This window comes from Mauremys mutica, chromosome 6 (assembly GCF_020497125.1).
Source record: "Mauremys mutica isolate MM-2020 ecotype Southern chromosome 6, ASM2049712v1, whole genome shotgun sequence".
In the NCBI taxonomy this organism is placed as follows: Eukaryota; Metazoa; Chordata; order Testudines; family Geoemydidae; genus Mauremys; species Mauremys mutica.
Window position 1 is genome coordinate 9,539,146 of NC_059077.1, and position 69,734 is coordinate 9,608,879.

Sequence of the window (69,734 nt, forward strand, 5' to 3'; positions counted from 1 at the left end):
AGGCTTCAATATGATTCCCTTGTGGTTGTGCATCTTCTCTTTGTTTATCCCTGTGAAAAGGGACAATGGGGAAAATTCTGTTCTCAGTTATACCAAATACAAATCCGGAGTCTTCAACTGAGTTACTCTAAGTTTACAAATACAGGCCATATCCAGAGTCGTTTTATCTTGACGTAACCCCATTTGGCTTCAATGGAACAATGCCAGTTTACATGAGCTGAGAATATGGCCTATGTATCTATTTCCCCCCTTCAAAGTGTGACTTTCTCCTAAGGGTAGCTAGAGCTTAGTCATTTCAGAGTCTTTCAAATATTAGTCATTTTTCCTTTTTGAAAAGGTTGTTTTATTTAAATGCAGTTCCAATTATTCTTCTTTCTTTTTCCCAAAAGACAAAGCCAGAATTGCTGGATGTTATGTATTACTTTGGGTTGTGTAATAAGTGAGAACATTTTTTCTTTGCGAGGAAGTTAATCCCCTAAAACTACTAGCAGTCATGATAAACCCAAACCTGGATTCCATCTCTTGAGATACGGTTCTGGATCTTTAACTTTACGATGAAACTCTATCTCTACAATGGGGCAAAACAAAATCTCAGGATATGAACAACTCTGAACTTTGAGAGAGTCTTATTCTGGACCCAGATTCTGTGAGTCAGGCTGTGATGTAATGCCTCCGTTCAATTCAGTAGAATGCTGTTGTAAGATTTTTAACTTCTCAGTCGTTGCTAGTATGATCATTAAGTTCTGTAACCTTTTGCAAACTTTGTAACTTTCAAAAAGAATAGGAGTACTTGTGGCACCTTAGAGACTAACAAATTTATTGTAATTACAGTAATTGAATCTATTTCCCCATGTCACACCTTCTATGGGTCATCTCGATTATCACTTCAAAAGTTGTTTGTTTGTTTTTCTCCTGCTGCTGATAGCTCATCTCAGTTGATTGGCCTCTTACAGTTGGTATGGCTACTTCCACGTTTTCACGTTCTCTGTCTGTATAAATATCTTCTTGCTGTATGTCCCAGTCTATGCATCCGATGAAGTGGGCTGTAGCCCACGAAAGCTTATGCTCAAATAAATTCGTTAGTCTCTAAGGTGCCACAAGTACTCCTGTTCTTTTTACGGATACAGACTAACACAACTGCTACTCTGAAATTTGTAACTTTAGTTATTATTAGCATAGCCTTTTAAATTTTGTAACTTTTGCAAGCTTTGTAACCTTTCAGTTACCACTTGTATAAACCTCCAAGCTTTGCAATATTCCATCACGCAATCAGAGAGAGTGTGAATGAGGGAGTGTGTGTGGGAGATAAGGGAGTGTGAACAAGGAATTTTATGTGGGATTGGGCGAAGAGGAACTGCAAGGAGAAAAGAGCCAGGAGCCAGGTGTGTCTGATGTAATCTGTCCTGAGAAGGCAGTCATGGGGTGCTGTAAAGAAAAGAAGTACCTGGTATACATGAAAGGAACGAGGCCTGGAAATGCTTCTCGGTGATGGACACAGAAGGGAAACTCAGTGTACATGACTGAAGCCATCCAGTTCCCGTAAAAGGAAGAAGGCATGCAGAGAAGCCCCCTGCTTCTTGACCTGCTCATCAGCCCAGATTTGTGACTGCAGGCAGACACACCAGATCTACTATGCTTCAGCTTCTAGGCTTCCTCTGCTGTCTCCGGTAACTCTCTGTCTGCGTGAGTGTGTGGGTGTATGAGGATATGAATACAATGAATGTTTGAGTGCATGAATAAGCTCCATCCCTTTTCTGTTTGATCCAATAGCGGCATTTAATAAAAACAATATAAGTGTAAGCCTGGGTTGGTTTCTAAGGAAACTGAGGTAACACAGGCCTGTCTCTGCATCCAAACTTTTCTGAAGTTCAGGGATGTTTGGATTTGAAGCAGAAACCTAGTCATTCTCTAAATTACCAAATATCTCTTCTGTCCCATTACCACTGGTCCCACCGCTCCAAAATTAGATTTTCCTTATCAGAATTCATAGCAGAAGTAAGAAGTTCATCTGAAACTTCCCCTTCCTCCATGATGAGAAGACTAAAGAAAGCACTCAGCTAGCACAGTGAGGGGCACAGTATAAAACCGTGACTAGAATAGAATAGAATAGGAGACTTCTTTGTGTCTTCGGTAGCAACCAGCAAGCAATTTACACACTCAAAAGAGAGAGAGCTCCTTCAGCCCACCTCTAAAATGAGTAGCAGTATTAGACTGTTTTAGATAAACTCTTGGAAGTTAGGTGCCTGGGAAAGCAGGAATCCCAGAGATGGATCCAAAACTGCATATTCTTTGAAAATGGACTATTCCATAGTGTAAAATGCAACCAAAGACCAGTCTCCTCAACTACGTGAAGCTTTTGGATAATTCTTCCCCTTTGACTCTTCCTCAGTTATAGAAATGGGAGGATGCTAGTAGTATGTCATCTAGCCTATCCACTGTATTCTTCAATTCTTCATCTGAAGAAGTGTTTTTTTACCCACGAAAGCTTATGTCCAAATAAATCTGTTAGTCTTTAAGTTGCCACCGGACTCCTTGTTGTTTTTGTGGATACAGATTAACATGGCTACCCCGGATACTTCTCCTTGATGTGATGTCTACAAAACACTTGACAATAGTTAGGCAGCTGGTGTGCTGAGACCACGGTCTATCATGATGACCAATGTAGTCTCATTGTTTTCTTGCGCTCCCCTGTCTCTCTGTCTGTGTCCATCTATTATCTTTTGTCTTATTCTTTTCTTGTAAGTTCTTTTTTTTCCTTTGTTTGTACTATGGGATGCTAGTCTATGATTGGGTTCCCAAATGCTACATTAATACAGATAATCATAATAATGAATAATATGAAGACTCTCCCACAGTCTGGTAGGTCTTGAGAAAAATACTCCTGATGTTCAGCCTAAATTAAAATACAGAAGAATTGAAATAAGTAAGAATGTCAATTAGCTTTTGCTCCTTTCCATCTTGCTACTAGTATTTATGCCCCCTGGGACAATTCCCTTCCTCACTCTTTGGTGTTTACATCTTGGAGTTTTCTTAGGCTTAACCCCTTCTCCCTCACAATTCATCCTTTTAGGGGGGAGGGCTAGCTTAAGGGGGCAGGAATTGCTCAGTGGTTTGAGCATTGGCCTACTAAACCTTGGCTTGTAAACTCAATCCTTGAGGGGACCACTTAGGGATCTGGGGCAAAAATCAGTACTTGGTCCTGCTAGTGAAGGCAGGGGGCTGGACTCAATGACCCTTCAGGGTCCCTTCCAGTTCTATGAGATAGGTATATCTCCATGTAGTGTATATAACCTCATCAGACTTTCTAGCTGTACTTTGTGTTCTGACAGTGTCAATTCAAATTTGATTATTTTTGTATCTGGTGAGAGCAGAGTGGTCAGAGAGGACTTAATTGGATGATAGCCTATGGGCTGTGAAAGAAAGGGAAACATGTTGGAAGCGCTAAGAGAACTGCCTGGACCATGTTAGACTGAGATGAAAGCAGTAACTCTAAGACAAGAGAAGACTAACATGTTTAGCAGGACCATATTCTGATCTAAATACTGCTGGGATAAATTGGGATTAACTCCCCGGGATCAGAAGATGGGTCTTGGCTTGTCACAGCTGCATCATCTAACCAACCAAACCTCCCTTGGCTGCCCCTCTGTTGCATTGTTATTCCTGCTACACTCCCTGTGTTCCCTGCTAAATTTCTTGCAAAATGCCTATGTGCTTTAACACCAGCAGAGAATTGCTAGGGAACACCATGTAATAGGAAAGATTCTGGGTAACTTATTTATGTATAAACATGAAGGAATTTAGTAGCTGTAAGGCAATGAACAGATGTTTTATTACCTTAGTGGTAGCCTTATGATAGGCAGTCTCATACCGAGGTGACACACTGTCTATATAACAGCATTTCATGACTGCCCTTGGGTTTGCATTGAACTGACAGAAGAAACTTGTAAGTACCATCAGAGCACTAAGCAGAGAAAGGAAGCATTGCTAGAAATCAGCCAATGCAGAGTGCTTTTGAAAACCCCACTCTTTCATTTCGCTTTGCCTCTGTCCCCCAGCAGAAAACGAGTGTAATAATAATACTTTCTTTTCCTGTCTTGTGTTTTTTTTATATTGTAAGCTTTTAAGGGAAAGGACTGTGTCTTCTTTAGATGTTTTTATATTGCCTTAGTTCAGGGGTAGGCAACCTATGGTACGGGTGCCAAAGGCGGCACGCGAGCTGATTTTCAGTGGCGCTCACGCTGCCCAGGTCCTGGCCACCGGTCCGAGGAGCTCTGCATTTTAATTTAATTTTAAATGAAGCTTCTTAAACATTTTAAAAACCTTATTTACTTTACATGCAACAATAGTTTAGCTATATATTATAGACTTATAGAAAGAGACCTTCTAAAATATTAAAATATATTACTGGCACACGAAACTTTAAATTAGAGTGAATAAATGAAGACTGGACACCCCACTTCTGAAAGGCTGCCAATCCCTGGCCTATCACTAGGGCTCCATGTCTGTCACGGAGGTCGCAGAAGTCACGGATTCTGTGACTTTCCACGATCTCCATGACTTCTGCAGGGGCCAGTGTGGCTGACCTCAGGGCTGCCCAAGCAGCTGGCTCCGTGGCCAGTTGCTCAGGTGGTCCCCGGAACAGCCACACCAGCAGCTGCTCCGCTGGCCCTGGGATCAGTCCACGGTCTGCAGCCCTGGGCAGTGGTGCCTGGGATGCTGGCCAGAGCAGCCGCAGTCAGCTGGCCCAGGTGCCCCCCATTCCTCCCCAAGATGTGGTCCCCTTAGTGCTCCCGCCCCAAGATTTAATCACAGGTATTTTTAGTTATTGCCTGTGACCTCTGATACAAACAATAATAGTGTTATGGAATGAATAAGACCTTGCACCTGAAATCTAACTTGTGCTACGTTGGGTTTTTTGGGTTTTTTTTAATGGTCTGGCTACTAGAATCTAGACTGAAGCCAGATCTCATTTCATGCAGACTACCCCTGATTTTGTTGCTATGTATCTAGGCTGTATGTGCACAGCGGTCTGGAAGGCAAATGCCCCACGTACCCATTACCTTTGCCATTCTCCTGTTACTCTCTTCATTAATTCCACCTTGATCTCTCATACAGTTAAAAGAATGAGTGGCTTTACTTTGCAACAAGAAGGGGCTTTATGATTAAAACGTTAGGCGCTCAGCAAGAGGGGGTTAAATTTTGGTTGATTCCCTCTCCAATGTCACAGAGCTATATTAATGTAGTAACACTTTATTGTAAGCTGACATTAACGAATGTTAAATTACACCAGAATTCCTATGAAATTGCATATTAACAGTTGTGCTAATACCAAAAGGGTTCCCCGTGATTAATGTTATTGTAATGAATACCAAAGGAATTAATAACCATTTGTCACTTGTAATAAAGTGTTGCCGAGTAATTTCATGCCACTTTCTTTCCTCATTTGTCATGAGAATGAGGTACTGGAATTTTAAACCTAGTGTAACAGTGTGAATTACAGAGAGACAAGGTTCTACTATTCAGCATTCTTCTGTTTGATGGTTTTCCTTGCAGCCCACTCCCATATAACTCATAGAGGGAACTGAATGGAAGGAACTGTTAGTCTGGGGTGCAGAATTTGAGGAAGAGGAGAATTATTTTAATACATGTGTGCCGATCATAATTGATCCCTCCGTATTGGAAATTCAGATCCCCTGACTATTCATTATTTTGACAAATACTGTAATGAGTGCAGAAAACGGCAGCATATAAATCCATTCTCATGACAAAGAACATAATGAGAATGGGAAGCAGCACAAAGTAAATAGTGATCACTTCAGAGTCTGGAGCCTGTAAACACTCCCTTTCATGTGTCTTCCCTTCCTCCTGCAGCTGATCGATAAGATCTTGTCAGTGAAAAATTGTTGCCCGTCAGGATTCCTGGTCATCCCAGCCTGGTGTACATCTTGTCCTGAGTTGTTCTGCTTTGCCTGTGAGATACTGAGCACCTGCAGTTCCCATTTAAGGCAATGAGCCAGTGCGGACTTTGCTCTCTGATAATAAGCCCGTTGCCATTATTTCAAAAGAGGGGATTCTGTGATTAATTTCAATATTATCATTATTTTATTTTCTATTACACTTTCATATAGATTTTGGTAGTTACTTCTGACTTATTCCAGTGTAAGCAAGAGGAAAATCAGATCTTTATCCATTGCCAGGAGAAGATCATCAACCTATGTATCAAGTATACTCTGTGAGCCATGCCGCAGACATAACCTTGTTTGACAAGGTTCAAGGAAGTCCAGGCTATCCAGATATTCAGAGTTGATTTGTCACAACCTCTTCCAAAATCTTACCAAAGAATGGAAGATTAGATACTGATCCATTGTTGTGTAGGTTGTCAACAGTGAGTGTAATTAACCACTGGAACATCTTACAAGGGAGTCACCATTGCTTGGAGTGTCTAAATCAAGAGTAGATGTGTCTCTACAAAGATGCTTATATTCAGCCAGAAGACTGGGCCTGATGTAAGAATTACTGGGCAATGTTCTTTGGACTTTGTTATGCAGGAGGTCTTATCTGATGATCACAGTAGACCTGTCTGGTCTGACAATTTATGAAATTAGAAAAAAAACAAAGTCGCAGTTTACAAGAGGGAGGGAGATAAAGATACAGAGCCAGATCCTCAGCTGAAGTAAATCACCATAGGTTCCTTGCAGTCATATGCTATTGAGCTCAGTGCAGGAGTCACTGGGTGACTTTTATGGCTTATATTATGCAAGAGGTCTGATTAGATCCTTGCTGTCTCTTTTGGCCTTAAAATCAATAGGTGAAATCCTGGCCTGAGGGAAGTCACTAACAAGACTCCCTTTGACTTCAGTGGGAGCATGATTTTACCCTACGCATTTTAAATATGAAGGGCGTGTTGTTTAGTGCTTAGTGCCGGATTTGGTGATGCCCTCTACTCCCCCTTCAGCATCAGTAAGTTTGTCCTAAGAGTTCCAGGAGTTATAGTGCCTCCTGAAGTGCAATACATCCTAGAATTTCCCATTGGATGCAACTGCATAGTGTCCCTTAATGAGGGCTATTCCTTAATGGCACAACTGTGCCCTGAGTGTTTGTAAAATGCTTGGAGAAGGGTTGCAAAAAGGTGACATATAAGTGCAAAGTATTACTATTCATAAACTAAACTGCATTGCAATTTTCCACACAAAGCTATTCCACTTGGCAGTAACACTGAATAATTTTACCCAAAAGTTAGCGTGCTTTATGTGCTGTCAGCAGCACAGACCATTTAATGGAATATTTAACATTCTCTTGCTGCTGTGAAGTCAGATCTTAACAATTTTTATTGAGCCATTTCCTAATTGCTCTTTATTTCCAAGGAAAATCATGCACAGGAAATATATAGCTAGTAAAATGGCATAACATTTGAATCTGTAGATCCTTTGATTTCCCTGACTTTGAAACCTCAAATATCCAGATTGGTGGAAAAGCAAAGTCTGCTTCGAAACATTCATCATCAGAAGAAATATGTGACAATCAAGGAAACTGGGAAACAACTGCAGTAACACAAACAAGCAAATATTAAAGATGAATCCCTAATTTCATTCCAGTACTGCATAATGTAGCCTTCCAGCTCCTCCATATTCATTTCAGAGTCCTATGTGACCTTCAGTGTTAAAGATGACAGCAATATATTTAACAATGGTATTTTTTATTTACTATAGAGGCTGAGATACAAAAGACTTAATCTACATCATAAAAAGGAAAGTAGCTGAGTTGGCGGTGACCTTGACTACACTTACTCCCCAAGTTGATCATTTCAAGCATATGCAGATGTTTAGCTGTGCTATATTGGGTGCAAATTCACTGAATTCTTTTTTTTTTCAATATTCATTTTTTGGGGGATAAGAGAATAGCAATCTTGAAGGTTTTGTTTTTTAATAATTTCCTACAGTTATGGAGCAGGGAAGGAGAAATCATACAGGGGAGGTTTACAAAGGCACATATTTGGAGTTATGTACTCAATTACTGTTGATCTCTATTGGAAATTGAATGCCTAACAACCATTAGTCAATTGTGAAGCAAAGCAAATGTAAGTCAAAAACATGAACACACCTAGGGACCAGTCCTGTTCAGATTAAAGTCAAAGGTGGCAAAACTCCAATGTTGCTTCTCCAAAATTCAGGTTTGGATCCCCACTTCCAAGAACTAAACACTTTGAAAAATGCACATTGGAAAATTATTATAATTCTACTCTGTGTATAAAATAATGGGGTCTAATTTAGCAGTTACCACACAAGAATGAGATTGTGGAGTCATTGTAGATAGATCTCTGAAAACATCTGCTCAGTGTACAGCCACAGTCAAAAGAGCTAACAATGTTAAAAATCATTAGGAAAGGGATAGATAAGGAGACAGAAAAAATCATGTCACTTTATAAACCCATAATATGCCCACACCTTGAATACTGCCTGCAATTCTGGTTCTTGTATTTCAAGAAAAGATATATCAGAACTGGAAAAGGTAAAGAGAAGGGCAACACAAATTATTAGGGCTATGGAACAATTTCCGTATGAGGAAAGGTTAAAAAGACTGGGAGTGGTCTATTTGGAAAAGAGATGACTGAGGGGGGATATGATAGAGGTCTATAAAATCATGAATGGTGTGGAGAAAGTGAATAAGGAAGTATTATTTACCCCTTCACAAAACACATGAACCTGGGTTCACCCAATTATATTAATAGGCAGCGGGTTTGAAACAAACATAAGCAAGTACTTCTTCACACAACACACAGTCAACCTGTGGAACTCCTTGCCAGAGGATGTGGTGAAGGCCAAAAATATCACAGGGTTCAGAAAAGAATTAGATAAGTACATGGAGGACAGGTCCATCAATGGCTATTAGACAGGATAGTCAAGGTTACAACCCCATGCTCTGAGTGTCCCTAAAATTCTGATTGCCAGAACCCAGGACTGGATGACAGGGGATGTATCACTCGATAGTGGCCCTGTTCAGTTCATTCACTCTGAAGCATCTGACACTGGCCACTGTCACAAGACAGGATACTTGGCTAGATAGACCATTGGTCTAACCCAATATGTAAACAATTCGTAATTTTCTTTTTGTCAGATCTTGGAATTTCCAGGAACCCCATTGTGCTGGCTGGTGTACAAACACAGAACCAAAAGACAGTTCATGGCTCACAGAACTTACAATCGAAGTATAAGACAAGAGGCAACAGCTGGCTGCAGACAGACAAGGGAGTTCAGCAAAACAACAAGAAAATATTGGGCCGCATGATAGGTAGTGGTAATCCAGTCTAAATGAAAGCCATGTGTTATATCACTCGACTCATATCCTAAATGGAACAAAGATGGGAACCACTGAATGGCTGATGCTGAAATACTTCTTCACCCAGGCAATGCAAGTTGCAATTTCTCAACACCTCAGGAAAATCAAGCCACTTATATAGGTGCCTGATTATAGGCTTAAAGGCCAGGTGTTTAAAGGTATTTAGGTGCTTAAAGATGCAGATAGGTGCCTATGTTCCTAACTTCTATTGCAATCAAGGGGAGCTGGGTGGCCAGGTGTTTTGAAAATCTGACTAGACACCTAGATGCATCTTAATGTGCCCAAGTGCCTTTAAATCTTTGGCCCTAGATGTCTAATCTTAAACTATATCCCCCCTCAAGTGACTTACCCAAGTTCATACGGTGTATCATGGCATAGCTAGGAATAGAACCCAAGGGTCCTGGTTCACCATTTCAACTTCTGACCTGTAGAATTAATTTCATATACTCTCTATCTAGCATGACTTGTTAAGGGTTATTTTTCTCTTGGAGGCTGGAGCAAAATTTTGCATTCTGAGTGCATGGCAGTGTTTTTTGCTAGACATCTTCATTTATTTTCTTTACAACCAAGGTAACCAGCCCAAATTAATCTACTTTGTATTACTAAGGTACTTGGCCATCTGCTTTTCACTGGTAGTATAACTGGCAGATTTTTTTTTCACCAAAGATTTTCTCCATTCTCTGGTTAGTTCTCTTAGGTTAGTATATCAGTGTTTGTTCTTTGGACATGGGAAATGGCTTAAAAGTAACAGTTCACATTTTTTTTTCAAAATTAAAGTCAGTTTTATTCAGTGATTCAACATGCATGTGGTTCTCTGGGCCCTCTATAGAAATACTTTTTTAGATCTTCAGTTTCAGTTGTCTGGATTTGCTGGGCAACTTTTCATCCTAGAATCCTTCCGACCTTTCATTGTTTCTACTTTTTTCCCCACACACACTTGTTTTCCTTGCTATATCAACTGTTGCTATTAAGGAATCTCCAGTGAATACTGTATGTTGGCTTCAGTTTGGACTTTTAAATTAGTTAGAACTAACTCCTAGGTTCTCTTTTTAGGCTTGTACCCTTGCAGCTACAAGGAAGATGAAACTAACTCAATTCAATTGGCTCTCAAAGAGAGACAATTACACATTCTGCTGCTAATTGCTAGAGCTGGTCAAAATAATAGTTTAAAAAATCATGGGATGTTTTAAAAGGTTTTTACTGGATTCTTGATTTTTTTTAAAAATCAACATTGAGAAATTTTGGACCAACTCTATATCTGGCTTTAACTAAATAAATAAAGTGGAAATGTTAAAGGAAATTTTCATTGAAAAATTTTTCTGTTTTTTTTTTTAAATGACAATGGAATTTTTGTTGGAAATAATGGTCAAATTCAATATCTTTCAACCAGCTCTAATGATGATCTCTCCATCCTGCTAGCTAGACAATTAACGTGACAGACACCACTATATAAACCATAGCCTAGATTCACTCTCACTGACACAGGGACTGCAAACTGCATTCTTCAGGAACTGCTGAGACTCTGCAGAGGATGGATTTTGAAGCGAGGTCATGTTTTCAGTGGAGCCCCACTTACAGAAGCTGCCACAGGACAATGTTCAGAATAAGTGTATCACACTGAAAAATTATGTGTTGCTTGCCCTTTTAATGACTGGTTCACTAAGGATAACAACCTTGTGATGCTATATGGAATCTGGGGGACACTTAAGGATATTATGAATATTAATATTGTAAAATTGTCATGAGTTATACCAGATATGCCATGTAAGGTATCTGCAAAAATGTTATAACTTGCCAGATATGATAATCTCCTTTATGTGTTTGTATCACCTTTGTATTATGAGTTATTGATATGTACGTCCGTATTTCAAACTTGTGCTATGCTACTGGGTGTCACCCCCAGACAGTTTGGGCATCAGCTTTGCCTAGCCTGCTTGATGGCCCATTAAGGACCATCAGCTATACAACTGACCCATTGAGAGAAGGCAGATATACCTTATGACTCAGCAAGGCATGCAGGAGCATGCCTATGGAGAGAACTCTAAGGTCTCCAAGCCATGTGCTGGGCAGATTGTGTTTGGAACAAAAGAAGCACAGACCGTATGGCAAAAGACTATAAAAGGCAGCTGCATCTTCTCCATTTTGTCTTCAATTCTGCTTCTGACCTCTGGAAGAACTTTGCTACAAACTGAAGCTTTGAATAAAGGACTGAATGCCCCATCCAAGCTGCGGATGTGGTCCAGAGGGACTTTCAAGCCAGCAAACTCACCAGTATTGCTAGGAACCTAATATATGGACTTTGAAATCTTTGTATGTATATGACTGTTTTACCATTTATCATCTCTCTTCTTGTTCTTTCTTTTTTCTTTATAATAAACCTTTAGTTTTAGATGCTAAAGGGCTTGGCTGGCAGCGTGGTATTTTGGGTGAGATCCAAACCTATACTGACCTGGTAACGTGGCTGACTCTTTGGGGTCAGAAGAACATTTTGTACATGTGATCAGAGTTTAAAATAACTTCTCACTGTACTGGACCTATGTGCTGACTGGGAACCAGAGAACTGGAATGCAATAAAGGGGGCTGGGTGATTTCTTTTTTTGCTTCTTGATAGCCAGTGTTTGGGATCAGAAGCACAGTTTGTGACTGGTTGGGAGGTGTTATCCACCAGTCTTGGGAGCATCTGCTCTCCCTTTTGCAGCCTGCCCTGACCTTGGCATTTCCAGCGTGGGCTGCCCTAGGCACCTCCAGCCACAAACCCATTACTGTTAAAAGAACTACTTTTGGCATTTTTTCTTTAGCTAGTTGCAGTAATAGGGTTGTTATCCTTTAGCAGCACATAGCAATGCAGAATCTGTACAATGGGTAGAGGTCTGTACTGAAGGTCTCACATTCAAATATTGCTTATGACCCCAGTTTGAAACCATTACCAAAGCTGTGTGTCCTAATCGTGTACTCGCCTAGCCAACACCCTCCCTTGGCAGAATAGGGGATGTGGATTCATTTATTGATTGAGATTTCTATAGGGCAGGTCTTATACTTTGAGCCTCAAGTTCAGAAGCGGATGAGTAGCATGTTTGAAACCCTGAGGCTTTTACAGATTCTTTGCCAAACTGTGAGCAGAGCCTAACAGTAAGTCGATGGAAAGGAACATGTGCAGGCTTTCAAAGGCTCACAGCAATGTTCCTTCCAGATACGTGCTCAAAATATTGGCTGGAATTAATATTTAAAAGTTATCCTGCTGTGTGAAAGCAATGGAATTAACTTTGCCTAACTATGAAACCAGGGCAAAATGAATATGATGAGGTAATTAAGGCAATTATTAGAGACTACTAATTCAGATGTGAGAAACTGAAAGAGATTCATAAGGTTAATATCGGTTTTGGAGATTATAGACTATATTATGAGATGCACTATATAACTTTTGCTCCTGTCTCTAAATTTAAGATCTTTACCGGGGATTTGAAGCAAAACACTGTATCAAATGGATTTTAAAGGTCATTGAGGGAGCGGGGAAGAAGTGGAAGAAAAAAACCAAGGGTGGGAATCTCTATCATTCTGTTTGTGGAACTATAATTTTACCAGTTAAATTGCAATAAAGACGATAAAAACAAAGCAACTGTCAAAAATGAAAGTTGCCCTTTATTAAAAGAAAGATTTTTTATTCTAATAGCCTTTAAAATGGCAAATAAATAAATAAACTGGGTAAAAAAAACATTTGACATCGCATTAATTTGCAAGTATTTTTTAGACTAAAGGAATTCTGGCTGTGGAGATGTTTATGGGTGAGACTGAAAAGGGGTGCTGGGCAAACTGAATTTAAATTAAAATTACAAGCAGAAGTATATTATCCCTCCTTAATCTACCAGGCCATGTACTGCGGGGAGTGCTGGTTCTTTGGAAGATGAAAAGTCTTAGCCTCTGGTGTTCTTTGCACTACTGCAGGGAATTTGGTTTCCTTAGACCAGAATGATTAGGGGAATGCAAAAACTCTCATACGTGGATGGATAATTTATCTTAGAAAGGAGATGAATAAGAGGAGACATGATAAAATATCAAATAATGGCTGCTGTATGGAAGGTACTTCTGTTTGCCCAGTCTCATAGCACAAAAGCAAGAGACATTCAGTGAAATTGAAAAGTAGCAAATTCAAAGTGGATTAAATGAAATATTTTCCCACACAGAGCTTAAGTGGATGTGACCCTTAATAACAAAGTAAAAAACAAAATATCCACTGACTTCAACGGAAGCAGCAGAAGGCTTTTAATGTGGAGTGCTGACATTAGTGTAATGCCTCTATCCTACCCAACTACCTCCTCTTGCACTATACTTCCCGTGGGTTTGACAAACAGGCCTGGGTTCTTCTGGGTCCTGCCTCCAGCCTTGGCTGAGTGTTTTCTTCATCTCATTCTGATACACAGTCACCTAGGAGAACCTCCACCTCTCATGCTCCTCCCTGGCAGAAGTATCAGTGTTCTGCTTGGAAGGATACAATTCTAGCTACTGTCTTAGCTGTAACCAGCCACCTGATATATGGATACTCCCAAGGAATAACACAGAGACACAGTATATCAGACTGGGTAATTGTATTAAACAAAAGGTGAACATTATTTAACAATGCAAACCATGTTAGGGTTACCAGTGCCCAACCCTGTGACTTACACTGAAGGGGAATAAGACTTTAATGTCCTGTTATTACACATACTATGTTGAGGCCATGGCTGGATGGTTAGGGTGGCAAATTTGTTAGTAGATGAGAGCAAGCTTCCTCCACTTTAGGAGATAGTCAGTGTATAAGTATCTTCCAGACAATGCCCCTGAATACCTAAGTATTGATGCACTCACAAAGTCCGTGACATGGCTAATCCTCAGGTTCAGATCCTGTCCTGGTTCCCTCAGCAGTTATAGGAGGGGCTTGATGGTCTTGGTTCTGGTCCTTGCTAGACTATGCTGGTCATGAAGAATTTTTCACTACCAAAAGGATACTGCTGCTGTGCCTCAGCCCACCATACAGGGACTCAGGGAATATGTGCTGAAAATGGAACTGGCTGTGTGAGGCATTGCCTCTGTTTTCTTTGTCTCTGGTATATTTCGGATGAAATGCGCCACAGCACAGAGGACCTCACAAAGCTCTATGCACAGCTTAAATCCCACTTAAAACCTCAATACATACTTTAAGCAGTTCATAAGCCTTTAGCTGGCCCTCTACACGAGGGTGAATTTCACCCATTGTGAATAAAATAAGCTAGGGGAAATAGCCCTTTTTCGTTTTGATCCCAATGAGGGATCAACACAAGTTGCAACCACTCGGCATCTGGGCCATAAATGTGAGAGCTCTCAGCCTGAACAAGAAACAAAGTATCTGCCATCTCTTAATTGGAAATTAAATTTAATTAAAATGCAGAGAAAAACACTCATCACCCACTTAATGAAATGAAGGAGGCTTCAATGTCATTATCTAGTGAAAGCAGCCTTTGTAGACTCTAGTTAAATATCAAAATCAGTCTTGAAAGACTCTGCTGTAATCTTAGTTCTTGACATTAGAATTAGATAACCACATTTATTTAGTTATTTTGGTTAAATGTTACCCTGGGATCCTTTAGTGCTTTTATCTTTAGTGCCAAATTTTTAATTTGTAAACCTACAGTTTGGCTGTATGAAGCACCCAAGGAAGATATTTAGTGCTCTCAGAAATTCTGGGTGAGAGCTCAAACTGCTGGTGATTGTTAATTTCAGGAGGGACCCCACACTCTTAAAACCTGGCCCTTGGTGATGCTGACAATGCTGGGCAGAAGGGTTACAGGTAGATACATTTTTCAGTTAGGATGGCTTATGTCAAGCATCACTTGTGACAGCCAGTGGCTTTGCTCTGATCAGTGCAATGCTGGGAAAAAATGTGACTTAAGAGAGGTGTGTTCTATTCCTGGTTCTGACAGGCTTTCTTTTTCAAAAGGGATATGCTGTAGCTTAACCAGAAGTTATGAGCTTGATGCAGGAATTACTGGGTAATGTGTGTGTGTGTTATGCAGGAGATCTGTATCTTCTAGTGTTAAATCTATGGAAATGAGAGGGTGATGAGTTGGCCACCTGTATTCACAGCCATAGACGAGATGGGGGTAGGGCAATGCTGAGCTGTGATTCTGACCTTTCTGCTAAACTCTATTTGAGTTATTGTGTCCTTATCCTCCCAGCCCACTCCCCACCACTGTTTCATCCTCCTGTTGTGCCTGTTCTTTGAGGAGCTTATGAGTTCATTAGGGCACAACTACCTTCGCTGTTACATGTCTTTCTAGTGCCTAGCATAATGAGACTACGACTGTGGTTCCTGGTAGTACCATAATAAATAGATGCATAAGGAACCCTTATGATAATCTAGTCTGACCTCCTGTATAACACAGGCCATACAATTTCAGTCAGTAATTTCTTCATCGAGCTCCTAATCATAAACTATCAGGGTTGGAAAGGATCTCATCTAGTCCAATACACTGCTCAAAGCAGGATAAATCCCCTGACAGATTTTTTGCCCTGAACCTTAAATGGCCCCCTCAAGGACTGAGCTCACAACCCAAGGTCGAGGGGCACCAAACCTCAAACCACTAAACTGTCTCACCCTCTAGTTAAGCTAGAGTATATCTTTTACAGTCTTGATTTAAAGACTTCAAGTGATGGCGAATCAACCATGTGTCTAGGTAAGTAGTTCAAATGGTTAATAATCCTTACTCCTAAAAATGTGTGACGGTCTGTTCTACATAAATGTTTTGATTCAAGTTCCAGCCATTTGCGAGAAAGAGAGAGAGAGAGTGTGTGTGTGTGTGTGTGTGTGTGTGTGTGTGAAGAGCCCTCTGCAAACAGAAATCTTCTCCTTAGGCCATCACTGGCAATTTTTAAATCAAAACTGGGTGTTTTTTTTCTGAAAGATTGGCTCCAATTCCAACAGGAATTGTTTTGGGGAAGTTCTGTGACTCCTGTTATGGAGGACACCAGACTAGATCACAGCAGTTTCTTCTGGCCTTAGAATCTCTGAATGCCATGATCAAGTCATCTCTTAACCTTCTCTTGGATAAACTAAAGAGATTGAGCTTCTTTAGTCTCCACCTGCGAGGGAGGTTTTTCACCTCTCAAATCTTTGTAGTGCTTCTGAACCCTGTCCAATTTGACAACATTTTTTTAATGTGGTCACCAGAACTTGACATCATATTCCAGAAATGGTCTCACTACTGCTGTAGACTGGCACCCAGCCCCTCACGCCCCTCGCGAATTTACAGCAGAGCAGCAAAGAAAGTGAGAACCGTTCAGCCGGCCCGAGGAACCAAATTCAGACCCTAACGCAGCCCTCACTCTTCGGGACGTTGGGGAGCAATAGGGGGAAAAAACGAACAAGCCATGAACAAACAAACAAGCGCGCAATAGTCAGCCGCAAACGCAGGCTTGGCAAGGGCCTGGATGAAACTGAGACCCGTGATCTCTTGCGCCCAAAAGCAGACTCACGCTCCTTTCCGACTAATCCTTTTGGAACTGTAAGGAAAGCAGCGTTTCTCCAGGAGTTTCCAAAAACAGGCCCTGAAAGAGCCTGACAGCGCGAAGGGAAGGACAGGAAACATGCCCTCGGGGAGGGCTTGTCCGGGATTTGAACCCGGGACCTCTCACACCCAAAGCGAGAATCATACTCCTAGACCAACAAGCCACCTTTTGGTGGGGGGCGGGCCCTGTCATATGGCCTCAGAAGGCTAGGCCAAAACCCAAGCCGCCTGTAAATTTTCACCAGTTCTAACTGGTGCTCCTCCAGTGCCACGACGCGCTAGGCAACAGTCTGTGCGTGCTGTTGGTCGCCGGTCGGTAGCATGGAGTGCCTGCGTCTTTGCCTCCCAGGGAGGGATAGGTTGAGCCCACGCCAGTGAGGAGAAGTGTGGGTAGAAGAAAAGATCCAGAAAGTCCCCCTTTCCGTCTGAGCGGGGTGCTCCCTTGTGGAGTCGGGGGTCCTGCCCCTGAGAGCTGTCCGGCTAGGGTGCGGGCTCCCCCAGGTGTGTGTGCACTTTTGTGTCTGAGGCGTGCGCTGGGTTCTTGTCTTGGGGGTGGGAGCGTGTGCCTGTGCCCAGTGGAGGGCTGGTGTGCGGGGAGCTGTCAAGCTCGTCCTCCTGCGTAGGCCCACAGGTAAGCCTCTCCCCGTGGTGGGGGTTCCCATCGGAAAGGCTCCCCGGCGTGGTGTAGAGCTGGACGGTTAAGCCTCCCTGCGTGTCTTGCGGTGGGGCGCATGAAGGCCCGGCGGGCGTCATTTGTGGGGACACGGCGTCAGGAAAGGATTTGGGCCACCAGGTCAACCCCTTTGGGTCCAATGGGCGGAGGATGCCGCTGTCTCCCTGTGCCCCCACCTCGAGCCGGTTCTCCCGCCAGCGGCTGAGACGGCTGCCCAGCCTCCCCTGGCCCTGGGCCTGGGCCTGGGCTTGGCCCGCGCCCCCAGTTGCCCTTGCGCCACGTGCTCAAGATGGCCCTGCCCACACTGGAGGAGGCGGCCACTCGGGCTGGCCCTCTGCAACCCTAGCTCCCAGGCTCTGCCGGCCACCAGGGCAACCCGGCACTCCCTTTGGACGCTAAGGGAGCTGTGGCTCGACAGACGGTTGGAGCAAAAACACAGGCCGGGTGAATCGCACCATCCGAGAGAGCTCCTGCACGGGCTTGTCCGGGATTTGAACCCGGGACCTCTTGCTCCCAAAGCAAGAATCATGCTCCTAGACCAACAAGCCACACCCCCAGGTGCTGCACATGCCCTGGCCCCTCCGAGTGAACCAAACAAAACGCTCACTGTGCTGATGAGGTTTCGCTCCCCCCGCCAGGACTGGAAGGCGTTACGGTGGCCAGCTAGGCCTATCAACGCCGCCAACGGGCTGCACCTGGAGCAAGAGCCAGGGAGCAGAGATGGAGTGCAAGCGGACTCAGCTGGGCAGGAACGGGCAGGGCCTCTAAAGCCAGGAAGCCGGCAACAGACAGAGGTTGCTGCTGCTGGGAAAGGGCACTCGCTCCCTGGGAGGATTTGGAGCTGGTACACCTGGAGCCAGGAGGGAAGCCAGGACTTTTAGGAAGCAGTGCAGGGAAGGAGCAGCGGTGAGCGGACCCGTGCCGCCACGCGAACCGAATAGAAAGAACAGCAGGAAAAGCACCCCCAGGGAAAGACTAGCCCCCCAGCAGCAAAGAAACCATGGCAAGGGCTTGTCCGGGATTTCTCGCACCCTACGCGAGACTCCTATCTCTAGACCAACAAGCCTCTCTTGCCAGGGAGGGGCTCGGCACGCCTCGGAAGTCGGGGAGAAACAACAGGCCGCTGTAGGCCGAAAGTTGAAAAGGACCGCGCCTCTCTTCAGCTTTCCAAGGTCACCTCCACGCTGGCTCTGTCGCACGCCTAAGGCAACAAACCACCTTTACACCCTAACGCCACTCTCACGCCACGGGACTGGGGAGAAAAACGCAGGCAAAAGTTGGGGGAAAGGGAGAGTGGCAACCAGACCCTTTGGCGAGGGCTTGTCCGGGAGTTGACCCCGGGGCCTCTCGCACCCGAAGCGACACTGGGACTGGCAAGAGTCAACAAACCGTTTCTTTGGAGGACAGCCTTTTTTCAGAGTTTTGCAACCAAACCAAGCCAAGCTCCACAAGAACAGGCAGAGTTAGCCCTAAAATGAAAAAATACCCTGCGTGCCTGACTTCACCTTTCCAAGGTCTCCTCCTCGCTCTCTCACGCCGTAAGTGAGAACCGTTCAGCCGGACCGAGGAACCAAATTCAGACCCTAACGCAGCCCTCACTCTTCGGGACGTTGGGGAGCAATAGGGGGAAAAAACGAACAAGCCATGAACAAACAAACAAGCGCGCAATAGTCAGCCGCAAACGCAGGCTTGGCAAGGGCCTGGATGAAACTGAGACCCGTGATCTCTTGCGCCCAAAAGCAGACTCACGCTCCTTTCCGACTAATCCTTTTGGAACTGTAAGGAAAGCAGCGTTTCTCCAGGAGTTTCCAAAAACAGGCCCTGAAAGAGCCTGACAGCGCGCAGGGAAGGACAGGAAACATGCCCTCGGGGAGGGCTTGTCCGGGATTTGAACCCGGGACCTCTCGCACCCGAAGCGAGAATCATACTCCTAGACCAACAAGCCACCTTTTGGTGGGGGGGCGGGCCCTGTCGTATGGCCTCAGAAGGCTAGGCCAAAACCCAAGCCGCCTGTAAATTTTCACCAGTTCTAACTGGTGCTCCTCCAGTGCCACGACGCCCTAGGCAACAGTCTGTGCGTGCTGTTGGTCGCCGGTCGGTAGCATGGAGTGCCTGCGTCTTTGCCTCCCAGGGAGGGATAGGTTGAGCCCACGCCAGTGAGGAGAAGTGTGGGTAGAAGAAAAGATCCAGAAAGTCCCCCTTTCCGTCTGAGCGGGGTGCTCCCTTGTGGAGTCGGGGGTCCTGCCCCTGAGAGCTGTCCGGCTAGGGTGCGGGCTCCCCCAGGTGTGTGTGCACTTTTGTGTCTGAGGCGTGCGCTGGGTTCTTGTCTTGGGGGTGGGAGCGTGTGCCTGTGCCCAGTGGAGGGCTGGTGTGCGGGGAGCTGTCAAGCTCGTCCTCCTGCGTAGGCCCACAGGTAAGCCTCTCCCCGTGGTGGGGGTTCCCATCGGAAAGGCTCCCCGGCGTGGTGTAGAGCTGGACGGTTAAGCCTCCCTGCGTGTCTTGCGGTGGGGCGCATGAAGGCCCGGCGGGCGTCATTTGTGGGGACACGGCGTCAGGAAAGGATTTGGGCCACCAGGTCAACCCCTTTGGGTCCAATGGGCGGAGGATGCCGCTGTCTCCCTGTGCCCCCACCTCGAGCCGGTTCTCCCGCCAGCGGCTGAGACGGCTGCCCAGCCTCCCCTGGCCCTGGGCCTGGGCCTGGGCTTGGCCCGCGCCCCCAGTTGCCCTTGCGCCACGTGCTCAAGATGGCCCTGCCCACACTGGAGGAGGCGGCCACTCGGGCTGGCCCTCTGCAACCCTAGCTCCCAGGCTCTGCCGGCCACCAGGGCAACCCGGCACTCCCTTCGGACGCTAAGGGAGCTGTGGCTCGACAGACGGTTGGAGCAAAAACACAGGCCGGGTGAATCGCACCATCCGAGAGAGCTCCTGCACGGGCTTGTCCGGGATTTGAACCCGGGACCTCTTGCTCCCAAAGCAAGAATCATGCTCCTAGACCAACAAGCCACACCCCCAGGTGCTGCACATGCCCTGGCCCCTCCGAGTGAACCAAACAAAACGCTCACTGTGCTGATGAGGTTTCGCTCCCCCCGCCAGGACTGGAAGGCGTTACGGTGGCCAGCTAGGCCTATCAACGCCGCCAACGGGCTGCACCTGGAGCAAGAGCCAGGGAGCAGAGATGGAGTGCAAGCGGACTCAGCTGGGCAGGAACGGGCAGGGCCTCTAAAGCCAGGAAGCCGGCAACAGACAGAGGTTGCTGCTGCTGGGAAAGGGCACTCGCTCCCTGGGAGGATTTGGAGCTGGTACACCTGGAGCCAGGAGGGAAGCCAGGACTTTTAGGAAGCAGTGCAGGGAAGGAGCAGCGGTGAGCGGACCCGTGCCGCCACGCGAACCGAATAGAAAGAACAGCAGGAAAAGCACCCCCAGGGAAAGACTAGCCCCCCACGAATTTACAGTAGAGCAGCAAAGAAACCATGGCAAGGGCTTGTCCGGGATTTCTCGCACCCTACGCGAGACTCCTATCTCTAGACCAACAAGCCTCTCTTGCCAGGGAGGGGCTCGGCACGCCTCGGAAGTCGGGGAGAAACAACAGGCCGCTGTAGGCCGAAAGTTGAAAAGGACCGCGCCTCTCTTCAGCTTTCCAAGGTCACCTCCACGCTGGCTCTGTCGCACGCCTAGGGCAACAAACCACCTTTACACCCTAACGCCACTCTCACGCCACGGGACTGGGGAGAAAAACGCAGGCAAAAGTTGGGGGAAAGGGAGAGTGGCAACCAGACCCTTTGGCGAGGGCTTGTCCGGGAGTTGACCCCGGGGCCTCTCGCACCCGAAGCGACACTGGGACTGGCAAGAGTCAACAAACCGTTTCTTTGGAGGACAGCCTTTTTTCAGAGTTTTGCAACCAAACCAAGCCAAGCTCCACAAGAACAGGCAGAGTTAGCCCTAAAATGAAAAAATACCCTGCGTGCCTGACTTCACCTTTCCAAGGTCTCCTCCTCGCTCTCTCAAGCCGTAAGTGAGAACCGTTCAGCCGGACCGAGGAACCAAATTCAGACCCTAACGCAGCCCTCACTCTTCGGGACGTTGGGGAGCAATAGGGGGAAAAAACGAACAAGCCATGAACAAACAAACAAGCGCGCAATAGTCAGCCGCAAACGCAGGCTTGGCAAGGGCCTGGATGAAACTGAGACCCGTGATCTCTTGCGCCCAAAAGCAGACTCACGCTCCTTTCCGACTAATCCTTTTGGAACTGTAAGGAAAGCAGCGTTTCTCCAGGAGTTTCCAAAAACAGGCCCTGAAAGAGCCTGACAGCGCGAAGGGAAGGACAGGAAACATGCCCTCGGGGAGGGCTTGTCCGGGATTTGAACCCGGGACCTCTCGCACCCGAAGCGAGAATCATACTCCTAGACCAACAAGCCACCTTTTGGTGGGGGGCGGGCCCTGTCGTATGGCCTCAGAAGGCTAGGCCAAAACCCAAGCCGCCTGTAAATTTTCACCAGTTCTAACTGGTGCTCCTCCAGTGCCACGACGCCCTAGGCAACAGTCTGTGCGTGCTGTTGGTCGCCGGTCGGTAGCATGGAGTGCCTGCGTCTTTGCCTCCCAGGGAGGGATAGGTTGAGCCCACGCCAGTGAGGAGAAGTGTGGGTAGAAGAAAAGATCCAGAAAGTCCCCCTTTCCGTCTGAGCGGGGTGCTCCCTTGTGGAGTCGGGGGTCCTGCCCCTGAGAGCTGTCCGGCTAGGGTGCGGGCTCCCCCAGGTGTGTGTGCACTTTTGTGTCTGAGGCGTGCGCTGGGTTCTTGTCTTGGGGGTGGGAGCGTGTGCCTGTGCCCAGTGGAGGGCTGGTGTGCGGGGAGCTGTCAAGCTCGTCCTCCTGCGTAGGCCCACAGGTAAGCCTCTCCCCGTGGTGGGGGTTCCCATCGGAAAGGCTCCCCGGCGTGGTGTAGAGCTGGACGGTTAAGCCTCCCTGCGTGTCTTGCGGTGGGGCGCATGAAGGCCCGGCGGGCGTCATTTGTGGGGACACGGCGTCAGGAAAGGATTTGGGCCACCAGGTCAACCCCTTTGGGTCCAATGGGCGGAGGATGCCGCTGTCTCCCTGTGCCCCCACCTCGAGCCGGTTCTCCCGCCAGCGGCTGAGACGGCTGCCCAGCCTCCCCTGGCCCTGGGCCTGGGCCTGGGCCTGGCCCGCGCCCCCAGTTGCCCTTGCGCCACGTGCTCAAGATGGCCCTGCCCACACTGGAGGAGGCGGCCACTCGGGCTGGCCCTCTGCAACCCTAGCTCTGCCGGCCACCAGGGCAACCCGGCACTCCCTTCGGACGCTAAGGGAGCTGTGGCTCGACAGACGGTTGGAGCAAAAACACAGGCCGGGTGAATCGCACCATCCGAGAGAGCTCCTGCACGGGCTTGTCCGGGATTTGAACCCAGGACCTCTTGCTCCCAAAGCAAGAATCATGCTCCTAGACCAACAAGCCACACCCCCAGGTGCTGCACATGCCCTGGCCCCTCCGAGTGAACCAAACAAAACGCTCACTGTGCTGATGAGGTTTCGCTCCCCCCGCCAGGACTGGAAGGCGTTACGGTGGCCAGCTAGGCCTATCAACGCCGCCAACGGGCTGCACCTGGAGCAAGAGCCAGGGAGCAGAGATGGAGTGCAAGCGGACTCAGCTGGGCAGGAACGGGCAGGGCCTCTAAAGCCAGGAAGCCGGCAACAGACTGAGGTTGCTGCTGCTGGGAAAGGGCACTCGCTCCCTGGGAGGATTTGGAGCTGGTACACCTGGAGCCAGGAGGGAAGCCAGGACTTTTAGGAAGCAGTGCAGGGAAGGAGCAGCGGTGAGCGGACCCGTGCCGCCACGCGAACCGAATAGAAAGAACAGCAGGAAAAGCACCCCCAGGGAAAGACTAGCCCCCCACGAATTTACAGTAGAGCAGCAAAGAAACCATGGCAAGGGCTTGTCCGGGATTTCTCGCACCCTACGCGAGACTCCTATCTCTAGACCAACAAGCCTCTCTTGCCAGGGAGGGGCTCGGCACGCCTCGGAAGTCGGGGAGAAACAACAGGCCGCTGTAGGCCGAAAGTTGAAAAGGACCGCGCCTCTCTTCAGCTTTCCAAGGTCACCTCCACGCTGGCTCTGTCGCACGCCTAAGGCAACAAACCACCTTTACACCCTAACGCCACTCTCACGCCACGGGACTGGGGAGAAAAATGCAGGCAAAAGTTGGGGGAAAGGGAGAGTGACAACCAGACCCTTTGGCGAGGGCTTGTCCGGGAGTTGACCCCGGGGCCTCTCGCACCCGAAGCGACACTGGGACTGGCAAGAGTCAACAAACCGTTTCTTTGGAGGACAGCCTTTTTTCAGAGTTTTGCAACCAAACCAAGCCAAGCTCCACAAGAACAGGCAGAGTTAGCCCTAAAATGAAAAAATACCCTGCGTGCCTGACTTCACCTTTCCAAGGTCTCCTCCTCGCTCTCTCACGCCGTAAGTGAGAACCGTTCAGCCGGACCGAGGAACCAAATTCAGACCCTAACGCAGCCCTCACTCTTCGGGACGTTGGGGAGCAATAGGGGGAAAAAACGAACAAGCCATGAACAAACAAACAAGCGCGCAATAGTCAGCCGCAAACGCAGGCTTGGCAAGGGCCTGGATGAAACTGAGACCCGTGATCTCTTGCGCCCAAAAGCAGACTCACGCTCCTTTCCGACTAATCCTTTTGGAACTGTAAGGAAAGCAGCGTTTCTCCAGGAGTTTCCAAAAACAGGCCCTGAAAGAGCCTGACAGCGCGAAGGGAAGGACAGGAAACATGCCCTCGGGGAGGGCTTGTCCGGGATTTGAACCCGGGACCTCTCGCACCCGAAGCGAGAATCATACTCCTAGACCAACAAGCCACCTTTTGGTGGGGGGCGGGCCCTGTCGTATGGCCTCAGAAGGCTAGGCCAAAACCCAAGCCGCCTGTAAATTTTCACCAGTTCTAACTGGTGCTCCTCCAGTGCCACGACGCCCTAGGCAACAGTCTGTGCGTGCTGTTGGTCGCCGGTCGGTAGCATGGAGTGCCTGCGTCTTTGCCTCCCAGGGAGGGATAGGTTGAGCCCACGCCAGTGAGGAGAAGTGTGGGTAGAAGAAAAGATCCAGAAAGTCCCCCTTTCCGTCTGAGCGGGGTGCTCCCTTGTGGAGTCGGGGGTCCTGCCCCTGAGAGCTGTCCGGCTAGGGTGCGGGCTCCCCCAGGTGTGTGTGCACTTTTGTGTCTGAGGCGTGCGCTGGGTTCTTGTCTTGGGGGTGGGAGCGTGTGCCTGTGCCCAGTGGAGGGCTGGTGTGCGGGGAGCTGTCAAGCTCGTCCTCCTGCGTAGGCCCACAGGTAAGCCTCTCCCCGTGGTGGGGGTTCCCATCGGAAAGGCTCCCCGGCGTGGTGTAGAGCTGGACGGTTAAGCCTCCCTGCGTGTCTTGCGGTGGGGCGCATGAAGGCCCGGCGGGCGTCATTTGTGGGGACACGGCGTCAGGAAAGGATTTGGGCCACCAGGTCAACCCCTTTGGGTCCAATGGGCGGAGGATGCCGCTGTCTCCCTGTGCCCCCACCTCGAGCCGGTTCTCCCGCCAGCGGCTGAGACGGCTGCCCAGCCTCCCCTGGCCCTGGGCCTGGGCCTGGGCCTGGCCCGCGCCCCCAGTTGCCCTTGCGCCACGTGCTCAAGATGGCCCTGCCCACACTGGAGGAGGCGGCCACTCGGGCTGGCCCTCTGCAACCCTAGCTCTGCCGGCCACCAGGGCAACCCGGCACTCCCTTCGGACGCTAAGGGAGCTGTGGCTCGACAGACGGTTGGAGCAAAAACACAGGCCGGGTGAATCGCACCATCCGAGAGAGCTCCTGCACGGGCTTGTCCGGGATTTGAACCCGGGACCTCTTGCTCCCAAAGCAAGAATCATGCTCCTAGACCAACAAGCCACACCCCCAGGTGCTGCACATGCCCTGGCCCCTCCGAGTGAACCAAACAAAACGCTCACTGTGCTGATGAGGTTTCGCTCCCCCCGCCAGGACTGGAAGGCGTTACGGTGGCCAGCTAGGCCTATCAACGCCGCCAACGGGCTGCACCTGGAGCAAGAGCCAGGGAGCAGAGATGGAGTGCAAGCGGACTCAGCTGGGCAGGAACGGGCAGGGCCTCTAAAGCCAGGAAGCCGGCAACAGACAGAGGTTGCTGCTGCTGGGAAAGGGCACTCGCTCCCTGGGAGGATTTGGAGCTGGTACACCTGGAGCCAGGAGGGAAGCCAGGACTTTTAGGAAGCAGTGCAGGGAAGGAGCAGCGGTGAGCGGACCCGTGCCGCCACGCGAACCGAATAGAAAGAACAGCAGGAAAAGCACCCCCAGGGAAAGACTACCCCCCCACGAATTTACAGTAGAGCAGCAAAGAAACCATGGCAAGGGCTTGTCCGGGATTTCTCGCACCCTACGCGAGACTCCTATCTCTAGACCAACAAGCCTCTCTTGCCAGGGAGGGGCTCGGCACGCCTCGGAAGTCGGGGAGAAACAACAGGCCGCTGTAGGCCGAAAGTTGAAAAGGACCGCGCCTCTCTTCAGCTTTCCAAGGTCACCTCCACGCTGGCTCTGTCGCACGCCTAAGGCAACAAACCACCTTTACACCCTAACGCCACTCTCACGCCACGGGACTGGGGAGAAAAACGCAGGCAAAAGTTGGGGGAAAGGGAGAGTGGCAACCAGACCCTTTGGCAAGGGCTTGTCCGGGAGTTGACCCCGGGGCCTCTCGCACCCGAAGCGACACTGGGACTGGCAAGAGTCAACAAACCGTTTCTTTGGAGGACAGCCTTTTTTCAGAGTTTTGCAACCAAACCAAGCCAAGCTCCACAAGAACAGGCAGAGTTAGCCCTAAAATGAAAAAATACCCTGCGTGCCTGACTTCACCTTTCCAAGGTCTCCTCCTCGCTCTCTCACGCCGTAAGTGAGAACCGTTCAGCCGGACCGAGGAACCAAATTCAGACCCTAACGCAGCCCTCACTCTTCGGGACGTTGGGGAGCAATAGGGGGAAAAAACGAACAAGCCATGAACAAACAAACAAGCGCGCAATAGTCAGCCGCAAACGCAGGCTTGGCAAGGGCCTGGATGAAACTGAGACCCGTGATCTCTTGCGCCCAAAAGCAGACTCACGCTCCTTTCCGACTAATCCTTTTGGAACTGTAAGGAAAGCAGCGTTTCTCCAGGAGTTTCCAAAAACAGGCCCTGAAAGAGCCTGACAGCGCGAAGGGAAGGACAGGAAACATGCCCTCGGGGAGGGCTTGTCCGGGATTTGAACCCGGGACCTCTCGCACCCGAAGCGAGAATCATACTCCTAGACCAACAAGCCACCTTTTGGTGGGGGGCGGGCCCTGTCGTATGGCCTCAGAAGGCTAGGCCAAAACCCAAGCCGCCTGTAAATTTTCACCAGTTCTAACTGGTGCTCCTCCAGTGCCACGACGCCCTAGGCAACAGTCTGTGCGTGCTGTTGGTCGCCGGTCGGTAGCATGGAGTGCCTGCGTCTTTGCCTCCCAGGGAGGGATAGGTTGAGCCCACGCCAGTGAGGAGAAGTGTGGGTAGAAGAAAAGATCCAGAAAGTCCCCCTTTCCGTCTGAGCGGGGTGCTCCCTTGTGGAGTCGGGGGTCCTGCCCCTGAGAGCTGTCCGGCTAGGGTGCGGGCTCCCCCAGGTGTGTGTGCACTTTTGTGTCTGAGGCGTGCGCTGGGTTCTTGTCTTGGGGTGGGGAGCGTGTGCCTGTGCCCAGTGGAGGGCTGGTGTGCGGGGAGCTGTCAAGCTCGTCCTCCTGCGTAGGCCCACAGGTAAGCCTCTCCCCGTGGTGGGGGTTCCCATCGGAAAGGCTCCCCGGCGTGGTGTAGAGCTGGACGGTTAAGCCTCCCTGCGTGTCTTGCGGTGGGGCGCATGAAGGCCCGGCGGGCGTCATTTGTGGGGACACGGCGTCAGGAAAGGATTTGGGCCACCAGGTCAACCCCTTTGGGTCCAATGGGCGGAGGATGCCGCTGTCTCCCTGTGCCCCCACCTCGAGCCGGTTCTCCCGCCAGCGGCTGAGACGGCTGCCCAGCCTCCCCTGGCCCTGGGCCTGGGCCTGGGCTTGGCCCGCGCCCCCAGTTGCCCTTGCGCCACGTGCTCAAGATGGCCCTGCCCACACTGGAGGAGGCGGCCACTCGGGCTGGCCCTCTGCAACCCTAGCTCCTAGGCTCTGCCGGCCACCAGGGCAACCCGGCACTCCCTCTTCGGACGCTAAGGGAGCTGTGGCTCGACAGACGGTTGGAGCAAAAACACAGGCCGGGTGAATCGCACCATCCGAGAGAGCTCCTGCACGGGCTTGTCCGGGATTTGAACCCAGGACCTCTTGCTCCCAAAGCAAGAATCATGCTCCTAGACCAACAAGCCACACCCCCAGGTGCTGCACATGCCCTGGCCCCTCCGAGTGAACCAAACAAAACGCTCACTGTGCTGATGAGGTTTCGCTCCCCCCGCCAGGACTGGAAGGCGTTACGGTGGCCAGCTAGGCCTATCAACGCCGCCAACGGGCTGCACCTGGAGCAAGAGCCAGGGAGCAGAGATGGAGTGCAAGCGGACTCAGCTGGGCAGGAACGGGCAGGGCCTCTAAAGCCAGGAAGCCGGCAACAGACTGAGGTTGCTGCTGCTGGGAAAGGGCACTCGCTCCCTGGGAGGATTTGGAGCTGGTACACCTGGAGCCAGGAGGGAAGCCAGGACTTTTAGGAAGCAGTGCAGGGAAGGAGCAGCGGTGAGCGGACCCGTGCCGCCACGCGAACCGAATAGAAAGAACAGCAGGAAAAGCACCCCCAGGGAAAGACTAGCCCCCCACGAATTTACAGTAGAGCAGCAAAGAAACCATGGCAAGGGCTTGTCCGGGATTTCTCGCACCCTACGCGAGACTCCTATCTCTAGACCAACAAGCCTCTCTTGCCAGGGAGGGGCTCGGCACGCCTCGGAAGTCGGGGAGAAACAACAGGCCGCTGTAGGCCGAAAGTTGAAAAGGACCGCGCCTCTCTTCAGCTTTCCAAGGTCACCTCCACGCTGGCTCTGTCGCACGCCTAAGGCAACAAACCACCTTTACACCCTAACGCCACTCTCACGCCACGGGACTGGGGAGAAAAACGCAGGCAAAAGTTGGGGGAAAGGGAGAGTGGCAACCAGACCCTTTGGCAAGGGCTTGTCCGGGAGTTGACCCCGGGGCCTCTCGCACCCGAAGCGACACTGGGACTGGCAAGAGTCAACAAACCGTTTCTTTGGAGGACAGCCTTTTTTCAGAGTTTTGCAACCAAACCAAGCCAAGCTCCACAAGAACAGGCAGAGTTAGCCCTAAAATGAAAAAATACCCTGCGTGCCTGACTTCACCTTTCCAAGGTCTCCTCCTCGCTCTCTCACGCCGTAAGTGAGAACCGTTCAGCCGGACCGAGGAACCAAATTCAGACCCTAACGCAGCCCTCACTCTTCGGGACGTTGGGGAGCAATAGGGGGAAAAAACGAACAAGCCATGAACAAACAAACAAGCGCGCAATAGTCAGCCGCAAACGCAGGCTTGGCAAGGGCCTGGATGAAACTGAGACCCATGATCTCTTGCGCCCAAAAGCAGACTCACGCTCCTTTCCGACTAATCCTTTTGGAACTGTAAGGAAAGCAGCGTTTCTCCAGGAGTTTCCAAAAACAGGCCCTGAAAGAGCCTGACAGCGTGCAGGGAAGGACAGGAAACATGCCCTCGGGGAGGGCTTGTCCGGGATTTGAACCCGGGACCTCTCGCACCCGAAGCGAGAATCATACTCCTAGACCAACAAGCCACCTTTTGGTGGGGGGCGGGCCCTGTCGTATGGCCTCAGAAGGCTAGGCCAAAACCCAAGCCGCCTGTAAATTTTCACCAGTTCTAACTGGTGCTCCTCCAGTGCCACGACGCCCTAGGCAACAGTCTGTGCGTGCTGTTGGTCGCCGGTCGGTAGCATGGAGTGCCTGCGTCTTTGCCTCCCAGGGAGGGATAGGTTGAGCCCACGCCAGTGAGGAGAAGTGTGGGTAGAAGAAAAGATCCAGAAAGTCCCCCTTTCCGTCTGAGCGGGGTGCTCCCTTGTGGAGTTGGGGGTCCTGCCCCTGAGAGCTGTCCGGCTAGGGTGCGGGCTCCCCCAGGTGTGTGTGCACTTTTGTGTCTGAGGCGTGCGCTGGGTTCTTGTCTTGGGGGTGGGAGCGTGTGCCTGTGCCCAGTGGAGGGCTGGTGTGCGGGGAGCTGTCAAGCTCGTCCTCCTGCGTAGGCCCACAGGTAAGCCTCTCCCCGTGGTGGGGGTTCCCATCGGAAAGGCTCCCCGGCGTGGTGTAGAGCTGGACGGTTAAGCCTCCCTGCGTGTCTTGCGGTGGGGCGCATGAAGGCCCGGCGGGCGTCATTTGTGGGGACACGGCGTCAGGAAAGGATTTGGGCCACCAGGTCAACCCCTTTGGGTCCAATGGGCGGAGGATGCCGCTGTCTCCCTGTGCCCCCACCTCGAGCCGGTTCTCCCGCCAGCGGCTGAGACGGCTGCCCAGCCTCCCCTGGCCCTGGGCCTGGGCCTGGGCTTGGCCCGCGCCCCCAGTTGCCCTTGCGCCACGTGCTCAAGATGGCCCTGCCCACACTGGAGGAGGCGGCCACTCGGGCTGGCCCTCTGCAACCCTAGCTCCCAGGCTCTGCCGGCCACCAGGGCAACCCGGCACTCCCTTCGGACGCTAAGGGAGCTGTGGCTCGACAGACGGTTGGAGCAAAAACACAGGCCGGGTGAATCGCACCATCCGAGAGAGCTCCTGCACGGGCTTGTCCGGGATTTGAACCCGGGACCTCTTGCTCCCAAAGCAAGAATCATGCTCCTAGACCAACAAGCCACACCCCCAGGTGCTGCACATGCCCTGGCCCCTCCGAGTGAACCAAACAAAACGCTCACTGTGCTGATGAGGTTTCGCTCCCCCCGCCAGGACTGGAAGGCGTTACGGTGGCCAGCTAGGCCTATCAACGCCGCCAACGGGCTGCACCTGGAGCAAGAGCCAGGGAGCAGAGATGGAGTGCAAGCGGACTCAGCTGGGCAGGAACGGGCAGGGCCTCTAAAGCCAGGAAGCCGGCAACAGACTGAGGTTGCTGCTGCTGGGAAAGGGCACTCGCTCCCTGGGAGGATTTGGAGCTGGTACACCTGGAGCCAGGAGGGAAGCCAGGACTTTTAGGAAGCAGTGCAGGGAAGGAGCAGCGGTGAGCGGACCCGTGCCGCCACGCGAACCGAATAGAAAGAACAGCAGGAAAAGCACCCCCAGGGAAAGACTAGCCCCCCACGAATTTACAGTAGAGCAGCAAAGAAACCATGGCAAGGGCTTGTCCGGGATTTCTCGCACCCTACGCGAGACTCCTATCTCTAGACCAACAAGCCTCTCTTGCCAGGGAGGGGCTCGGCACGCCTCGGAAGTCGGGGAGAAACAACAGGCCGCTGTAGGCCGAAAGTTGAAAAGGACCGCGCCTCTCTTCAGCTTTCCAAGGTCACCTCCACGCTGGCTCTGTCGCACGCCTAAGGCAACAAACCACCTTTACACCCTAACGCCACTCTCACGCCACGGGACTGGGGAGAAAAACGCAGGCAAAAGTTGGGGGAAAGGGAGAGTGGCAACCAGACCCTTTGGCGAGGGCTTGTCCGGGAGTTGACCCCGGGGCCTCTCGCACCCGAAGCGACACTGGGACTGGCAAGAGTCAACAAACCGTTTCTTTGGAGGACAGCCTTTTTTCAGAGTTTTGCAACCAAACCAAGCCAAGCTCCACAAGAACAGGCAGAGTTAGCCCTAAAATGAAAAAATACCCTGCGTGCCTGACTTCACCTTTCCAAGGTCTCCTCCTCGCTCTCTCACGCCGTAAGTGAGAACCGTTCAGCCGGACCGAGGAACCAAATTCAGACCCTAACGCAGCCCTCACTCTTCGGGACGTTGGGGAGCAATAGGGGGAAAAAACGAACAAGCCATGAACAAACAAACAAGCGCGCAATAGTCAGCCGCAAACGCAGGCTTGGCAAGGGCCTGGATGAAACTGAGACCCGTGATCTCTTGCGCCCAAAAGCAGACTCACGCTCCTTTCCGACTAATCCTTTTGGAACTGTAAGGAAAGCAGCGTTTCTCCAGGAGTTTCCAAAAACAGGCCCTGAAAGAGCCTGACAGCGCGCAGGGAAGGACAGGAAACATGCCCTCGGGGAGGGCTTGTCCGGGATTTGAACCCGGGACCTCTCGCACCCGAAGCGAGAATCATACTCCTAGACCAACAAGCCACCTTTTGGTGGGGGGGCGGGCCCTGTCGTATGGCCTCAGAAGGCTAGGCCAAAACCCAAGCCGCCTGTAAATTTTCACCAGTTCTAACTGGTGCTCCTCCAGTGCCACGATGCCCTAGGCAACAGTCTGTGCGTGCTGTTGGTCGCCGGTCGGTAGCATGGAGTGCCTGCGTCTTTGCCTCCCAGGGAGGGATAGGTTGAGCCCACGCCAGTGAGGAGAAGTGTGGGTAGAAGAAAAGATCCAGAAAGTCCCCCTTTCCGTCTGAGCGGGGTGCTCCCTTGTGGAGTCGGGGGTCCTGCCCCTGAGAGCTGTCCGGCTAGGGTGCGGGCTCCCCCAGGTGTGTGTGCACTTTTGTGTCTGAGGCGTGCGCTGGGTTCTTGTCTTGGGGGTGGGAGCGTGTGCCTGTGCCCAGTGGAGGGCTGGTGTGCGGGGAGCTGTCAAGCTCGTCCTCCTGCGTAGGCCCACAGGTAAGCCTCTCCCCGTGGTGGGGGTTCCCATCGGAAAGGCTCCCCGGCGTGGTGTAGAGCTGGACGGTTAAGCCTCCCTGCGTGTCTTGCGGTGGGGCGCATGAAGGCCCGGCGGGCGTCATTTGTGGGGACACGGCGTCAGGAAAGGATTTGGGCCACCAGGTCAACCCCTTTGGGTCCAATGGGCGGAGGATGCCGCTGTCTCCCTGTGCCCCCACCTCGAGCCGGTTCTCCCGCCAGCGGCTGAGACGGCTGCCCAGCCTCCCCTGGCCCTGGGCCTGGGCCTGGGCTTGGCCCGCGCCCCCAGTTGCCCTTGCGCCACGTGCTCAAGATGGCCCTGCCCACACTGGAGGAGGCGGCCACTCGGGCTGGCCCTCTGCAACCCTAGCTCCCAGGCTCTGCCGGCCACCAGGGCAACCCGGCACTCTCTTCGGACGCTAAGGGAGCTGTGGCTCGACAGACGGTTGGAGCAAAAACACAGGCCGGGTGAATCGCACCATCCGAGAGAGCTCCTGCACGGGCTTGTCCGGGATTTGAACCCGGGACCTCTTGCTCCCAAAGCAAGAATCATGCTCCTAGACCAACAAGCCACACCCCCAGGTGCTGCACATGCCCTGGCCCCTCCGAGTGAACCAAACAAAACGCTCACTGTGCTGATGAGGTTTCGCTCCCCCCGCCAGGACTGGAAGGCGTTACGGTGGCCAGCTAGGCCTATCAACGCCGCCAACGGGCTGCACCTGGAGCAAGAGCCAGGGAGCAGAGATGGAGTGCAAGCGGACTCAGCTGGGCAGGAACGGGCAGGGCCTCTAAAGCCAGGAAGCCGGCAACAGACAGAGGTTGCTGCTGCTGGGAAAGGGCACTCGCTCCCTGGGAGGATTTGGAGCTGGTACACCTGGAGCCAGGAGGGAAGCCAGGACTTTTAGGAAGCAGTGCAGGGAAGGAGCAGCGGTGAGCGGACCCGTGCCGCCACGCGAACCGAATAGAAAGAACAGCAGGAAAAGCACCCCCAGGGAAAGACTAGCCCCCCAGCAGCAAAGAAACCATGGCAAGGGCTTGTCCGGGATTTCTCGCACCCTACGCGAGACTCCTATCTCTAGACCAACAAGCCTCTCTTGCCAGGGAGGGGCTCGGCACGCCTCGGAAGTCGGGGAGAAACAACAGGCCGCTGTAGGCCGAAAGTTGAAAAGGACCGCGCCTCTCTTCAGCTTTCCAAGGTCACCTCCACGCTGGCTCTGTCGCACGCCTAAGGCAACAAACCACCTTTACACCCTAACGCCACTCTCACGCCACGGGACTGGGGAGAAAAATGCAGGCAAAAATTGGGGGAAAGGGAGAGTGGCAACCAGACCCTTTGGCGAGGGCTTGTCCGGGAGTTGACCCCGGGGCCTCTCGCACCCGAAGCGACACTGGGACTGGCAAGAGTCAACAAACCGTTTCTTTGGAGGACAGCCTTTTTTCAGAGTTTTGCAACCAAACCAAGCCAAGCTCCACAAGAACAGGCAGAGTTAGCCCTAAAATGAAAAAATACCCTGCGTGCCTGACTTCACCTTTCCAAGGTCTCCTCCTCGCTCTCTCACGCCGTAAGTGAGAACCGTTCAGCCGGACCGAGGAACCAAATTCAGACCCTAACGCAGCCCTCACTCTTCGGGACGTTGGGGAGCAATAGGGGGAAAAAACGAACAAGCCATGAACAAACAAACAAGCGCGCAATAGTCAGCCGCAAACGCAGGCTTGGCAAGGGCCTGGATGAAACTGAGACCCGTGATCTCTTGCGCCCAAAAGCAGACTCACGCTCCTTTCCGACTAATCCTTTTGGAACTGTAAGGAAAGCAGCGTTTCTCCAGGAGTTTCCAAAAACAGGCCCTGAAAGAGCCTGACAGCGCGAAGGGAAGGACAGGAAATATGCCCTCGGGGAGGGCTTGTCCGGGATTTGAACCCGGGACCTCTCACACCCAAAGCGAGAATCATACTCCTAGACCAACAAGCCACCTTTTGGTGGGGGGGCGGGCCCTGTCATATGGCCTCAGAAGGCTAGGCCAAAACCCAAGCCGCCTGTAAATTTTCACCAGTTCTAACTGGTGCTCCTCCAGTGCCACGACGCCCTAGGCAACAGTCTGTGCGTGCTGTTGGTCGCCGGTCGGTAGCATGGAGTGCCTGCGTCTTTGCCTCCCAGGGAGGGATAGGTTGAGCCCACGCCAGTGAGGAGAAGTGTGGGTAGAAGAAAAGATCCAGAAAGTCCCCCTTTCCGTCTGAGCGGGGTGCTCCCTTGTGGAGTCGGGGGTCCTGCCCCTGAGAGCTGTCCGGCTAGGGTGCGGGCTCCCCCAGGTGTGTGTGCACTTTTGTGTCTGAGGCGTGCGCTGGGTTCTTGTCTTGGGGGTGGGAGCGTGTGCCTGTGCCCAGTGGAGGGCTGGTGTGCGGGGAGCTGTCAAGCTCGTCCTCCTGCGTAGGCCCACAGGTAAGCCTCTCCCCGTGGTGGGGGTTCCCATCGGAAAGGCTCCCCGGCGTGGTGTAGAGCTGGACGGTTAAGCCTCCCTGCGTGTCTTGCGGTGGGGCGCATGAAGGCCCGGCGGGCGTCATTTGTGGGGACACGGCGTCAGGAAAGGATTTGGGCCACCAGGTCAACCCCTTTGGGTCCAATGGGCGGAGGATGCCGCTGTCTCCCTGTGCCCCCACCTCGAGCCGGTTCTCCCGCCAGCGGCTGAGACGGCTGCCCAGCCTCCCCTGGCCCTGGGCCTGGGCCTGGGCCTGGCCCGCGCCCCCAGTTGCCCTTGCGCCACGTGCTCAAGATGGCCCTGCCCACACTGGAGGAGGCGGCCACTCGGGCTGGCCCTCTGCAACCCTAGCTCTGCCGGCCACCAGGGCAACCCGGCACTCCCTTCGGACGCTAAGGGAGCTGTGGCTCGACAGACGGTTGGAGCAAAAACACAGGCCGGGTGAATCGCACCATCCGAGAGAGCTCCTGCATGGGCTTGTCCGGGATTTGAACCCAGGACCTCTTGCTCCCAAAGCAAGAATCATGCTCCTAGACCAACAAGCCACACCCCCAGGTGCTGCACATGCCCTGGCCCCTCCGAGTGAACCAAACAAAACGCTCACTGTGCTGATGAGGTTTCGCTCCCCCCGCCAGGACTGGAAGGCGTTACGGTGGCCAGCTAGGCCTATCAACGCCGCCAACGGGCTGCACCTGGAGCAAGAGCCAGGGAGCAGAGATGGAGTGCAAGCGGACTCAGCTGGGCAGGAACGGGCAGGGCCTCTAAAGCCAGGAAGCCGGCAACAGACTGAGGTTGCTGCTGCTGGGAAAGGGCACTCGCTCCCTGGGAGGATTTGGAGCTGGTACACCTGGAGCCAGGAGGGAAGCCAGGACTTTTAGGAAGCAGTGCAGGGAAGGAGCAGCGGTGAGCGGACCCGTGCCGCCACGCGAACCGAATAGAAAGAACAGCAGGAAAAGCACCCCCAGGGAAAGACTAGCCCCCCACGAATTTACAGTAGAGCAGCAAAGAAACCATGGCAAGGGCTTGTCCGGGATTTCTCGCACCCTACGCGAGACTCCTATCTCTAGACCAACAAGCCTCTCTTGCCAGGGAGGGGCTCGGCACGCCTCGGAAGTCGGGGAGAAACAACAGGCCGCTGTAGGCCGAAAGTTGAAAAGGACCGCGCCTCTCTTCAGCTTTCCAAGGTCACCTCCACGCTGGCTCTGTCGCACGCCTAAGGCAACAAACCACCTTTACACCCTAACGCCACTCTCACGCCACGGGACTGGGGAGAAAAACGCAGGCAAAAGTTGGGGGAAAGGGAGAGTGGCAACCAGACCCTTTGGCGAGGGCTTGTCCGGGAGTTGACCCCGGGGCCTCTCGCACCCGAAGCGACACTGGGACTGGCAAGAGTCAACAAACCGTTTCTTTGGAGGACAGCCTTTTTTCAGAGTTTTGCAACCAAACCAAGCCAAGCTCCACAAGAACAGGCAGAGTTAGCCCTAAAATGAAAAAATACCCTGCGTGCCTGACTTCACCTTTCCAAGGTCTCCTCCTCGCTCTCTCACGCCGTAAGTGAGAACCGTTCAGCCGGACCAAGGAACCAAATTCAGACCCTAACGCAGCCCTCACTCTTCGGGACGTTGGGGAGCAATAGGGGGAAAAAACGAACAAGCCATGAACAAACAAACAAGCGCGCAATAGTCAGCCGCAAACGCAGGCTTGGCAAGGGCCTGGATGAAACTGAGACCCGTGATCTCTTGCGCCCAAAAGCAGACTCACGCTCCTTTCCGACTAATCCTTTTGGAACTGTAAGGAAAGCAGCGTTTCTCCAGGAGTTTCCAAAAACAGGCCCTGAAAGAGCCTGACAGCGCGAAGGGAAGGACAGGAAACATGCCCTCGGGGAGGGCTTGTCCGGGATTTGAACCCGGGACCTCTCGCACCCGAAGCGAGAATCATACTCCTAGACCAACAAGCCACCTTTTGGTGGGGGGCGGGCCCTGTCGTATGGCCTCAGAAGGCTAGGCCAAAACCCAAGCCGCCTGTAAATTTTCACCAGTTCTAACTGGTGCTCCTCCAGTGCCACGACGCCCTAGGCAACAGTCTGTGCGTGCTGTTGGTCGCCGGTCGGTAGCATGGAGTGCCTGCGTCTTTGCCTCCCAGGGAGGGATAGGTTGAGCCCACGCCAGTGAGGAGAAGTGTGGGTAGAAGAAAAGATCCAGAAAGTCCCCCTTTCCGTCTGAGCGGGGTGCTCCCTTGTGGAGTCGGGGGTCCTGCCCCTGAGAGCTGTCCGGCTAGGGTGCGGGCTCCCCCAGGTGTGTGTGCACTTTTGTGTCTGAGGCGTGCGCTGGGTTCTTGTCTTGGGGGTGGGAGCGTGTGCCTGTGCCCAGTGGAGGGCTGGTGTGCGGGGAGCTGTCAAGCTCGTCCTCCTGCGTAGGCCCACAGGTAAGCCTCTCCCCGTGGTGGGGGTTCCCATCGGAAAGGCTCCCCGGCGTGGTGTAGAGCTGGACGGTTAAGCCTCCCTGCGTGTCTTGCGGTGGGGCGCATGAAGGCCCGGCGGGCGTCATTTGTGGGGACACGGCGTCAGGAAAGGATTTGGGCCACCAGGTCAACCCCTTTGGGTCCAATGGGCGGAGGATGCCGCTGTCTCCCTGTGCCCCCACCTCGAGCCGGTTCTCCCGCCAGCGGCTGAGACGGCTGCCCAGCCTCCCCTGGCCCTGGGCCTGGGCCTGGGCTTGGCCCGCGCCCCCAGTTGCCCTTGCGCCACGTGCTCAAGATGGCCCTGCCCACACTGGAGGAGGCGGCCACTCGGGCTGGCCCTCTGCAACCCTAGCTCCTAGGCTCTGCCGGCCACCAGGGCAACCCGGCACTCCCTTCGGACGCTAAGGGAGCTGTGGCTCGACAGACGGTTGGAGCAAAAACACAGGCCGGGTGAATCGCACCATCCGAGAGAGCTCCTGCACGGGCTTGTCCGGGATTTGAACCCGGGACCTCTTGCTCCCAAAGCAAGAATCATGCTCCTAGACCAACAAGCCACACCCCCAGGTGCTGCACATGCCCTGGCCCCTCCGAGTGAACCAAACAAAACGCTCACTGTGCTGATGAGGTTTCGCTCCCCCCGCCAGGACTGGAAGGCGTTACGGTGGCCAGCTAGGCCTATCAACGCCGCCAACGGGCTGCACCTGGAGCAAGAGCCAGGGAGCAGAGATGGAGTGCAAGCGGACTCAGCTGGGCAGGAACGGGCAGGGCCTCTAAAGCCAGGAAGCCGGCAACAGACAGAGGTTGCTGCTGCTGGGAAAGGGCACTCGCTCCCTGGGAGGATTTGGAGCTGGTACACCTGGAGCCAGGAGGGAAGCCAGGACTTTTAGGAAGCAGTGCAGGGAAGGAGCAGCGGTGAGCGGACCCGTGCCGCCACGCGAACCGAATAGAAAGAACAGCAGGAAAAGCACCCCCAGGGAAAGACTAGCCCCCCACGAATTTACAGTAGAGCAGCAAAGAAACCATGGCAAGGGCTTGTCCGGGATTTCTCGCACCCTACGCGAGACTCCTATCTCTAGACCAACAAGCCTCTCTTGCCAGGGAGGGGCTCGGCACGCCTCGGAAGTCGGGGAGAAACAACAGGCCGCTGTAGGCCGAAAGTTGAAAAGGACCGCGCCTCTCTTCAGCTTTCCAAGGTCACCTCCACGCTGGCTCTGTCGCACGCCTAAGGCAACAAACCACCTTTACACCCTAACGCCACTCTCACGCCACGGGACTGGGGAGAAAAACGCAGGCAAAAGTTGGGGGAAAGGGAGAGTGGCAACCAGACCCTTTGGCGAGGGCTTGTCCGGGAGTTGACCCCGGGGCCTCTGGCACCCGAAGCGACACTGGGACTGGCAAGAGTCAACAAACCGTTTCTTTGGAGGACAGCCTTTTTTCAGAGTTTTGCAACCAAACCAAGCCAAGCTCCACAAGAACAGGCAGAGTTAGCCCTAAAATGAAAAAATACCCTGCGTGCCTGACTTCACCTTTCCAAGGTCTCCTCCTCGCTCTCTCACGCCGTAAGTGAGAACCGTTCAGCCGGACCGAGGAACCAAATTCAGATCCTAACGCAGCCCTCACTCTTCGGGACGTTGGGGAGCAATAGGGGGAAAAAACGAACAAGCCATGAACAAACAAACAAGCGCGCAATAGTCAGCCGCAAACGCAGGCTTGGCAAGGGCCTGGAATAAACTGAGACCCGTGATCTCTTGTGCCCAATAGCAGACTCACGCTCCTTTCCGACTAATCCTTTTGGAACTGTAAGGAAAGCAGCGTTTCTCCAGGAGTTTCCAAAAACAGGCCCTGAAAGAGCCTGACAGCGCGAAGGGAAGGACAGGAAACATGCCCTCGGGGAGGGCTTGTCTGGGATTTGAACCCGGGACCTCTCGCACCCGAAGCGAGAATCATACTCCTAGACCAACAAGCCACCTTTTGGGGAGGGGCGGGCCGTGTCATATGGCCTCAGAAGGCTAGGCCAAAACCCAAGCCGCCTGTAAATTTTCACCAGTTCTAACTGGTGCTCCTCCAGTGCCACGACGCCCTAGGCAACAGTCTGTGCGTGCTGTTGGTCGCCGGTCGGTAGCATGGAGTGCCTGCGTCTTTGCCTCCCAGGGAGGGATAGGTTGAGCCCACGCCAGTGAGGAGAAGTGTGGGTAGAAGAAAAGATCCAGAAAGTCCCCCTTTCCGTCTGAGCGGGGTGCTCCCTTGTGGAGTCGGGGGTCCTGCCCCTGAGAGCTGTCCGGCTAGGGTGCGGGCTCCCCCAGGTGTGTGTGCACTTTTGTGTCTGAGGCGTGCGCTGGGTTCTTGTCTTGGGGGTGGGAGCGTGTGCCTGTGCCCAGTGGAGGGCTGGTGTGCGGGGAGCTGTCAAGCTCGTCCTCCTGCGTAGGCCCACAGGTAAGCCTCTCCCCGTGGTGGGGGTTCCCATCGGAAAGGCTCCCCGGCGTGGTGTAGAGCTGGACGGTTAAGCCTCCCTGCGTGTCTTGCGGTGGGGCGCATGAAGGCCCGGCGGGCGTCATTTGTGGGGACACGGCGTCAGGAAAGGATTTGGGCCACCAGGTCAACCCCTTTGGGTCCAATGGGCGGAGGATGCCGCTGTCTCCCTGTGCCCCCACCTCGAGCCGGTTCTCCCGCCAGCGGCTGAGACGGCTGCCCAGCCTCCCCTGGCCCTGGGCCTGGGCCTGGGCCTGGCCCGCGCCCCCAATTGCCCTTGCGCCACGTGCTCAAGATGGCCCTGCCCACACTGGAGGAGGCGGCCACTCGGGCTGGGCCTCTGCAACCCTAGCTCCCAGGCTCTGCCGGCCACCAGGGCAACCCGGCACTCCCTTCGGACGCTAAGGGAGCTGTGGCTCGACAGACGGTTGGAGCAAAAACACAGGCCGGGTGAATCGCACCATCCGAGAGAGCTCCTGCACGGGCTTGTCCGGGATTTGAACCCGGGACCTCTTGCTCCCAAAGCAAGAATCATGCTCCTAGACCAACAAGCCACACCCCCAGGTGCTGCACATGCCCTGGCCCCTCCGAGTGAACCAAACAAAACGCTCACTGTGCTGATGAGGTTTCGCTCCCCCTGCCAGGCGTTACGGTGGCCAGCTAGGCCTATCAACGCCGCCAACGGGCTGCACCTGGAGCAAGAGCCAGGGAGCAGAGATGGAGTGCAAGCGGACTCAGCTGGGCAGGAACGGGCAGGGCCTCTAAAGCCAGGAAGCCGGCAACAGACAGAGGTTGCTGCTGCTGGGAAAGGGCACTCGCTCCCTGGGAGGATTTGGAGCTGGTACATCCAGAGCCAGGGAGAGATTGTCTACACTTTCAATTTGTGACCTTTTGCGCTTGAATCTACTCTTGAACTTCTGATATCTGCTCCCACTGCTACTAGCTTTTTTCTATTCCACCACCTCCAACCTTTTTGGTTGTGATTTCTCCTGCCTCATTTAGAGTTTTGGGCTTCCCATCTGGTATGTACCTTTGTTTTTCTTGAGGAACACCCTCTAAGAGCTCCTCCATTTTCATTGGGAGATACACTTTTTCCAGGGATTTAACACTTGCTCCTGATACGCAGGCATCCCAATTTTTTACAAAACCCAACCCGACTGTAAATTTTCACCAGTTCTAACTGGTGCTCCTCCAGTGCCACGACACCCTAGGCAACAGTCTGTGTGTGCTGTTGGTCACCGGTAGATGTGTTGTGAATATTCCACATCTGGTTTCTACCTTAGGGCTCTTTGTTATCCCCATTCTATTTCTGGCTTTTTTAAAAAAAAATTTGTAGTTGTTCATGAGTTTTTAGGCATTTCATCTACCACTTCTGTTAAGGGTCCAATTAGCTGGAACCTCACTTCCAACATATACTCGTCTGTATCGGTCCTGTATCCAAGGCAGGTGCTTTCAAAATTTTCTATGGAGGCCTTTATATCATTGCTTACCGTGTTTTTGGGGAATTTCTTGGAATGGGGAGCCTTACATCTAGTAGGACTGTTTAAGGTTAGCTGGTAGACCCAGCTTAACCCTTTCCAGCTCTAAGTGCTTTATTTCTAACTCCGACTCCAAGCGTTTTGCCTCTTCCTCCAAGTGTTTCTCCTCAATTTCTGTCTCCAAGTGCTTTGCCTCTGCCTCCTGGCATTTCACCTCTTTTCTCTCCTCCATTTCCAACTCCAAGTGCTTTAAGTCTATTTGTCTTTCAGGTTCCTTCTGTTTTCCTTCAGCCTCCAGTCTGGCTAATTCCAGTTTCTTCTGGACCTCACTTTCGGTCATTTTTGCTAACCTTCCTGACCGTAGCCTAACCTTGCCTGAGAGCTAGGGGAAAAAACAAACCCAAACCAGCTTGAATTCCCTTGCTGTATCTTAACTACTCTGCCCTCAGGCAAAGAAAAAAAACTCTAGCTGCTTTTAGCTAAAAAAAAATGTCCTTTTAAAATCCTGAGGTCTGTTCTTCTGGTTCAAAATGATCCCAGCGCATTGCCACCATGTCAGGATTCCCTCCTCACTCTGAACTCTGCTGTACAGATGTGGGGACCTGCATGAAAGACCCCCTAAGCTTATATTCTACCACCTTAGGTTAAAAACTTTCCCAAGGCACAAATTCCTTTCCTTGTCCTTGGACGGTATTGCTGCCACCACCAAGTGATTTAAACAAAAATTCAGGCACAAGTCTCTTGGAATCCCTATTCCCCCAAAATATCCCCCCAAGACCCTTCATCCCTTTCCTGGGGTGGCTTCAGAATAATATACCAACCAATTGCCTTTAATGTAATTACAGACCGGACCCTTTATCTTTAGATCACTGAACTCAATCAGGTTCTTAAAAGAAGAACTTTATTATAAAGAAAAAAAGTAAAAGAATCACACCTGCAAAATGGGGATGGAAGGTAACTTTACAGGGTAATAAAAAGATTGAAAACACAGAGGATTCCCCTCTGGACTCAGCTTCACAGTTACAAAAACAGGAATAAAACTACCTCTTAGCGTGGGGAAAATTCACAAGCGAAAACAAAAGATAACCTAATGCATTCCCTTGCCTTACTTACAATGTTTGTAATCTTAGATGGATCATTTCAGGTATGTTTTCAGGAGATGTCGTACTTGCCTGGTCTCTCTCTCTCCATCCAGAGAGGGAACAAACAAAAAGAGCACAAACAAACCCCATTTGTCTGTTTTGTCTAAGCTTGTAGAGTGGAGGTAGGAAGGAGGGTAACTGGAATTCAAGCATGAAAAGTGGGTAAAAAATTAGGGGACTGGAAAGCACATCAGGTTTTACTGTGAAGAAGAAGTGAAAGAAGTCCATGACAAGTCCTGGAACACAAAAGGAGAGAGGAAATTTGTAATTTAGTTCAGAGCCTGCTTGTGGATGTATACATCCCCTGAGAAAGAGATGATGATAAAAATGGCTATGAGAATTGCTTTAGACAAACAGTCTCACCTGTGGACCTTGGCCTTATAGGTGCCCAGGAACTCCCCACGCTGGAGGAGCTCCTGCTACGAGGCCTCAGGGACAAGGCTGGAGGGTCCGGGACTGTCCATAGCAGAAGGAGTGTAAGCATTGATTCTTGCTTGCCTGCTTGGTTGCTGGAAAGCACATATTTAGTAATGGGTGAAGGCTGGGAAGCTTATTATACTTTGGCAATAAAACTGGTTATACTCATACACCTGGTGTGGCTTCACTGGGTGTAGACGAGTCCCCCTTGGCCCGACAGAGAGGTAAATAGCAAGGTTCCCCAAGGATCTGTACTGGGACTAGTGTAGTTTAACATATTCATGGATAATCTGGAAAAGGGGGTATAATGTGAGGTGGCAAAATTTGCAGGTGATACAAAATAGTTAATCCCAAAGCAGACTGTAGAATCATAAAATTGTGACTTGGTGACAAAAGGGCAACAACATAATCCCAACTGTACGTACACAATAAAGGGATTTAAATTAGCTGTTACCACTCAAAAAAGAGATCTTGAAGTAATTGTGAATAGTTCTCTGTAAACATCTGCTCAATGTGCAACAGTAGTCAAAAAAGCTAACAATGTTAGCAATCATTAAGAAAGGGATACATAATCAGACAGAAAATGTCATAATGACACAATGTAAATTGATGGTATGCCCACTACTACCCTGTCTCAAAAGAAGTTATATTAGAATTGGGAAAAGTACAGAGAACTGCAACAAAAATGATGAAGGATATGGAATATTTATTTCATATGAGAAGAGGTTAAAAAGACTGGGACTGTTCTACATGGAAAAGAGATGACTGAGGGGGTATATGATAGGTCTATACAATCATAAATGGTGGGTAGTAAGTGAATAAGGAACTGTTATTTACCCCTTCACATAACGTATGAACACTAGGTTCACCCAATGAAATTAATAGGCAGTAAGTTTAAAACAAATGTAAGCAAGTACTTCTTCACACAACACATAGTCAACCTGTGGAACTCATTGACAGGGGATGTTGTGATGGTCAAAAATATAATTGGGTTAAAAAAATAATTAGGTAACTACAAAGAGCAGGGGTTCATCAATGGCTATTAGCCAAGATGGCCAGGGATGCAACCGCATGTCCAGGGTATCCCTAAACTTCTGATTGTTAGAAGCTGAGACTGGACAAGTGGGGATAGATCAATTGATAAATTGCCCTGTTCTGTTAATTCCCTCTGAAGCATCTGGCACTGGCCACTGTTGAAAGACAGGATATTGGGCTAGATGCACCATTGGTCTGACCCATTATGACCATTTTTATGTTCTCATTACATGGTGTGAAAAGTTAATTAGTGCCAGAGCAGAACAGAAACAGAAAGAGGAGCAAAAAAGATTGTAAACTTAAGGGGAAAAAACCACAACAAAGGTTGCAGGATCTCATCAACATGCCACTCTCCAAGGCCCGAGAGAACTTTAGCTTTCACAGAGCTTCATAATTAACAGTCTGGAAGCAGCACTTAGCAAGATTTTGAATGGTTACAAAGCTCCACCGGGTAACTGGAAATATTCAGGTATCTTCTTTAATTTTTGTTGTATAGAAGCAGGCAGAGCATATCTTTAAATCCTTTGACTTTACTGAAGACCATCACAAAGATGACTATGAAAGAGTGCTGACTATGATCGATGCAGACTTTATGCCTCAAAGAAATTTGGTTTATGAAAGAGCATGTTTTTACTAGATAATTCAAGATCCAGGGGAAAGTGTTGAATGTTTTTATAAGAGTTCTTTACACATTGGCTGCAAATTGTGACTTTGGGATTGCAAAACATGAAAATATAAGACAGGCTGATTATTGGACTAACAGATAAAATATTTTACTGCAGCTACAATTAAAAACAGACCTATCCACAGCTATACAAATAGCAAAGAAGTCTGAACTAGTCAAACAGCAGAATAAAAACCAGGAGCAACTTGAAAAACCTGAAACAACTTTGATATAGTAAGCATTACAAGTTCTACAAGCCATTACCATAAGACTTCCTAAGGCTAGGAGAGAGAACTCCTAGGCTAAGATGGACAAATTCCAGTCAAACACCAAAGCCTTACCGCTTAACTCCACAAGATGTGGAAGAATTCGTAGCCCAACAGAAGTGTGTTGTGCCAAAGGTGTATTAAATGCACAAAATATGGACATTTTGAAATTATTTGCCACACCAAAGCATGCAGGGAGTTGACTCATTACAGACAACCAAGAGCCATTGTTTCTGGTATCTATCAAATATGATGATATAGAACTGGAAAGTGAAACAATATTAATGAAAAAGCTATTGATGTCAAAATTGACTCAGAAGCAGATATCATATTCATTTCTCAATATCCTTGAACTCCTCTAAGAGCTGAAGTCACCTGACACTACTCTGACTAGCCCGGGAGGTATTCTGAGCTGCGTGGGCCAAACCACAGAAACAACCTGCAAAGACAAAAGCTGTTCATTTAGAGCATTTGTGATCAAAGGCCAACAGCCTTCTCCACCAATGTGGCATCCATGATGGGCCTAGTGAGAAAGGAGGAAGAACTTGATGGAATATATTTGGTGATACTGGACTTTTGAAAGGAGATGAAGTATAAATCATCTTGAGACAATTCTGAACCAAACAGTATACATACATCTTGCAGTATTCTTATTCCATTAGTTCATAATGTAGAACTGAATTAAAGATGACCTCCTGAGGTCCCGTCCAACCCTGATATTCTAAAGAGAATGGAGCATATTGAAATAATCAAGAAAATCTCTGAGCCAACAGCATGGTGTGCAACAATGGCAACAATTATAAAGAAAAATGGACAAATATGAATCTGTGTAGATCTAAAAGACTTAATGAAGCAGTTGTGAGAAAAATATGTCCTCCCAACACTGGATGACTTCCTCCCCAGTGTGAAAGGAGCTATAGTATTCTCCAAGCTAGATGCCTCAAGTGGATTCTGGCAAATTCCTTTAGTCAAATAAAGTGCTAAACTAACTATACTTATCACAACCTTTGGGATATTTTGCTTTCAAAGATTACCTTTTAAGACACCAGTGCACCTGGTAGAACTGTTAACAAAAACAACTGGAGTTGTCCTTTTCATGGGGGATATTATGATAGATGGGTCTTTGATGGAAAAATACAACAAACCCCACAACGAAGCTCTAAGCCTAATCAGGGCTGCCCGGGGGGGGGGGGAAGTGGGGTAATTTGCCCCAGGCCCCGCAGGGGCCCCCACGAGAGTTTTTGGGGCCCCTGGAGTGGGGTTCTTCACTCGCTCCGGGGGTCCCGGAAAACTCTTGTGGGGCCTGGGCCCTCGGAGCTTCTTCCGCTTCGGGTCTTCGGCGGCAATTCGGCGGCGGGGGGTCCTTCTGCTCCGGGACCCACTGCCAAAGTGCCCCAAAGATCCGTGGCGGGGGGCCCTTCTGCCCCAGGACCCGCCACCAAAGTGCCGGGTCTTTGGCGGCAATCTGTCAGCAGGGGGCCCCTGCCGCTGAAGACCCCAGGCCCCCTGAATCCTCTGGGCAGCCCTGAGCCTAATCAGTCAGTCCAGACTGAAGCTAAAGAGGGAAAAGTCTGGTTTAACATACACTCTGTCACAGAGCTGAACATTGCATCATTTCGAGCTCCTGGGTAGCTGAGTGCAAAGACATATGTGAAAGCTGTGTATGGATCCAGACCAGTATCAGAAAAGACACAACACCAGATACAAAAAGCAATCTTGACAGACATGCCTCTTCAAGAAGTTCTAAGTGACATTAGGCCGACTGGCTCAAGTATCTAAGGGACACTAAGGAAGTGAGAAGAGAATGCTTTGCAGTACCTGGACAATTAAGTGAGTCAGACTCATGGTTAAAGGCAATTGTATTGTAATTTTTAAACAAAATGAGAGGAAAAACCCTAAATCTCATCCATGAAGGACATCAATGATTAACTAAATGCCAAGAACGGACCAAGCAGTCACTGTGGTGGCTGGACATCAGCCAGGGCATAAACGACAAAGTATCTGCATGTAAACATGTCAGAACTGACAGACCAACACAACACAAAGAATATTTAATAAGATCACCTCTACCTGATAGACCTTGGAAGAAGCTAGCTGCAGACTTATGTGAATTCAGAGGACATCATTACCTGGTCATAATAGACTGTGTTTCCAGGTATATAATAACAATGTACTTGAAAGACAACATCTTGCAGTCTTATCAAGAAACTGAAGAGCACTTTTGCTCACCTTAGTGTTACAGAACAACTCTTCAAAACATCCCCATAAAGTGGGAGAATGCTGTTTATCCCCATTTTACAGATTGGGAACACACAGGGCCGGCTTCAGGCACCAGCTCAGCAAACAGGTGCTTGGGGCAGCCAAGGGGAAGGGGCAGCAGGTTGGGCTCTTCGGTGGCAATTCGGCGGCGGGTCCCTCAGTCCCTCTTGGAGGGAAGGACCTGCCACTGAATTGCCATTGAAGAAGAAAGCGGCGCAGTGGAGCTGCCGCCAAATGCAATCGCGGCTTCTTTTTTTTTTTGTTTCCGCCATTTGGGGTGGCAAAAACCCTGGAGCCGGCCCTGGGGACATGGGCACAGAGAGAGACAACGTGACTTGTCTAAGGGCAGACAAGAAATCTGTGGCAAAGCAGGGAACTGAATGCAAGTCTCCCCAGCAGAACCCTAACTCTCCTTCCTCCCTTTTGTCTAATGATCTGTCTAGTGTACATCCGTACCCACGGTCCAGCACTTTCCCTCCATGTCAAAAACAAACTGATCAACTCACCTCCTTTGACAGGACCTGCTTAACTTAATCAGTTCCTGACTCTACTGAGCCCAATGAGCAAATAATGAATAATAGTCAGAAAGCAGCTTTATTTAGGTACAGTGCTATACAAATATGGGCATCTGGCTGAAAAACAGCCATTCACCGAAATTTGTGACAGCAGGAACTAATGTAATCCACACACTTCCTGAGTGTGGTGTTCTGTCCCATCTAGTAGCACCAAGATCACTTAGAGAAAGAGCTTAATGAGTTTACTCTACAGCCTTAGCTAATAGCTATATGGCTTTTGGCTCATGCATAAGTTCCACATGACCCAGGTTCAAACCTGCCTGCTGATGATCCTGGTCTCTGGGTGTTACAAGTAGGGGCTTGTCTGGGATTTCAGTTGGGAAGTTTCTGAAGCTTGGGACATGCTTCCACAGCTAGGGGAAGTATGTAACTCACACACCTTCTGGTTGTGGGGTTCTGTCCCACCTAGTGGCACAAAGCCCACTTAGAGAAAAAGATTAATGAGTCTGGTCTACAGCCTTAGTTACCAGCTATATGGCTTTTGGCTCATGCACTAAGCTCCAGAGGTCCGAGGTTCGATCCTGCCCACCAACAACTGGGGTCTGTTGGTGTTACACTAGCTCATGTGAATGTTTGCAAATGGTGGAAGGGGTGGGGGAAGGGATCATGAACAGTACTATGTGCAAAAATCTCAAATTTTCAAAGTTTCTGATGAAAATGAGGGACAATTTTTTTACAAAAATGTTCACTACAAATTCATCCTGTTTTTTCAACCAGCTCTGGTTACAAACATAATGGAACAGAAAAGCCAATTAGAACTTGGACAAGTGATCAGGAATACTGAGTGTAATTCTTCACAGTTTACACCTTCCACAATTATTTATACCTAGGGAGAGTGAGCATAAAATCAGTATAAACAGCTACTTGTCTGATTCAGTAGCATGTTATACTTACTTTATACTAGTTAAGACACGAGGCAGTGGAGAACCAGGGTTGCTCTTCAGCATTATTCACCAGCTCTATTTTTGACCTGAAAAAAGAACACTACCAATAACAAAAATAACCCACTCCTCCCTTTTCCTCCTCTTTTAAAGAAAAATAATATGTATGCTCCTTCCCTCTCTCCCTGCAAATAATAAAAGCCTCTGGAATGTATTGTTGAATCACTGTCAAAGTAATGATGGTGATTTCGTAAAATAAACTCCTACCCAAATGCTCCAATAATTAGATTCTCCTCCACCCCAACCTTGTGTTCCTATTGTTCATTAATTCCAGATCCAAGCATTTGTTATAAACTCATCATCAGTGCCAACTCTAACAAAGAAACAAAAGCAAAATACAATTTAACAATGGGAACAAGTAAAATGTTTACATGGAAAGTAAATAAAACCAGTGATAAGAAGAAAATCCTCAATTTCACTTAATTATACAGAGCTAGCACAAACTGCCACCACTTGTCAATTTTTTTGTTTTGTGCAAACTGAAGTTTAATTTTTAGCATCAACGGATTGTTATGTCCTGTGTTTAACTACAGTGTAGGTGTGGTCTACATAGCAGCAGGCTAAGATTAATTATAGTCTATCACCAATGCACCTCATCCATGACCTTGAGAGACAGCTCCACTAGTGAGATGGGAGTTTTGTCTCCATAGTGTATTCAAACTTTGGCTTTTCTTTAGAGTGCCAACCAAGGTGTCAATTGCGATGGTGTCTCTTTGGATGTGGCTATCTAGCCACAAGAAATTGGACAAACAAGCTCAATTTTTTTTGCTCCTCGATTTCAACACGTAGAGCATTTTAACAGTAGGGGGCAGCCAGCATTCTGCTCATCCTGCCCTCCTTGGGAAAGAACTCAGCTATTAACAACCACAAATATGAGTTTAGAAAGGAGATTTACAGAAGCCTTATGCTAAATGGAGATTTGGCATTCAGAGATGGAGCCCAAACTAATAATTAAGAGCAATATACTCAGCTAAAACACTTCTGTTGTTCTTCTAATTGGTTTATATAGATCGAAAATAGACACGAAGAAACAGTTTTAAAAAATGGTGTAAGTCCCTAAAGATGCAATTCACCAATGTGCAGAGAGTCAGCACAATGCCTATGTACCATTTCAACCCTCAAAGTATTGCTTAAGTAGGGATTTAATGGGATATAGGCTAGGTGATGCCCCATTGCACAGGAGTGAATTTAATCCAGAGTGAAGAATATCGATTGTTTTCCCTTTTATGGATGCTATTCTGACTCTTTCTTTTGAGCAATATTATAACAAGGATTTTTTATAATATAACATTAAAATGATATTATGATATAACAAAAACAATACAGCAGCCAAAATACAGACCCTGGTTTCACTGTGTTCCTACTGTAATGCAGATAAATAATAACAAGGAATAGGAAAGAGAAAAAAGGTGATTAAATGATGTCACTTACATGACATTGTCTCACAAAACGGCTTCATAAACTCTATGAATATTGGGACTGATTCTAGAAGAAATTCTATCCAAGGGCTGTTTAAAAATGGAGCAGACTGCAGTGAAGCACAATTAAAAGAAAAAGAAGAATCAACCCTCTGAATCCAAGTAATTTTAAAACATCCATGTAAGCATCCAGGCCAAGTGCCAAGATGAAATCAATCTGTGTTGGCTCTCTCAAACCCCTGAAGTGTGATAAACTTAATACCAGCATTCATCCACTTTGTTACCTTTTTTGCAGCTTTTATAGTCAAATTCTCACCTTTTTTTTCCAGTGTTTTGCATGTGTAATGCAAGATCTGAATAAGCTCTCTGCCATCTATTGATGGATTGAGGAGAAAGGCCTCAGTAGCAGACTGTATTTGCATAGACACACCTGCTTTGCCTGGGTGGTCTCAGACAGACTTGCTTTTCCAAAGTGATCAGTTTGGGCTAATTTGGGTTTTAAATACACATTACTCTTGAACACAGGTGTAATGAAACATCACAATCCCTGTATGACTAAAGGGCAGAAGAACTGTATTAAATATGCTCAAATTGAGAGGCTCACCCTATTTAAGCTCACTCGCTAAGCAGGAGTTAGTGATGCCAAAGACAAGTGAAAGTCAGTGGATGGCTGTAAGTGTTCCGGCTTGGTGGTGTGGATTTGGTTTGAAGAGTCCTAGAGACCAGCTGACCCTCCTCCTCCATGGTTTAAAGACAGAGTTGATAAGACTCTATTGAGAGTCCTTGTTTCTGCTCAGTGCTCACCAGCACTGAAATGACTAATGAGCAGGTCGGGGGGAGCTGAACCATAGACCTGGTGTGGCGATAGTGTTATGGTAAAAGACAATGCTGAGGCTGCAGCAGTAATGAGGTTCCCCACTACACAGTGAAATTGCTAAGAGATGAACTCACTAAGAACTGAACTAAGTTATGGAGCTTTGGAACGCAGCATTGCAGCTAGACGCAGAGGTGGTGGTGAGCAGCAGCAAAGATGGCGGCGACAGTGGCCAGCAGTGTCAGAGACAACAGCGGCAGCAGTGAGCAGCAGCAGAGACCGCCCCACTTCAGGGGTGGGAATGAACCCAGGGGTCTTCACTGACTTCAGATGGCCAGCTGTGAGTGGGGTGCAGTGGAGGGAAAGAGGAGTGGCATGCTAAAGGGACATCTCCTCCCAAACCCAAACTCCTTCGCTCCTAGTTAACTGGCATTTTTCACTTACTGGAATTCCCCTAACATGCCAGATAAAAAAGCTTTTACTGTAGTAATATGGCCACAGATCTGGCCTACGTGGGTTTCTTACAAAACAATCCAAGTATGGCCTTGGGAAAACATCTACGGTACTTGAGCTCCAACCAAAGCCCACTGAAGTCCATGGATGTCTTTCCCTTGACTTCAATGGACTTTGGGTCTGCCCCTTGTCCCCACTTCTAGGTGCAAAGCTCATAAGAAAAAGCACCTCTTCATAGAAAGGCAAGCAAGACATCCATGTGCCGGGGTGGGTGACATGTTTTCTCCTGTCTCTTCACCTATCCTCATTTAGCCAGCTTCCCACTCCACTGGCATTTCCAACCTACAGAGATTTGTGCCCGTGTCTTTTTGTACTTGAAAAATCAAGGTGTCCTGTCCCAGTGTCAGTGAAACATATTGAAAGGAAAGACAAAGGAACACATTAATTTCATATATCAGAGGGGTAGCCATGTTAGTCTGGATCTGTAAAAGCAGCAGAGTCCTGTGGCACCTTATAGACTAACAGATGTATTGGAGCATGAGCTTTCATGGGTGAATACACTCCTACAGAATTCACGTTCTGCATCATGGCACGGGCAAGTGGTATGAGCTGCAAGTCTTACAGGTGACTCATATCCTGCCCCAGATGATAATGCTCTCAGAGGCCTATATCCAGATCTGGAAGAGGTGGGATGAGGACGAGACCAACCAGCAGGCGGCATGAGAGGAGAGCAGAGTGCTCCAGATGTTTACCACCATCCTCTCCAGGGAACCGGAGGAGAGACTGGGACGCTGCACCCCACAGCTGGACTGCGCTTCTCATCCCTGGCCTAGCACAATGCACAGTACGTGCCAGCAGGACTCAGCCCGACCAGCTTCTCCACCAGCCTCCGAGGGGACAGTGGGATGGAGTCTCACATCACCCAGTGCCTTTCTGCTGGTCTCTGGCTGCACACAGGCCCCAGCAAACCTTGGCCTGTGCCCGTGGCAAAGGAAGCCGATCCCGCCTGTCGCAGACAGCAATCTGTCTGGAAAACTCTTCAGGGAACCCAGGCTGTTCCCCTCATTTCATGTCCAACTGACGTCCCCATTCCAGCTTTACTGCCGCTGGCTGGTTGCTGGAGCAGACCATGCCCTGGGCACAGTGGCTAGCGAGGCTTGGAGCAGGAACGGCCTCTCTTCTACTTGCCAGTCCTGCTTCCTTATGTGCATTAAAGGAGTTCAGGGCGGGGATGAGACGCGCCGTCCAGCTGTGGGGTGCAGCGTTCCAGTCTCTCCTCCGGTTCCCTGGAGAGGATGGTGGTAAACATCTGGAGCACTCTGCTCTCCTCTCACGCCCCCTGTTTCGTATTCACCCACGAAAGCTCATGCTCCAATACGTCTGTTAGTCTATAAGGTGCCACAGGACTCTTTGCTGCTTTTATTAATTTCACAGAGAGCCTGGATCTAGCTGAGTGTGTTTACTCTCACAGAAGCGGTAAGGGAAGGTGGTTGACAAGAAGCTTCCCACTATTTAACCCCATGTTTGCAGCGGGGAATTAGAGTAGATCAATGGTCCCCAAACTTTTCAGGGTTGTGCCCCCCTTTACCCCTGTCTGCACCCCACCCCACTCCTCTGGAACTGGGTCTGGGAGCGGGTCTGCGGCTTCTGGGGTGAGGGGACGCAGCCAGGGGTAAGGGGGCCATGGCTGGGGCCACAGCTAGGGGTGGGTTTGAGGCCAGGAGCAGGACCAGGAAGGGAGCTATGGCCCGGGGCTGATGTGGAGCTGCGACTGGGCCATGGTTGGGGGCTGCGGCTGGGAGCGGGACCGGGTGTGGGGCCATGAGCCTGGGCCGCGGCTGGGGGCAGGGCCAGAGCTGGGAGTGGAGCTGGGCTCAGTCTTATTGGAAAACCCGGGAGGTGGGTGGGCACAAGCCCACCCACTTCTAAAAGCCCCTCCTCCAGCCTAGCGGGAGGGACCACTGGACCCAGGGACCAAATGAACACAGGGGACAACAAATGAGAAAAACAGGGACTGAGGTGAAGGTCATAGGTTGAAAACGAGGATGGGGACACCGAGCAGAGAACCCCGGACAGCGCCCACTACTCCTCAAAGGCGTCGAGGGAGCCAGCGGATGCCGCCCAGTGGAACTTTGCCCAGATGCCTGAAACTCGGGAGGAATGGAAATAGGCCCCATAGTCGCAGAGCATCCCCTCCGTCCTGCATTCTCTTCCTGGTAGTGTAGATGGAGAGTTTGGCCAGGGCCAAGAGGAGGTTGACAAGGAGATCTCGTGACTTCATGAGGCCACGGATGGAGTGTGCAAAAGGAAACAGGTCCGGGAAAAAGTGCAGCCAGAAACTCAACAAGAGGTTCTGGAGGAGCCAGGATAGGGACTGCAACCTGGCACATTCAAAATAGGCATGCGCCAGGTTCTCCCTCAGGCCGCAAAAGGGGCAGGCCTCAGGTACAGGTGTGAATCATGCCAGTACACACCCATGTTCATGGCTCTGTGAAGGAGCCGCCAACTGATGTCCCCGGCGGGCCGTGGGACCAAGGTGGAATAAAGGCTGGCCCACCGGGGCTCCTCACCCTCTGTAGGTGGAAGATAGTCCCGCTCTTTGGTGTCGGGGCAGGACGCGAGGGTGAGGAAATGCAGTGTGTGGAGCACAAGTGTGTAAAGTTGGCCTTTAGGCGCGGTTTGGAACTGGACTGGCTGCAGGGTGTGCAGCCGGCTCGGGGTGTGGGAACGGGGAGGCTGGGGGGGCTCGTGGAACAGGGGCAGAATAAAAATATCTGGAGGGCCCAGGTTGAGAGGTGTGCAGGGCTTCAGCTGCGCGAAAGACACCTGCCAGGGCTTAGGGTTTCAGCCGCACTCCTGCTGAGCCCTGGCAGGCCTACCCCACGGGGCTGAAGCCGTTTTGAGGAGAAGCCAGAGGCAATGCATGGGGGGGACAGATTTTTGCCATAGTTCGCTGGCCATGCTCAGTCACATGGTGCCACTGGACCCCCCCACTCTGCATGGCAGCTGCTGGAGCTGGCAAGCTGGGAGCTGTGGGCGCTGGGGAGAGGCAGCAGCAACAGGACGGAGCTGCAGGGAGAGTTGCTGATTTTGCTGCTGCCTCTCCCTGCAGAGCGAAAGCAGTGCCCCTTCCCTGCAGCTCTCAGCTCTTTCCCGCCGCCTCTCCATGCAGAGCTAACAGCTGGGAGCTACAGGGAGGGGCCACTGAGGGTAAGAAGGGTTGTGTGACTTAAGCTGTTGGGATGAGCAGATCTTTAAATTGTGCCCCCCCCCCCACTGTCAGCAGGTACCAGTCATATCTGGCAGAAGCCCCTAGCTCCCCACTATTCCCAGTCTGGGAGGTGGCGAGTGGGGGGCTCTGCAAGCTGCACTTTAACTGTAAAAGAGCCACCTGTGGCTCACAAGCCGCAGTTTGGACACCCCTGTGATATAGGATTACAGCATTGTCAGCAGCAGCAATAAGCCACATGTACTGCCAAGTGGTCCAGCAACGCCTGCAAGAGATTCAATACTGTCTGAAGAGCACCTGATTCAAATTGAACCCAGGCACTGCTGGAATGAGGTTGCTATTACAGGGGCAACACTCCATGTAGCTTGTCCTTCTATCAAAGACAACAGACGTCTGTTTGTCAAGGGAGCATGGGGGCTGGTAATTAATCCTGGACATGCAGGCAGCGGGAGTCTGAGCAATGCCTTTTTTCTCCCCCAACTTGTCCAGAAATGATGTCTTCTCCTCTTATGTAGGTGCAGCATATGTACATCTACCCAAGCTGGTAATTACACCTCCCATCTACAGAGTAGACCTAGCCTCGAGGAAAGACTATTGTAACACTGTATCTGGCACTAAAGGTGAAAGCAACAGGGAAATTCCAGCAATCGGTAAAGTGCAGTAGCCTAGGTCCTTAAAATACCTAGAACATAACTTACCTGTGTCCTTCATTCCTGCACTGGCTCCTAGTTGATTTCCAATGCCAGTCCAAGGACCCGGTCTTAATCTTTAGGGCCTTTGCCTACACTCGAGGCAACATCTCTGTTAATGACCCAAAGACCTACTAATGTCACCTCAGGCTTGGATTATTGTAATTCACTGTCTCTAAACTGAGTGTGTAGACAATGCTCAGGCTCCAGAATGTGGAGCTGCAGTCTTCTCCATGGCTCAGGTCACCATGAGCACAATTTAAGGCCTGGGTCCTAATCTTCAAAACAATTAATGGATCAAGCCCCAGCTACATTAAGGACTGAATTACTACCAGAGCAGCTGCATTCCTCTGCGATAATGCAGCTCTCAAAACCTAGGATGAAGCAGATGAGAGCTGGGGAACAAGCATTCTCAGTTGGGAATGAACTTTCAGAGGAGCTCAGTTGAAACCAGAGCCTGGCCATCTTAATGAAACACTTCATAAGGCCTCTTCAAAAAGGCTTTTCCACCATAAGAATGACACTCAACACTTTCTTCTACCCAATAAACTCCAACCAACCAATCAAAATTTAAAAAAAAGGAATTTAACAACATTTAATAAAATAATCAAACCCCAAGCCCTATCCCAAGCAAAGTTTTGACTCCAAAAAGAGAGACGTGTTGGACAATCCATGAAGTCTGCTATTGCTATTGATTTTACATGGAAGCAACCCGACACTACAGTGATAGGAGGCAGTACAAACCCCTGAGATATATAGAAATAGAGATGCTCTTCTGGGACCGTGAACCAGCACTGCTCAGGGGGCATATCTCATGTGCCAAAGATGAGGAATTCTCTGCTGGGGATGCCTGACTGTGGAATGCGTCTGACGAAGTGGGTATTCACCCATGAAAGCTTATGCTCTAATACTTCTGTTAGTCTATAAGGTGCCACAGGACTCTGTCACTTTTTACAGCTCCAGACTAACATGGCTACCCCTCTGATACTTGACTGTGGAATGACGCTTATGAGGAAGGGAAACAGTTTCTGAGCCTCACCCTGGTCAGAGAATGCGGGAGGAGTCAACTTGCTGCAAAAGCCACAATAACCAAAAACAAAGAATTAAAATAACAGCCACAAGACAAATCACAGGAAGCCCAAGCTGCCAGATCTGGGACAGGTGAAGGGCAGAGTCTGCTATCTCTATGGAAATATTGTTCATGCATATAGCGTTGAGATGTTGTGTGCTATCTGATCTCTACAGCGTGAGAGAGATGGTTTCTGGCCCTCATTGTAACCATTTGTAAAATGGACATATGGCTCCGTACAGTGTCTATCCCACAAGAGCAAGAAACTGACAATGTGTAGAACAAGTTTTAGACCATAGAGCAAAGGGATGCTATATAAGTACCAGTTACCATTAATCAAGTTGTGATCTACAATTGTTCTAAAATTGAGAAAATCACTTACATTCCCATAAATGAATAAATGAAAAATGGCAAAAAAGAATCTGTGGGCATAATGCCCCATCTGATAATTTTTTTAGAAATCCAGTGTGCTTTCATTTTAAATATCCAAGAGGCTTTAAAACTTGGGGGAGTGGGGAAAAACAGCAGAGAGAGCATTCCAACAAAAATTATGTTTAAGAGTCTCCATATCAGTGACATTAAATATTTAATAGAAGCTGGATTTTTTTTTCAGAATTCAAACAGTCCTTGAAGGAGTTGGCTTTTTATTATTGCTACTTTTTAACTTTCATATGAGTTCAAGAGAGAAGACTCCCCCAGATACCCATTACCAATGCTGTCTGGGGGGATTAATTAAAATTTGATGAAGCATTGTTATGGCAATCACATTTTCAAAAACTGAATCTCAAGGAAGTGCTATGACCGTTACAGCATTTGGGCTAATTATGCATGGGAACCCTCTGCTAATTCTGCAGATATAAGGTATACATGTACATCCAAACTCTGCTCTTACATACACAACAGATAAATTGTCATTCATAGTGGCAATTCATAATCATTCATGATGACAATGAATAGTCACTGGGGCAAAGAGCATGTGTGAGAATGACTCTATAGCTTGGTGATTAGGGCATTCCTATGGGATGGGGACAGAATCAAGTTCAGGTGCCTACTCTAATGATTATTTACACAAACTGGAACAGCTTCAAATGGAGAAATTAAGAAAGCCCCATAGCAGGATGGCCCAGTGGCCTCAGCACTCTCCTGCAATAAGGGAGAGCTGAGTGAAAATTCTTTCTCCATATCAGGCAGAAGATGCAATTGAACTTGGGTCATACTCATCTCAGGTGAACACACTCACTACTGGGATAACGCTTGAAAGGAGCCACTGCTTCCTCTTTCAGCCATTTTGTGGCACTCCTCCTCCTCCTTTCCTTGCCTTTTGCCAAAATGTCTTAAAAATCAAAACAATTTTTTTCTAGTTAGACAAAAACAAAACATTTGCTTTCAATATTATTGAAACGTTTTGATTTTTTTCTGTTCGTAGAACCATAGGTCTGGAAGGGACCACTCGAGGTCATCAGCTCCCTGTGCTGAAGAAAGACCAAGAAAACCTACACCATCCCTGCCAGGTCCAACCTGCTCTTAAAAAGCTTCGAAGATGGGGATTCCACAACCTCCATTGGAAGCCTATTCTACAGCTTAACTCCCCTTACAGTTAAAAAAGATTTTCCTACAGTGTAACCTAAATCTCCTTGCTGCAGATTAAGCCCATTACTTCTTGTCCTACCTTCAATGCATACGGAGAACAATTGATTATTGTCCTCTTTAGAACAGCCCTTAACGTGTTTGAAGACTATCAGGTCCCCACCTCAGTCTTTTCTCAAGACTAGACACACCCCTTTTTAAATCTTTCCTCATTGGTCAGATTTTCTAACACTTTTGTCATTCTGTTGCTCTCCTCTGGACTCTCTCCAATTTATGCAGATCTTTATTAAAATGTGGCACCCAGAATAGGCACAGTACTCCAGCACCAGTGCCAAGCAGGGCGAGACAGTTACCTTCTATGTCTTACATGCAACATTCCTGTTAATGCATATTAGTCTTTTTTGCAACCACATCACATTGCTGACTCATATTCAATTTGTGATCAATGACAATCCCCAAATCCTCTTCTGCAATGCAACCACCTAGCCAGTTATGCCCCATTTTGTAGTCATGCATTTGATTTCTCCTTCCAAAGTATAGTACTTTGAACTTCTCTTTTCTGAATTTCATATTGTTGATTTCAGAACAATTCTTTAATTTGTCAATGTCATTTCTAATTCTAATCCTGTCCTCCAAAGTGCCGGCAAACTCTGCCAGTGTGATGTTATCCACAATTTTTATAAGCATGATATCCACTCCATTATCCATGTCGACCTGTTTCTGCTTCTCCTAGGCGGAGGTGCAGCAGGTGGCTCTGTACTCTGCCTCTGCCCCACCCTGAGAGCTGGCTCCGCAGCTCCCATTGGCTGGGAACCAGGGCCAATGGGAGCTGCAGGGATGGTGCCTGTAGGCAAAGAGAGTGTGCAGAGCCGCCTGCCACACCACTGCCTAGGAGCAGCAGGGATAGGTCGCCGCTTGCAGGGAGCTGCCTGAGGTGAGCACCCCCCGGATATGGCATCCCAAAACCCCTCCTGTGCCCCAACTCCCTGCCCTGAGCCCCCTCCTGCACCAAATTCCCTCCCTGAGCCTGTGCTCTGCACCCTCTCCCATGCCGTAACCCCCAGCCCTGCACCCACTCCCGCCCTCCAAACCCTTGTGGCCATTCCTCCACCAAGGAGCAGTAGGGACATGTCACCACTTCTGGGGAGCCACACAGAGCCAGGTAGAGGGATTAGAAATGACGGTTAATAGAGCTTTCTGGTTGGTACAGGGCCAGATAACACAGGTTTTACTGTATTACTTTGTCCTGCCTTGAGTGCAGGGTACTGAACTAGATGACCTATTGAGTACCCTTCCAGTGTGTATACCAAATGGAACCAGAGCAGACAGGGCATGCCCCTGGCAACTCATGGTGTGGGTAATTGTGAACCAGACCGGCAAAATTCTAGATGATCCTTCTTCTAAGTATTTTATACATATAATGCTTCATATGAAATAGAAATCTCCTTGAATTGTATGTGTGATAAGAGCGTATTAATGATAGCATTTGGCTTCTGAGCCAGATGGGGTTTTGAAAGAGCAGAATGAACTGTGGGCAAATCAGTAAATCAACTGGGAGAACAGCACAATATTTATCAGAGAGTTTTACACAAATGCTACCTTCCCTCCAGAGTCATTATCACATCTTTCAGGATTAGAGATTAAAGAATGCCAATTATCTCTCTTCCTGTTCTCAGACACCTGGGTTTTGTAGAAAGAGGAGATCAGTAAACATGATACATTCTATGATTGTGTGTGATTAACTAAATCAACCTGGTGTGGTTTCCATTCTGTAGCTACACTCTGATACCCATTTCATAAAATGTATTGATTTCCCCATAGGAAATGTTTCATTTTAGACACTTTGCAACACTTCATGGTTCCAAAATATCACTGGATGCATGTTCCAGTTTTATAAGGTGTTTTGCGACACATCAGTCACTCCTATATATAATGTGGGCATTCTGAAAAGATGCAGGGGTAACTCTGAGTGCATGAATATTTTTGCTAGGGATCGATGAACCGGTTTGGAAATAAAAATCATTCCCTAGGAATCTGCCCATTGCTAGAAATGAACTAGAAAGAGAACCTTTCTGATAGTCTCAAATTTGAGATGGGCCAAACAGAGAATCTTGTCTCAGATTCTGAAAATGCTCCCCTGCAATGTTTTGTACCCATTGATGTTTTTTGTTTGCTTCCATGAGTATAATCTGTAGTCAGATGCCTTGAACCTAAGAAATTATGCCAGTCAGAGGGATTCAGGCAGGGTTCCCAACTTTACTAATGATAAACATCTTCTGTAAAGAACTGCACCACAGCTAACAACAAGTGTTTCTCCAAGATCTAATTGTTTATATGTTCTGTTAAACAGCTTGCAAGATATACACTAGTGCCAACTGGTGACACCTGCCACTATTCTATCTAGGGCACCACAGTTGTGTTATTATTGCATTACATACCACAGTCATTCAGAATTTCACAGTGGCATCAGGAACAGAAATTGGATTTTCCTGTTCTACAAAGTGCCAGTCCCCACCACAGGCACCAAAGGAACATCTGTTGGCTCTTAGCAGCACAAAGCTGATGATACACAGTTGTGAAGTTCTGATTCCATTCAGTAGAGGGCTGTGATGTACCCCAGTGCATTAAAATATTTTCCTTCACCTTCATCTGTTCTATAATGCTATAAAGGCCATAATTCCAAGCGGTCAGCACCCACAATTGGGGCTTGATTTCCAAAAATGCTCAGCACCTGCCCAAATCTGGATATTTATCTAGGTGCCTAAGTTTTGACTGGGAACTGGGAACTGAGTTCTTTGGAAAACTATACCTGAAATTCTGTAAGGGAAAAAAATAGGAAGAGACCGGAAAAGTGACTGTGTACACAAATTCCATTCCAGCTGGGCAACTTTGGTTGACAAACTCATGCCTCTGATACATTAAACTGCCCTAGAACTTCAGAAAAGGCATGGCTGTTATCTTCCGTTTTAACTGCTCAAATATATATGCTAAGAAGAACCGGACCACAATTTTTTTGTACATCTTGTTCTCTACAATGGATCTGTAATAAGGCAATTTGGTAGCCTCTCTCCTGTCCTCCCTTTTATCCTATCTTGCTCTCAGTTGCTTTTATGAGCCCATTCTCCCTTTTGTTTCACTTCCAGTCCGTGTTTTCCTTCCCTCTCCCAATCCCATTCTGAAGACACACACTGACGACTCTGATATTACCGGTCTCTGTTAAATTATAGATAGCTGTGTAGGAGTGTGTGTGTGTCAGGGACCAGGGTCTTGCTTTATTTATAGCTGTGCTGTTAAGACTTCTATGGCTGTGGAAGTTGTCATAGTCTGCCAGAACATGTGATTGCCTGGACAGCTTCCTCAATAATATAATTCTCAATATATGGCTAAATCAGAGAAATCCTGTGCTTGCAGCCACTCCACTTTGTCAGACATAAGCAAAGTTGGGTTTGGCCTGAGAAATGGTTTAATGAGAGCCTGGGACGGATTCAGAGATTCCAAGGCAAGAAGGGACAACTGTGATCATCTAGTCTGACTTCCTGTGTAACACCTGCCCAAGTGGTGGTAGGTGTAATCACACTGGGGTTGGGAGAGAAGAATGCAGAATCATTGGAGGGTCCTGATATTAAAGCACTGGGCTAGGCCTTAGGCAGACTGGCTCCAGTTCCTGGCTCTAACATGCTCTCCATGTGTGACCCCAGGCAAGTCACTTAATCTCTCTGTGCCTCTGCTTTCTGTCTGTAAAGCAGGGATAATAATTCCCTTTTCCTACCCATTGTCTGTCTTAGACTGTAAGCTCTTCAGTGCCGAGACTGTCTCTCACTCTGCATTTGTACCGTACCTAGTACAATGGGGCTTCTGGGCACTAGAATAATCCAAATAATTAATCAGAAAATACAAACTACAGTCTCTATGGGAATGAAGCCATATTCTTTAATAGCCTGAGCCTGCTCAAGCCTGTCTAGTGTTGTGTTGTCTTGAATGCCAATCCACAGGAGTGGCATTTTAATGCATCTCCTTTTCCCTCAAGTCCATCACTTCATCATTTACATGAGTTTGCAGGGTGCTGTTTAATATTCTGCTGTGAAGCTGTCTGTTTTTTCTGAAGGATACAAGAGACCTATTTGTACACAACAGCTGCTTACACAACCCCCAGGTTGGATAAATGCACATGTTACTAATGCTATAAAATCAGCAAAGTGGCTGGATACAAAATTATCCAAGTATTGAAGTAAAAATACTAAGTAGCTGTTAGCTCCAGCTGAGTGATGCTAGAGCCCATCCTTTGAGTGAGGGAATTCCTCTGGGAATGTATTGCCACCTGTACAAACATCATATGCCACATATTTAGTGTTGCACTAGGAGATGACATCTTATCTATCAAGAGAAAGCCCATAATACTTTGATAACTGAGCCATCAAAACCTTATGAGGAAGGTCAGCCCTTGATGCTGGTAATTCTGATTGAAATTATAGTAGCACTTAGATGCCCCAACCAGCATCAGGGCTGCATTCTGGTAGGTGTTATACATACACGTAGGATACGTCTACACTTGAGCTGGGAAGTGTGATTCCTCAGCTTGTGTAGACATACCTGCGCTAACTGTGCTTGATTTAGTGCCTAAAAATATCCATGTGTCCACAGTGGCACAAGTAGTGGCTCGGGCTAGCCACATGAGTATGTATCCAAAGGGTTGGGTGGGACTGTCCACAGAGGGGTCTAGCATGAGTGGCTGCCTGGACAGATTGCTATTTTTAGGTGCTAGGCTGAACAGAGCTAGTGAGGGTACATCTACGCGAACTGGGAATCAGACCTCTTAGATCAAATGAAGATGCACTCTTACTTAGAGACAGTCCCTGTGTTGGAGAGCTTACAAATCTAAATAGACAAGACAGATAAAGGATGGGGGAGGAGAGAAAGCATATAAGGATCTTATTCACAAAGAGGCTCAAATGGCTTGCCTGAGGCCACACAGAAGGTATGTTGCAGAGGTAGGACTTAAAACCTGGATCCCCTGAGCACCAAAGACAAAACCTTATCCACAAGACCATCCTTTTAGGATCACAGAATATTAGGGTTGGAAGAGACCTCAGGAGGTCATCTAGTCCAACCCCCTGCTCAAAGCAGGAACAACCCCAACTAAATCATCCCAGCCAGGGCTTTGTCAAGCCGGGCCCTAAAAACCTCTAAGAATGGAGATTCCACCACCTCCCTAGGTAGCGGATATGTTTGATATGCGTGCTGTTCCCATTGGTACTATCGTGTCTCTGTCTCTAAGCTAGTCTCTTTCCTTTCTGCTGAGGTCTGTGATATAGCTGAGCAAGGTTGATGAGTTTGGGTTCACAAGGTTAACATGAATATTTTGTTTTGTTTTGTTTTTAAATATTCATTCCATGTGGGTTCTTTGATCTTGGTTGTGCTTTGAGCTGATGGGTTTCTTTGAAGTCGAACTCATCCAACGACACCAAGCTGCTTTGCCTGATTCTCAGATTGAAACCAGCAGGTATCACATGGTTTCCATCTCACATCCATAGATCAGTTTAAATCTGATATAAGCCCAGGGCCGTTCGGAAGGGGGAGGGGGCAAGTGGGGAAATTTGCCCCAGGCCCCGCAGGGGCCCCCACGAGAGTTTTTTGGGGGCCCAAGAGTGGGGTCCTTCATTCGCTCTGGGGGCCCTGGAAAACTCTTGTGGGGCCCGGGGCCCCGGAGCTTCTTCCGCTCCGGGTCTTCAGCAGTAATTCGGCCACGGGGGGTCCTTCCGCCCTGGAGTGGAAGGACCCCCCGCTGCCGAATTACTGCCAAAGCGGGATCTGCCGCCGAAGTGCTGGGTCTTCAGCGGCAATTTGGCTGCGAGGGGCCTCCACCGCGGGTCTTCAGGGCACTTCGGTGGTGGGTCCCAGAGCAGAAGGACCCCCTGCTGCCGAATTACCACTGAAGTGGGGGCCCCCCACCGCCAAAGACCCCAGGCCCCCTGAATCCTCTGGGCGGCCCTGTATAAGCCTCTCTTGGTGAGCTTAGCCAACTTTTGGGGTTCTCACAAAATCAAGTGACTTTCAGCTGAATCCAGGCTCTATTATGACAGCTTTGTACAGCTCTAGTCTGGGTATCTTTCGGTATCCTCAGTACAGTCCATATCTTAAGAACAAAATCTGTGTTGTGTGAACTAATTAGTCATAGCTTTGATTTTTTTTAAAAAATGTAATAACATAAATCTTCAAGGCTATGCTGGTAACTTTCTTTCCTTACTCTTTCATCATTTTTATTATTTTTAAACTAAGTTACTTGAATACTCTGTGGGGTGTTGATGGGGTGTCCAAACCCTGCATTGGCCAGGTGAGGGTTAAGGAACTGTTCTGGGCTGGAACACTTTGCCCTGCCTTCCCTGCAAGATGGATCAGGTCTTGGGGGAGGCTGTAAAAGGAGAGACTGGAGAGAGAACAAGCACCCAACCCCTGGCTCCTGGGCAGGACTATGGCTCTGTGATAGAGTGCACTGGCCTTTTAAGAAGGAAGAGGACAGTGCATCTGTGACTCATCAGCTGACCCCAACTAGGTTTAAAAGAGGGCACCTGGGCCCTAAACAGGAGAGGTCCCTGAAAGAGTCAATCAGGAAAAGGGCAGGTGAGAGCTGAAAGGGAGTGAGAAATCAGCAGGTGGGGAGCTGTAGCCAGGAGAGTGTAGGTGGTTCCTGGGGGGAAGGGGGAAGGTAGTAGGAAAGCAGCAAGAGGGTCTTCTAGTTAATAGTCCCAAGCCAGAGAACCAGGGCCAAAGGGCTGGAGAGGACTGAAGGCCAGAGAAAATTAGAGGCAGTTGACTTCTAGTTTCAAAGGCCCATAGAGGAGAACAGGCAGGAGAGCAGTGGCAATGAGGGATGATCTCCCAGCTGAAAGGCTGTGGAGGTTCCCACTGGGAAAAGTGGGGTTGCACACAGCAGGAAGTGGGTGACTGTCCTGGTAGAAAGACAGGAGATAACCAAAGAAGAGCCTGAGACCCTGGCTGTTGACCTTTTGGATAACAAAGACCACAGGCCAGGTAAGTCCAGTGCCCCATCACATCCCCTATGGGGGCCCGGGAGGTCCACTCTGACATGGGAATCAAACAATGTTGTGTCATCCAAGGAATTTCAGTGTAATTTATAAGTGCTGGGAGATATGACCATGTTTCAGATAAAAAGGGATTTGGGATAAATGAGGTTCAGAATATAGAAGTAGCACGCTAATATTTTCCACGGTCACGTGTGTCACAGTTCAAGACAACACACCTGTATTTCCCTCTCATAGTCCACCAAATGCACCCACTGTAGGCTTCCGGCTCCTCAGCTGTCACATCTCTTGGGTGGAGACCCGTGTCTCCCGAACTGGGTTCTTTCAGGCTGCAAAGTTCCTTGCCTACATTGTGATATTCCCAGCAAGCCAAACTGCCTAAAAAAGCCTGTGTCTGCACTTTGCTTTCTCTCCAAAGAGTAGGGACAGCTGTAATTGTAAGCAGTTATAAGTTGCCACACAGCTCTTTCTACAGAAATACTTTTACTCTTAAGGTGAAAGCATTACAGAGAAATTATATTAAAAATGAAAGACTCTACATGCATATTAATAAGCTTACTAGATATCACCCCCCACAACTCCCACAAGGACTCTGGTCAGAGTCAGTCCTTGAAACCCCACCCAAGGGATTTCCCTGTAGTCACAAATTCATAATAATCTAGCTCAGAATTGGCACTCCCATGAATAGGTCAGTCTTTCTTTTGATCTTGAGACTCCAGGAACAGGTAATCATCAGACAAGGATGATTGATCAGTAAGGAATGTCTTCTCCTTAGGGTGTAGCTTCAAAAGGCTGAGGTTTTGCATAAATAGAGGTGGGGAATTTGCATTCACCACCCCCTAGAGATTCCACAAACCAACTGCTTGATGGTATCTGTCCCAAAAGTCCATTCTTTCCTGGCACATGGTTCAGTACAGTCCTTTGAAGTCCATAACACTTCCCAAGGTTCACATCACATCTCCCCCCTCAGGAGATCACATACAATCCCAGCCCACAACTATACATAACTTTTGCATTCAGTAAAATGCACTCCAAAGTTACTTAAACTTAATTCAACAAGGATTAAAAAAAAAAAAGACTATTGCAGGAAATTGCCATATCGGTCACAATGTGACGATTGCAATAGAGCACCACCTGGTGGTCAATCAAACAAATCAAGTTAACCCATGACTTTCCCTACCCTGTGATGAAACTATGGAAACATTCTGCATGTCATTGCAGCTGAGAACTAGCTAGCAGCAATGCCAGGTGAGCAAAATGAAACCTCCCAGTGGCTGATCCAGAAGGATCTGCACTGAAGTGGGCTTAACAGACTATTTTTTCTTTATCTGTCCAATGACTTGTTGCTGTTCTTCACATTTTAGCTAGTCTCCATTCAAGAATCATGACCAATGTCCAACTATGGACGTGAGAAAAGGAAAAGATCTATCACCTTCTTGAGTCCTTCCCTCTGCAAGGGCAAAATGTAGTTCTCCTGATAGAGATATTAAGGTGTGGTGAAATTTACCATAGTACAGGAGGCCCAAAACCTCACAAACTTTTTTTGCTTCTTAAATGCAGATCAGGTAGAACAGAAAGATTTGGGTGGGCTCTGTAGTGGGTGAATTTTACCTGTTGATTATACTAGTCATACAAGAACCTGCCCTTCCCTTTCTCTTCATGGTCAGAAAACTTGGGATTGCCCAGTGAATCATGTGTAACCTTGAGCTAATCTCTCGCCCTCGCTCTAATTGTACTTACCTACCATTCCATTTAAAGCATTTTGACTTCTTGGAGTGAGAAAATACTGTATTATTATTAGAGAGAAATGAAGACCGCATTATAATTTCTGTTTATTATCATTTATATGTTTGTATTACAGTAGTGTCTAGAGGCCCCAAGCAGGGCTTGGCACCCCACTGTATTGATTTTGGAGCTGCACTGTAGAAAGTCCTCGCTTACGGTCTAAGTAGGAGGGACAACAGATGGGTATGAAGAATAGACAGGAGAAGCACAAGGTAACTGCAGCACAATTATGATTAGTGTAATATGTGGCAGACACAGTACACCCACTGTTTGACTATTGTCAAGTGTTTTGCAGTCATTATGGCACAGCAGATAAACCATAATGGGAAAAGATTATATATTCTGTGGGACAGATCTTTAACCTGTGTAAATCATTATAACTCAGTTGAAGGCAATGGAGCTATGACAATTTACACCAGCTGAGGATCCGGCCTTACATTCTTCCTTCCCCACAAAAATGCACAGATTAATTTTCCCCAGCCATATGCTACAGTATGCTACAGTGTTTCCATACTTTTCAAAAAGACATTTTTTTTCTTTTTTTATGGGGAAGGGAAGGTAAAGTGTGGGGGGAGGGCCCTCCTTTGTAACTCTCATCAGTAAATCCTGTAATTACATCCCTTGTCAATTTCAGAGCTCGGAATTCCCCCTAATACATTTTACTTTTCCTCCTGCTTCATCAATGAAGTCGAAAGTGACATCCTCTAAAAAGATTGGTGGAATGGCTACGCAGCTCAATTATTAATTCAAATGCTACTCACGTGCTGGAGCAAATAGAATTTCTTCTGACAGGCCGCTTGTCATGTTATGGTCTTATTTGATTAACTCGCCCCTTTGGAGGTGTTCGTGATCTCATTATATCTTTAATGATAAAATTCCCTTCTGCTATGTGCTATATTATGTTAAGTTAAAAGGGATTAATTCATATTTTGCTTGTTACTCATGTAATTGGATAAGTATTTAACAGAGGAGAGTTGATTAAATTTCTGATAAAACTATGCACAGCACCTAAATTATATTCTGAATGCCTTAAAAGTTGGTCTGCTGGCAGCTAGTGGAGCAGCTGGTAAACCCTATAAAACTTTTCCCTGAAGTGTTTTTTTGAAGGCCATGGAAAGGCTGTTTGTGTTGCACTCAGCAGTGTCCTGACAACCAATAACATAGATTCCAAGGCCAGAAGGGACCAGTGTGATCATCTAGTCTGTGAGTATGTCTACGCTACGGGATTATTCCGATTTTACAGAAACCCGTTTTTTAAAACAGATTGTATAAAGTCGAGTGCACGCAGCCACACTAAGCACATTAATTCGGCGGTGTGCGTCCATGTACCGAGGCTACCGTCGATTTCCGGAGCATTGCAGTGTGGGTAGCTATCCCATAGCTATCCCATAGTTCCCGCAGTCTCCCCCGCCCATTGGAATTCTGGGTTGAGATCCCAATGCATGATGGAGCAAAAACAGTGTCGCGAGTGATTCTGGGTAAATGTCGTCACTCAATCCTTCCTCCGTGAAAGCAATGGCAGACAATCATTTCGTGCCCTTTTCCCCTGGATTGCCCTGGCAGATGCCATAGCATGGCAACCATGGAGCCCTTTTTTCACTGTCACTGTATGTGTACTGGATGCTGCTGACAGACACGGTACTGCAGTGCTACACAGCAGCATTCATTTGCCTTTGCAAGGTAGCAGAGACGGTTACCAGCCCTATTGGACCGTCTGCTGCTTTGGAAATTGGCGATGACGGTTACCAGTCATATTGTACCGTCTGCTGCTGTCATGGGTGCTCCTGGCTGGCCTCGCTGATGTGGCCGGGGGCACATGGACAAAAATGGGAATGACTCCCCAGGTCATTCCATTCTTTATGTTTTGTCTAAAAATAGAGTCAGTCCTGCCTAGAATATGGGGCAAGTCTACTAAAGAACCAGAGAGCACAGCCGCTCCGGGTCAGAGCCCCAGATATCCCGCAGAAATGATGAGCTGCATGCCATTCTAGGGGGTGCCCCTGCAACAACCCCACCAGTTGCTTCCCTCCTCCCACACCCCTCCTGGGCTACCGTGGCAGTTATCCCCCCATTTGTGTGATGAAGTAATGAAGAATGGAGGAATAAGAAACACTGACTTTTTAGTGAGATAAAATGAGGGGGAGGCAGCCTCCAGCTGCTATGATATTCCAGGCAGGACAGAATCTCCATTACTCATTAAAGGGTGGTGGGGAGAGGAGCACAGCCTCTCGCTGCTATGATAGTCCAGAATCTCCATTAGACATGAAAGGGGGTGGGGGGAGAGGAGCTCAGCCTCCAACTGCTATGATGAGGATGGTTACCAGCCCTATTGCACCATCTGCCAGGACTGAATCTCCAGGAGACAAAGCTTAAAGAAGGGAATGTCCAGGAGTCATTCCCATTTTTGCCCAGGCGCCCCCTGCCGACCTCACCGAGGCCAGCCAGGAGCACTCACGGGATGATGATGAGGACGGCTATCAGTCATATTGTACCGTACCGTCTGCCACCGGGGAGGGGAAGGGAGGCGATGCTACTGTTTAGCGCTGCAGCACCCTGTCTACCAGCAGCATCCAGTAGACATACGGTGACATTGAAAAGAGGCGAGAAATGATTTTTCCCCTTTTCTTTGGGGCGGGGGCAAAGGAGCTAAATTGACGACATACACCCTGAACCACTGGTGACAATGTTTTTGACCCTTCAGGCATTGGGAGCCCAGCCAAGAATGCAAATGCTTTTCAGAGACTGCGGGAACTGTGGGATAGCTCGAGTCCTCAGTCCCCCCTCCCTCCCTCCATGAGCGTCCATTTGATTCTTTGGCATTCCATTACGCTTGTCACGCAGCAGTGTGCTGAGTCCCTGCTGTGGCCTCTGTCTATCATAGCCTGGAATTTTTTCAAATGCTTTGGCATTTGGTCTTCTGGAACGGAGCTCTGATAGAACAGATTTGTCTCCCCATACAGCGATCAGGTCCAGTATCTCCCGTACGGTCCATGCTGGAGCTCTTTTTGGATTTGGGACTGCACGGCCACCTGTGCTGATCAGCGCTCCACGCTGAGCAAACAGGAAATGAAATTCAAAAGTTTGCGGGGCTTTTCCTGTCTACCTTGCCAGTGCATCGGAGTTCAGATGGCTGTCCAGAGCGGTCACAATGGTGCACTGTGGGATAGCGCCCGGAGGTCAA

General features: G+C 49.3%; 19 non-coding genes across 19 annotated transcripts; all 19 read right to left on the minus strand.

Moving 5' to 3' along the window:
* Positions 1–16,945: 16,945 nt before the first annotated feature.
* TRNAP-UGG lies at positions 16,946–17,017 on the minus strand. The gene has a single exon. It is a non-coding gene; the product is annotated as a tRNA-Pro (tRNA).
* A 985-nt stretch (positions 17,018–18,002) lies between these two features.
* On the minus strand, positions 18,003–18,074 carry TRNAP-UGG. Its single transcript has one exon. It is a non-coding gene; the product is annotated as a tRNA-Pro (tRNA).
* Positions 18,075–19,399: 1,325 nt separating this feature from the next.
* Positions 19,400–19,471, minus strand: TRNAP-CGG. The gene has a single exon. It is a non-coding gene; the product is annotated as a tRNA-Pro (tRNA).
* Positions 19,472–20,457: 986 nt separating this feature from the next.
* Positions 20,458–20,529, minus strand: TRNAP-UGG. Its single transcript has one exon. It is a non-coding gene; the product is annotated as a tRNA-Pro (tRNA).
* A 1,340-nt stretch (positions 20,530–21,869) lies between these two features.
* TRNAP-CGG lies at positions 21,870–21,941 on the minus strand. The gene has a single exon. It is a non-coding gene; the product is annotated as a tRNA-Pro (tRNA).
* A 977-nt stretch (positions 21,942–22,918) lies between these two features.
* TRNAP-UGG lies at positions 22,919–22,990 on the minus strand. Its single transcript has one exon. It is a non-coding gene; the product is annotated as a tRNA-Pro (tRNA).
* Positions 22,991–24,330: 1,340 nt separating this feature from the next.
* TRNAP-CGG lies at positions 24,331–24,402 on the minus strand. The gene has a single exon. It is a non-coding gene; the product is annotated as a tRNA-Pro (tRNA).
* A 977-nt stretch (positions 24,403–25,379) lies between these two features.
* TRNAP-UGG lies at positions 25,380–25,451 on the minus strand. The gene has a single exon. It is a non-coding gene; the product is annotated as a tRNA-Pro (tRNA).
* Positions 25,452–26,791: 1,340 nt separating this feature from the next.
* On the minus strand, positions 26,792–26,863 carry TRNAP-CGG. Its single transcript has one exon. It is a non-coding gene; the product is annotated as a tRNA-Pro (tRNA).
* A 987-nt stretch (positions 26,864–27,850) lies between these two features.
* TRNAP-UGG lies at positions 27,851–27,922 on the minus strand. The gene has a single exon. It is a non-coding gene; the product is annotated as a tRNA-Pro (tRNA).
* A 1,340-nt stretch (positions 27,923–29,262) lies between these two features.
* TRNAP-CGG lies at positions 29,263–29,334 on the minus strand. The gene has a single exon. It is a non-coding gene; the product is annotated as a tRNA-Pro (tRNA).
* Positions 29,335–30,319: 985 nt separating this feature from the next.
* Positions 30,320–30,391, minus strand: TRNAP-UGG. Its single transcript has one exon. It is a non-coding gene; the product is annotated as a tRNA-Pro (tRNA).
* A 1,340-nt stretch (positions 30,392–31,731) lies between these two features.
* Positions 31,732–31,803, minus strand: TRNAP-CGG. The gene has a single exon. It is a non-coding gene; the product is annotated as a tRNA-Pro (tRNA).
* A 986-nt stretch (positions 31,804–32,789) lies between these two features.
* Positions 32,790–32,861, minus strand: TRNAP-UGG. Its single transcript has one exon. It is a non-coding gene; the product is annotated as a tRNA-Pro (tRNA).
* Positions 32,862–34,186: 1,325 nt separating this feature from the next.
* On the minus strand, positions 34,187–34,258 carry TRNAP-UGG. Its single transcript has one exon. It is a non-coding gene; the product is annotated as a tRNA-Pro (tRNA).
* Positions 34,259–35,236: 978 nt separating this feature from the next.
* On the minus strand, positions 35,237–35,308 carry TRNAP-UGG. Its single transcript has one exon. It is a non-coding gene; the product is annotated as a tRNA-Pro (tRNA).
* Positions 35,309–36,648: 1,340 nt separating this feature from the next.
* Positions 36,649–36,720, minus strand: TRNAP-CGG. Its single transcript has one exon. It is a non-coding gene; the product is annotated as a tRNA-Pro (tRNA).
* A 985-nt stretch (positions 36,721–37,705) lies between these two features.
* TRNAP-UGG lies at positions 37,706–37,777 on the minus strand. The gene has a single exon. It is a non-coding gene; the product is annotated as a tRNA-Pro (tRNA).
* A 2,397-nt stretch (positions 37,778–40,174) lies between these two features.
* On the minus strand, positions 40,175–40,246 carry TRNAP-UGG. The gene has a single exon. It is a non-coding gene; the product is annotated as a tRNA-Pro (tRNA).
* Positions 40,247–69,734: the final 29,488 nt, after the last annotated feature.